Source organism: Melozone crissalis, unplaced genomic scaffold (genome assembly GCF_028551555.1).
Source record: "Melozone crissalis strain CALT ecotype California unplaced genomic scaffold, PUWL_Pcris_2 ptg000120l_1, whole genome shotgun sequence".
NCBI classification, from domain to species: domain Eukaryota; kingdom Metazoa; phylum Chordata; class Aves; order Passeriformes; family Passerellidae; genus Melozone; species Melozone crissalis.
This window is the reverse complement of record NW_026535896.1, coordinates 5466260-5537879: the sequence shown is the minus strand read 5'-3', so window position 1 is coordinate 5537879 and position 71620 is coordinate 5466260. Positions and strand designations below refer to the sequence as shown.

The following is a 71620-nucleotide window of genomic DNA, read 5'->3' as shown; positions in this document are numbered from 1 at the left end:
TCCATTGCTAAAACAAAGGTGGTGCCTTTGAGCACCTCACTGCTCTTTGGGGCTACAGCTTCAGAGTCCTGAATTCTCATTTCTGGCTGCCAGCAAATCCATCTGAAAGTTACTGGTAGTTCCTTAGCCACCTGCAGTGCTGCACTTGGGAACTGCACGTAGGGAGAGATCTGCAAGGCGTCCCTGAAAGCCCTAAGCCCTGCCCATATCACAAGATGTACCCACAGAGTATTAAGGCATGGATTTTACTTCTTCTGAGTCCCAAACAAAGCAGCAGAGAGTGTGGTCAGAGGTTTGTGAGTGATAACTGAGACACCGCTGTTACCAAGTGGTCAAGGCAAAATGTCAGTGGCCCCATGTGTCCTGTAACTGGCTCCCAAGGGAGCAGAGAAATGGGCTGTTGGAATGTCAGTTCCTAATTACTGCAGTGCCTAATCACAAGGCAGTTTGGCACAGCTCATCTGTGTCATTGCAAAATCACTCACTTCACGTTCCTTGTGGTCTCGTGCCACCAACCTCTCAAGTTACTGATTTTCAATGTCATTTTAGGTGGCCATAAAGAAAATACAGCTTCAAGGACTGAGGAAGAAGGAACTAAAAGTCAATGAACTCATGATCATGAAGGTGAACAGGAATCCCAACCTGGTCAACTGTTTAGACAGGTGAGTTGTGCTTTTGTCCCATGAATGTTTGTTCATATATTGCAAACATGGAAGGTAAAATCCCACTTTGCTCACTGGCAGAAAATAGAGCTGTAATTATTCGCTAATAATTATTGCTCTTTTCATCTCCAGTGGATGGGAAGAGATTGCATTTTGTCTGCATGAGTCTTTGCTGGCACATGGTATTTGAAAATTGTTCAAAACCTCGGACGATTCGTGTCTTACTAAATTTGTGATCTCTATATTCACAGCCACCACTTTGTTTTGGAGCTTGATTTTTTTCAAGAGTCTTCTTACATCCAGGTAAACTAACAAGGATTTCCCTTGGATTGTTGCCACTGTTTTCCATTGCTATGCATGCCAGGAAGACTAGGTGCTTTTTTCCAGAAAGACCATGCGTGACAGGTTTTATATCTGGGCTGTTACTAAACTGCGCATTTTGCTTGCTGCCCATCTAAGACATCTTCTTTTTCGCAGCTGTGTGTTTCTCCTTGAGACTGCACAGATGGCAAACAATGCACAGCCAAGAGGGAATGTCTCTTCCTTTATTTTGTCTTTGTCTCAAAGGGACCTGAAAAGAAGAATCAACCCGTCTTTTCCAAACAGCAACCTAGCCATGTACATTCATCTCCATGCCCTTGTTTCCTTCTTTCAGCTACCTTGTGGGTGAGGAACTGTCCCTGGTTATGGAGTACATGGATGGAGGCACTCTGTCCTGGAGTGACGTTATGATGCTTGTATCCCCATTTATATGTTCTGTGCCTTTAAGTCTGTCTCTGAAGAGTGAAAGTTTTGTTTGGGTTTCTCTTATCAGGGACACAGAGACTGGCAGTACATAGGGCTGCTTTCACTTTTTGCTTTTGGCTTTCTGCTTTGCTTGTTCTCTCTCTGCTCTCGCTTCTGCTTGCTTTTGCTTCTGCTTATTAGCTAGTTTAGCTAAACAGTCCAAATTCCTTCCTGGACTGTTTCTCCTCCCCTTTTTCTTCAACCATCTCGAACCTGCTCCGGACTGGGACCTGGAAACACCAAGGGTTTGCACCGTTTGGCTGCAGCAGCTGCCCCAGCGCCAGAGGGACTAACAGAGCAACCACCCCTGAAAGAGACTTTCTCATTTTGTCACCTTTTTCAGAGCTATGTCATCTGGTATTGTTCATTTTGTGTTCTGGGGGGTGCTGTGCCTTTTAAATAAACAGGTTCTTTCCAGTTCTCTCCGAGGAATTCTTGCTGAACCGGTTGGGGGGAGGGGCCGTGTGGGTTTGCTTTCTGGAGGGGCCCTCCTTTGCAGATTCTCTACCAAATTTGCCCTAAACCAGGACAAAATCTTGGCACCCAACGTGGGGCTCAAGACAGAGTGGAAAAACCCTGTTTTGACTGCATTTTGGTTGCTCTTACTCTGTGTTTGTTTAAATCAGCTAATAGCCATGCTTTTTGAATCCATAATATCTATTGGGGTGAAGGTTTGCATGCATTTCTGGTCCCTAGGGTTTTTTGCGATTTTAACACCTCAATGGTCCCTAGGTTTATTTTCTTATCCAGAAATAGCTCTAGTATTGTCCCTAATACGTAGTTTTTACATCAGAGGGGCAGTGACCAGACTAGTTATCCTGCTGGGCTTGGTGGCAATGATTTTCAAGAAGTTTATAAGCATGCTAGAATCTGCTCCAGGTATGAATGGTTCATGGCTATGGTTATGCACCCAGTTTGTTAGAGGAGGAGCAGCAGGGAATGAGGCTTTTTAGCCTCTGCTTTCTTTCTTCTCCTATGAATCAGTTGCATCACTAGTGAAGGATGTTCAGTTTCCCCTCCATGTTAACGAAACCATCTTTCTGGTATTCAGTCTGGTAACCTTCCTCTATACAGCCTGCTGCTTCTCTAGAATGAGGGCTGAGATTTCTAGGCGGGCTGATGAGACCCCTGACTCAGGAATAGACCCCGGTGTGGGAAATCCTAAGTGGTGTGGGAAATGGGAGGATATGGGCCAAATCCTGAAGGAATTCTCTGACCCTATAGTCTGGGATTTTCCCCATGAACAAATTCAGAACCCAGCTGAGGTGGGGAAATATCTGAAAGAGAAGTACCAGGATGAGCCTAAAGAGAGGAAGGTCATTGCAGTGAGCTGGGCCCTGGCCTGTGCTTATCGCAGACTGCTAGATACTGTGGGGCAGCAGACAGAGACAGGGGGGCAGGGAGATAAATCAGCAACTGTCCCGGTGACTCAGGCTGCAGCCAACACCCCAGGCTTGAAGCCAGTAAGTAGCCCAACCAGATAGTGAGCTTAAGCCAGCAGCTAAACCCATGGCTGTTGCTACCTGCACTAGAAGTGGGAAAATGCACGGACAAGACCAATCGACCAGTGGATGATGATGATGATGAAGAAGGAGAAGGAACCTCAATGCCTCCTGACATAAAATCAGGAGTCAAAGCAGCAGGTGCAAGGTCAGATGCAAATATTGAGTCTTATTCCCTGAAGGACCTTTGTGGCTTGCGGAGGGATTACACTTGACGACCTGATGAATCCATAATTAGTTGGCTGGTCCATCTCTGGGATGCTGCAGGCGAGGCTACAGTTCTGGATGGCACTGAAGCGTGGCATTTGGGATCCCTGTTACAGGATCCTGTCATCGACCAAGAAATGATGAGGTGTTGAAGGAAGGAGACCAGGACACCAGATGGTCATCAGCAGGTCTAATTTATTGATTAATTCGGCAACCTAAATACAGTACATAATGATCCATATACATATTGCAAAAGCTGAGCTCAGGGTTGGCTATTCAGCTACATGTCAACCCTGCCTAATTTAGCCTTTATCTACATTCCTGTGGTTAGCAAGAATAGCAACTTCTGCATTCCACACCCCGTCCTTGTATAACTTCAGCATCTTCTTTGTGAACAAGGACACCCTGCCTGCGAAATGGCCTCTGCCCTAGTTAGGACATATTTACCAAATTGATTTGGCTGTGTCCCCTCTCCTCGAGCCACTCTTTGACAAAACTCTCCACAATGAGGGGGGCTAATCCACACAGCCTCTGGGCATGGGTCTTGGAAAGTGTTGCACGAAGATACCTGTGTGCAGATGATCTCTATATGCAACAAACTCAGTGGAAGACCAGAGAGCAAGGGATCCAATGCCTGAGAGAAATGACAGTGGCAGGGATTATCTTCTCAGATGATGTAACAACTAGGAACCCAGACTTGGTACCATGCACATCTCTGATGTGGCAAAAACTTGTACGACTTGGACCACATGAAAATGCTTCTGCCTTAGCCATCATGAAGAGGGATGAGAGGGATGAGACTGTGCTTGACATGGCAAGGAAGCTCCGAGCATTTGCAGATGCTGTACATGGCCCGACACATTCCAGAATCGCAGCGGTAGAAACACATCTGCAGAACTTAGAGGATAAGATACAGGAGAATCATAAGAAGCTTAAATAGGAGATTAGAGAAGACCTTCTCGAAATTTAAGCAGTACAGATCAGAGGTTCTGGTATCCAAGGCAGATGTTTCCCAGATGGTGAGAGAAGGTACACTCCACGAGCTGAGCTGTGGTTCTACCTGCCTGATTGTGGGGAAAACATGAGAAGGTGGGATGGAAAACCTACTGCTGTTCTGGCACGACGGGTGCGTGAACTGAAGGAAGCCACCAGAAGGAAAGCAACTCCAGTTGCCCGTAGCCGAATGGCCAGGTATGATGGTGATGACATGTCTGATCCCCTCGAAGGAACATCCAAAACATATGCCCAGGGAAAGAAGGATAACCAGGCTTAGAGGGGCCCTGCCTCTAGCCAGGTAGAGGCCAGGGAAAATCGTGTTTTCTGGTCTGTGTGGATTTGTTGGCCTGGCACATCAGAACCACAAGAGTACAAAGCTTTGGTTGATACTGGTGCGCAATGGACATTAATCCCTTCAAGACATGTGGGGACAGAGTCCATTTCTATTACTGGTGTGACAGGGGGATCCCAGGATTTCTCTTTGGTGGAAGCTGATGTGAGCCTAACGGGAAATGAGTGGAAGAAGCATCCTATTGTGACTGGCCCAGAGGCCCCATGTATTTTGGGCATAGACTACCTTCGAAGTGGGTATTTCAAAGACCAAAACGACTCTGATGGATGTTTGGAATAGCTGCTGTAGAGACAGAGGGCATCCAGCATTTGAACATCTTGCCTGGGTTGTCTGAGAATCCATCTGCAGTAGGATGCCTGACAGGAGAAGAGCAACGAGTGCCAATTGCCACTTCCATAGTGCATCGACGGCAGTATAGAACTACTCAAGATGCTGTGATCCCCATGCATAAGATGATCCAAGAGCTGGAGAGCCAAGGGGTGGTCAGCAAGACCCACTCACCCTTCAACAGCCCCATTTGGCCTGTGCGAAAATCTGAAGGAGAATGGAGATTGACTGTGGACTATCGTGCTTTGAATGAAGTGACTCCACCATTGAGTGCTGCCGTGCCAGACATATTAGAGCTTCAGAATGAGCTTGAGTCCAAGGCAGCAAAGTGGTATGCCACTATAGACATTGCCAATGCATTTTTCTCCATTCCTCTGGCAGCAGAATGCAGGCCTCAGTTTGCCTTCACATGGAGGGGAGTGCAGTATACCTGGAACCGACTGCCCCAAGGGTGGAAGCACAGCCCCACCATCTGCCATGGACTGATCCAGACTGCACTAGAAAGGGGAGAGGCTCCAGAACATCTGCAGTATATTAGTGACATCATTGTGTGGGGGAACACAGCTGCGGAAGTGTTTGAGAAAGGGAAGGAAATCATCCAGATCCTCCTGGGAGCTGGTTTTGCCATTAAAAAGAGCAAAGTAAAGGGACCAGCTCGTGAGATTCAATTCCTGGGAGTGAAGTGGCAAGATGGACGGCGTCAGATTCCCACAGATGTCAACCACAAAATCACAGCAATGTCTCCACCCACCAATAAGAAAGAGACACAAGTTTTCCTAGGCGCCATAGGTTTTTGGAGGATGCATATTCCTGAGTACAGTAAGATCGTGAGCCCTCTTTACCTGGTCACTGGCGAGAAGAACAATTTCCAGTGGGGCCCTGAGCAGCAACAAGCCTTTGTCCAGATCTAGCAGAAGATTGCTCATGCAATAGCCCTTGGCCCAGTCAGGACAGGACCAGAAGTAAAGAACATGCTCTGCTCTGCAGCCAGGAACCATAGCTTGTCCTGGAGCCTTGGCAGAAGGTGCCTGGGGAGACTCGGGGCCGACCACTAGGATTTTGGAGTTGTAGCTACAGAGGGTCTGAAGCCAACTATACTCCAACAGAGAAAGAAATCTTGGCTGCCTATGAAGGAGTCCTGGCTGCCTCGGAGGTAATAGGCACTGAAGCACAACTCCTTTTGGCACCCCGACTACCAGTGCTGGGGTGGATGTTCAAAGGCAAGGTTCCTTCCACTCACCATGCCACCAGTGCTACATGGAGCAAGTGGATTGCTCTTATCACTCAGCGCGCCTGTGTAGGTAAACTGAATCGCCCTGGGATTTTGGAGGTCATTACAAATTGGCCCGAAGGTGAGAATTTTGGTGTCACAGATGAAGAGGAACAAGAACCAGTGACACGTGCTGAAGAGGCTCCTCCCTATAACCAAATGCCACCAGAGGAAACATGCTACGCTCTTTACACTGACGGTTCCTGTTGCATTGTGGGAATGAACCGGAAGTGGAGAGCAGCCGTATGGAGCCCCACACGACAAGTTGCACAAGCTACCTAAGGAGAAGGTGGATCTAGCCAACTTGCTGAACTCAAAGCTGTTCAACTGGCCCTAGACATTGCAGAAAGAGAGAAATGGCCAAAACTCTACCTCTACACTGATTCATGGATGGTAGCCAATGCTCTGTGGGGATGGCTGGAGAGGTGGAAAAAGGCTAACTGGCAGCGTAGAGGAAAACCAATTTGGGCTGCTGATGAGTGGAAAGACATTGCTACCAGGGTAGGGAGGCTACCTGTGAAAGTCCGCCATGTAGATGCCCATGTACCCAAGAGTAGAGCCAGTGAGGAGCACCAAAACAATGAGCAGGTAGACCAAGCTGCAAAGATAGGGGTGTCCAAAATAGACCTAGATTGGAAACATAAGGGAGAGTTATTCCTAGCTCGATGGGCCCATGATGCCTCAGGCCATCAGGGCAGAGATGCCACCTATAAGTGGGCATGAGACCGAGGGGTGGATCTAACCATGGACAGTATTTCTCAGGCTATCCATGACTGTGAGACGCGTGCTGCCATCAAGCAGGCCAAGCGAGTGAAGCCCCTATGGTACGGTGGGTGGTGGTCCAAGTACAAGTATGGGGAGGCCTGGCAGATTGACTCCATCACACTGCCCCAGACACGCCAGGGCGAGCGCTACGTGCTGACCATGGTGGAAGCCACCACAGGATGGTAGGAAACCTACCCTGTGTCTCATGCTTTGGCCCGGAACACCATCCTGGGCCTTGAAAAGCAGGTCCTTTGGAGGCATGGTATCCCTGAGAGGACTGAGTCAGAAAATGGGACTCATTTCAAGAATAGCCTTATCAACACCTGGGCTAGGGAACATGGCATTGAGTGGGTGTACCATATCCCCTACCATGCACCAGCTGCAGGAAAAGTGGAGAGGTACAATGGACTACTAAACCCAGTTGAAAGCTTTGGGTGGGGGATCTTTCAAAAACTGGGAGCAGCATTTAGCAAAAGCCACCTTGTTAGTTAACACCCGAGGTTCCACCAACCGAGCAGGTCCTGCCCAGTCTGAGTCCCTGAATATATTAGCTGGAGATAAAGTCCCAGTGGTATATATCAGAGGTTTGTTAGGGAAGACTGTGTGGATCAATTTGGCCTCAAGTAAAGACAAACCCATTATTGAGATTGTCTTTGCTCAGGTTGCACATGGTGGATAATGCAAAGAGATGGAACAACATGATGTGTAATTCAGGGAGATCTGATTGTGGGGTGAAAATGATATGCAAATGCAAAAATGATATTCGTTGGATGTTACTGCAATTGTCTGTACATTAAAAACCGTACAGACATGAGATAGAAGGAAATGTGTAAGTATCGAGGGTGTTAGCAAGTGAAAGATGAAGCATTCAGTGAGTAAAGTGAAAGGGGGGAATCCTGCAGCTCTGTGGTATGGGGCCTGGGTTCTGTGGTCCAGTGTGGGGATGCAATGAGGGCATGATGAATATTGCTTGTAATTTTTGGGGGGAACAGATGGAAGTTTTACATCAATAAAATGCATGATGTGTGGTAGTATGTTGACAATATGGGGATAAAGGGGTGGAATTTCCTAGGGTGACGTTATGATGCTTGTATCCCCATTCATCTGTTCTGTTTATGCTGGATATTTTGTTCTGTGCCTTCAAGTCTGTCTCTGAAGAGCGAATGTTTTGTTTTGGTTTTGCTATCAGCCGCTCCCCCACAGCTGGTGCGACACAGAGACAGGGCAGTACATGGTGCTGCTTTTGCTTTTTGCTTTGCTCTTGCTCTTGCTTCTGCTTTGCTCCTGCTTTGCCCTTGCTTTTTACTTCTGCTCATTAGTTAGTTTAGTTAAGCAGTCCAAATTTTTCCCTGGACTGTTTCTCCTTTCCCTTTTTTGGACCTACTCAAACCTGCTCTGGACTGGGACCTGGGAACACCAAGAGTTTGCACCTTGTGACTGCAGCAGCTGCCCCAGCACCAGAGGGACTGAGAACAGAGCGACCACCCCCCAAGAGAGACTTTCTGAATTGGTCATCTTTTTCAGAATGGTGAAAGAGTGTTGTCATCTGGTACTGTTCTTTTTGTGTGCTTGGGAGTGTTTTGCCTGTTAAATAAACAGGTTCTTTCCATTTCTCTCCAAGGAATCCTTCCCAAACAGGCTGAGGGGAGGGGTCGTGTGGGTTTGCTTTCTGGAGGCGCCCCCTTTGGAGGTTTTCTCACAGATTTGCCCTAAAAAAAGACATAGGCACAGCCAGCAATGTCAGGGCTCTGTCAGGTGCCCACCCCTGAGCTGGGCTCATGCCCTGCTCACAGTCCCAGGGCTGTCCAGGCACACGAGTCCTTCCCTTGCACACACTCACACAGAGTTCATTGCAGCATGGGCAGGAGCTCCCTGGGCTCCACTGCCACTGCCAGAGCCTGGCAGGGACCTCAGCCCTGCGGGTGTCACCCTGCCCTTCCCTGCCCTGCCCTGCCCTGCCCTGCACTGCCCTGCCCTTCCTGAGGTGCCCCATGGCCAAAGGGATGAACATGGGGAGCTCTGTGCTCAGGAGCTCATCCCAACCCTGCACTCAGGGGTTCCCAGGGGATGTTACTCTCTGGAAGCTCCAGGAGCAGCTGAAGGTGTTTGTGCTCACTGGGTTTATGTCCCCTCAAACACACATGATGTTCAAGGCTGTGGAATGGCCGTGCACTGCAAACACAGACTCCTGACCCCGTCACTTAATGTGCCTCCATGGAGGGAAGAACAACCTCTGTGACCTGGAGTGAGAGGCCACTGCTGTAGCAGTGCTGGCTTTGCAAGGGCAATGCTGGCACAGCCCCCACCCTGATCACTGCCACACTTCTGCTGATCACTGCTGGTTTCCTCTCCAGGACCCTGTGTTGGGCACATCCCTGAGAGCAAACTGAGAAGAGGATTGAACCTTTCAGGCCCTGCACTGGGGAGATGCCCTTGCACAATGGAAATGCTGCTACAGAGCCCAGCTCTGTCCCAGCAGTGCCCACGGTCTGTCCCTGCCTGCAGTCCCTGGACAGTCACACAGCAGGACAGGGACTGACCTGGAAGAGCCCTGAGGCCTAAAACCAGCACAGGGGCTCTGAAGGGGATTGTGGGAGTGAAGGAAGGGGAGGTTATGGAGGAGAAGCCTGGGGGCTCCCTGGCAGGGAGGAGAACTGGGGTTCCCTTTTCTGCTCGAGCTCTGCCCAGAGGCAGTGACCCTACAGATCCAGAGAAGCCAGGGAGGAAAGATGTCAGGCACACAGGGCAATACAGAGTTCTTTATTTTGTGTAAGCACATAGGGAGTACAGAGGTAGTACAGATCCTGGTTTATACAGTCTCTTGGTGCAATACTAAAGAAAAATACTAAAATAAAAACAGTAGCTTCAAAAATTGTTGTGTGAACAAATTCACAAAAGTGTAACAGCAGTGTAAATAGCAAAAAATACAGGACACAGAGTGAGAATTAATGAGTAAGACCATAAGAGCTATGTAGAAGAATGAGTGTTTATTGCTTCTGAAAATCATTTGTTATAATTTTCCTCAGACCATTCTAGAGCTCCTGGTTCCTCAGGCTGTAGATGAGGAGATTCAGGGCTGGAGGCACCACCGAGTACAGAACTGACAGGGCCAGATCAAGGGATGGGGAGGAGATAGAGGGGGGCTTCAGGTAGGCAAAAAAGCCAGTGCTGATAAACAGGGAGACCACAACGAGATGAGGGAGGCAGGTGGAAAAGGCTTTGTGCCATCCCTGCTCAGAGGGGATCCTCAGCACAGCCCTGAAGATCTGCACATAGGAGAAAACAATGAACACAAAACAACCAAAACCTAAACAGACACCAAGCAATGAAATACAAATTTTTCTGAGTTTGGAGTGGGAGCAGGAGAGCTTGAGAATCTGGGGCACCTCACAGACGAACTGGCCAAAGACATTGCCATGGCACAGGGGCAGGGAAAATGTATTGGCTGTGTTCAGCAGAGCATTGAGAAAGCCACTGGCCCAGGCAGCTGCTGCCGTGTGGGCACAAGCTCTGCTGCCCAGGAAGGTCCTGTAGTGCAGGGGTTTGCAGATGGACACATAGCGGTCATAGCACATGATGGTCAGGAGGGAAAATTCTGCTGTGATAAAGAAAAGAAAGGAGAAAATCGGAGCAGCACATCCTGAGTAGGAGATGTCCCTGGTGTCCCAGAGGGAATTGTGCATGGCTTTGGGGACAGTGGTGCAGATGGAGCCCAGGTCGCTGAGGGCCAGGTTGAGCAGGAAGAAGAACATGGGCGTGTGCAGGTGGTGGCCACAGGCTACGGCGCTGATGATGAGGCCGTTGCCCAGGAGAGCAGCCAGGGAGATGCCCAGCAAGAGGCAGAAGTGCAGGAGCTGCAGCTGCCGTGTGTCTGCCAATGCCAGCAGGAGGAAGTGCCTGATGGAGCTGCTGTTGGACATTTCCTGCGTCTGCACATTTCAAACTGCAGAAGGAGGAAAGACAGGGCAGTGGAGGGGAAATTTCTCACAGAATAGTCAAAGGCCTTTCTCATTTATTCTTTCCTTCCACTAAATACCTCCCCCGTCCATGTCTCAGAGACCTTCCTTCACCTTTGTTGCTGGAGCCCTGATTGCTGCTGGCCAATGCTGTGTGAGCAGCTGGACCTTGGCCTGCAGAACACCTGGGAGTCGGCCCTGACCCCCAGTCAGTGCAGGGCAACAATGAGGGAGAAGTGCAGGAGCTGCAGCTGCCACGTTTCTGCCAATGCCAGCAGGAGGAAGTGGCTGATGAGCTGCTGTTGGACATTCCTTCACTCTGGGCATTGTGAGCTGTTCAAAGACAACATTGACAATTTGGACAAAGTACCTTGACTCAATCCTATGCTAATTTTTTACACAATCTCTAAAAATTGCTTCTCTTTCTTTAAGGAAATTTCATTTCTCTTTTTTTTTTTTTAAATTTTTTTTATTTGAGTGTAGGTTTGGACTGCTAAATAACTGTGTGTTTTCTGGAAGGGACAGAAGTCCTGTTCTTAGCATTGCTCTCAGGCTGAACACTGGGGAGCCGAGAGGGAAAACAGGACTCCCTGTGCCCCAGTGCAGTCAGACCTGCTGTTCCCAAACAGGTGCCATTTGCTAATTTCACCTCCCTCGAGTACAGGTAGTACAAATTTATAATTGTATTTTAAAACGACATGGCCTTTTTAAAGACTCCAGGATCAAAATCAATCTCTCCAACTCTTCTCTCTTTCCCTGTGCATCTGGACAGGATGAGATACCAAGGGTTGGTCTGTCTCTCTGCTGACTGGAGTTGTGCCTACTGGGAACTGTTTCTCTCTAACCAAGCCTTGTCCCTGCCTGTGCTGCCTGGGCCCAGCCCAGCCCTGGGGGCTCAGCTCTGCCCTGCAGACCCCTCCCAGCACAGGGCACTGCCCAGGGGCATCTCCCTGGCAGCAGGGCCTTAAGGGCAGGCCAGACAAACAGAGATGCTGCAAGCCAAGGTGCTGCTGCTGCTGGCTGTAGGGAGAGGAGGCTGAGGAGGCACTTTCTGAGGGAGATCTGAGGCCCATCTGCTGATGCCCAGGCTGACAGTGCAGGAGTCTCAGTGACACAGCCAAAGCTGACAGCCCCTTTCCCTTCCCTTGAGGAGAAAGCTGAGAGCAGCCCTGGCCATGCAGCACCATCTCCACAGCAGGAGGAATCTGCCCTGATGGGGTGGCTCCTTCCACCTCCAACTTCTCCCCTGCAGCGTCCATGGGGAGCTGCCAGGCAGGCTGAGAGCTGCCCCTGGCCGGTGGCACATGCCCTGGGCTGGCCAAGAGCCCTGAGGGCTGCAGGAGCTGCTCTGCAGGACAACCCTGGCTGCAGCCCCAGCTTCACCCCCTGCAGCCGTCCCTGGCAGCAGGAGTCGTCCTGCCCTGTCACTCTGACGGTGCCCAGGGCAGCCCCGCTCTGCAGCACATCCTCCTCCTGCTCCTGTGCCACAGAGAAACTGGGAGAGTCCTCCTGACACATCCCCCAGGCTGTGGGGTGTGCTGGCTTCAGGAGATCCCTCCAGGGGCGCAGGGGACGTTGCCCTGCACCCACAGACTCACCATACACAGGGCTGTGAAGATCTTTCCCCAAGTGAAGTCTTAGCTCAATCTCTTCCCAATCCTGATTGCCTTCAGCCTGTCTCTGCCTGGCTCTTGTCCTCTCAGTGCCTGCAGGCAGAGCCCTCTGCCCTGCTGGGCTGGGAGAGGAGCTGGTCCTGGGAAGAGCTGTTCCTTTAAAGCTCAGCAGCACAGACACAGCACAAGGACTTTAATAAGCCTCCTTGGGGATTTAGTGTTGTTTACATCAGACTCATTCCATAAGAGGGTCTTCAAAAAACTTCTCAACAACTCAAAATTAAATTGAAACTCCAAAGTTTCTTGAAGTTTTATTGGGTCCCACTGAGGGACACGACTGAGAAAATGTCCCCAGGTTCCAGTTAGAGCAGAACACTGGAGATAGTGATGACAGCTGGGGACAAACAAGGCCAAGGTGTCTCTGGTGCTGAGCAAAGCTGGATGTGTTTGAGGAATGCAAAGGGCCAAGGCCTGAGCCCCAGCCCCTGGCCAGGCAGATCCTGTCCCTCCCTCCTTGCTCAGGGCTCTTGCCGGGATGGGCACTGGCATGTGGGGATGTGCAATGCCAAGGGCAGGAGCGTGGGGCGGCCCCTGCCAGGCAGCTGAGCAGGGACAAGGAGGCAATGAGGCCCCAGCCCTGCAAGGATCACTTGTCCCCTCGTGTCCTCAGGCCCAGGCCCAGCAGCCATGGCCAAAGTGCTGCCCAAGTTGGCTCTGGCAGGGCTGTCTTGCAGCTGCTGCCCATCCCTGTGCCCTGTGCAGCCCAGGCTGTCCCACGGTGTCCCTGCCCTGCGCCTCTGTCCCTGCAGGCTGTTAAGAACTGACCCCTCTGTACTTTTTGGACACATACGTTGGCATATTGGAATGTTGTCCACATGGATGGCAACAGAACACCAAAACAAATTCTCATCCTTTTTTTCTGAATATATAGCATCGTAAGTCCCTATACTATCCTTTGGTGGCTTTTATTATAATGAAACTGTCCTTTCTCAATAGAAGGTTGTCCTTCTTTGTGTGTAATATCTAAAACAAAGGTAAAAAAAATTAGAAATTATTTTGGGCATTGGAATTCATGACTGTAGCACTCCAGGAAGGGGAAAGTTAGAATCCATGTGTTTTTTAATACAACTATTGTTCTGGAAGCTTGAAACATAACTGAAGAGGACAACAGGGAAGTGACTTTGTCCTGCAGCCTTATGGTGCTTCTTTTTTAAGAAATTAATGTGTAAAATTATAACTAACCTGATGTCCCTTGTATTTTTAGAGGGAAAAATGGGGTGATTAAGGGTAACTAAGGCCTATCCATAAGATATTCTATAAATCTTTAGATTACTGAGCCTCAAAGGATGTTATCATGGTATACCATGATAAAGGTATCAACTTTATCAACACCATATGGATCAGCCCTTATCTGGCCTTTGGACACTCAACTTTTCAGCTACCTCATACAGACATGTTCATACACACAGACAAGTGTGCAAAAAGGTTTCTCATCTGATTCCACCAGGTCCCACTGGCTCTGCAGAGCAGTCAGAAAATACATATCTTGTCAAATGAGGAAACAGGGTACTGTGGAACAGTGCAGGGACCAGGTGCAAGGCAGGGCCTTACAAGCACACTGATCAGCATTTGTCAGAATCTCTCAGCATGACTGACCCCACCTATTGTGTTATTCCTCTATTTTCCTATGTTTATTTCTCTCCAAACCACCTTGATCCCTCCCTTTTCCTTCTTTGATTTTTCCCCTAACATTCCATATTAAGTCTAGTGAAATTCAAAAATGCTACTTCCTTGCACCCCAGTATTAACCCTGTGGCACTAGGCAGTAATACCAGCCATTCTGCAAAGCCATCTGGAGTGCCATTCTGCTGACTCATGGTGATAAGTTTTCTTCCCAGACCATGAGGCTGAGGCTCTCCTGAACATCTAGGAGTGTTTTTATTTATGCATTTATAAATATATTTTATTTCATTTACTTTATTTATTTATTTTTTTAGCATCTTTTACCATGGTCCACATGTTCAATATGGTATACCATGTTCCCTGCTACAGAAGACTCCAGTATCACTGCTCTTACTTTCAAAATGAAGACAATACTAAATAAACTTCTGTCCTTCAGTGGAACCAAACTACTGACAGAGATCTGATGTAAATCTCTCCTTGTTACAGTGATTGACAAGGGTGTTGGCTAAATATCTCCCAAGGCTGCAGCCATCTTTTGGTAATGTGGAACCGGTCTTGGACCACATAAGCCATGTTGTAAAATTCATCCCCTGGCTGCCCCACCTGGCTGGCCCCTTCCTTTGCTGACAGCTCTGCCTCCTGCCTGCCTCTGCCTGCCCACACAGAGCCTTGGGCTGGACCAGACTCCATCTGGGGAACATGTTGCACCACAGCCCTTCCCAGGGAGGAAAATTCCTTTCTCTTTGTTCCCAATCTGGGCTTCCCCAGCTGCCTTTGGCATTGATGTTTTCCTTTTTCAGGCTGTTGTCTACTGTGTCAAAAGAATCCACCATCTCTGAAACCACCCTTCAGTCCCTCCCAGGGCTCTTCTCTGCTGTCCTCAGTCTCCACCCCACTGAGCACAGAGCTCCTCTGTCCCTGTACAGTGCTCCTGTGCTTGAGGCCATGGGTGCCTGGGGAAGAAGGACAGTTCTTTCCTACAGGAAGGAAATCACAGAGCCCCAGGGTTTTGAAGGCAGATCAGAGGCAGTCACCAGAGGGCAAGGCCAGCCAGACCTGTCTGTCCTTGCAGCTTTTGTCTGAAAGCAACCCTTGGATATTTTTGGAGTTTTGGAGGTGGAATTCCATTTCAGCCATGAGTGCCTAGGCCAGAATGACAGTTCTTCTCCACAGGAAGGAAAGGGCAGAGCCCCAGTGTTTCATAGGGTGATTAGAGGCAGCCCCAAGGAGGCCAAGGCCAGCCAGACCTGTTTGTCTTGGCAGCTTTTGTCTGGGAGCAATCCTTGGATATACAGAATTTGGGAGACCAAATCCCAGTTTTGTCCATGGGCACTTGGACACGAAAGATAGTTCTTTTCCATAGGAAGGAAAGTACAGAGCCCGAGTGTTTCACAGGGAGATGAGACCTGGCCCTAAGAAAGGCAAGGGAACCTAGACAGTCCTGGCAGCTTTTGTCTGGGAGCTGTCCTTGGATATAAGGAATTTTGGAGGCAGATTCCCAATTTTGGCTATGGACATCTGGGTTTGAAAGATGTCCATGGAAAGAAAAGCTCGGCTCCCCATTGTTTTGAAGGCAGATGAGAGGTGGCCCCCAAGATGCCAAGGCCATCCAGAGCTTTCTGTTTTTGCAGAAATGGGACAATCTTTGGATTTATTTAAATATGGAGGTAGAATCCAATGTCAGCCATGAACCCCTGAAGGAGGACAGCTCTTTCCCACAGGAAGGAAAGCACAGAACTCCAGGGCTAGATGAGAAGTAACCCCCAACATGCCAAGGTCAGTTGGACCAGTTAAGCCAAGCCAACCAGAACTTTTCCATGTTCTTGGATCCCTGGGGCCCTGCAGCATCACAATTGCCCCTTGGTTCCACGAGGCTCCGTAGTATCGCAAGAGATCTTTGTTTCCATGAGGCCCAGCAATACCACAATGGTCTCCTTGGCTCTGCAGTGGCACAGTGGCCCCTTGCTTCCATGAGGCCTTGCAGTATTAAAATGGTTTCGTTGGTTTCATGGAACTGTGCAATGGCACAATGTCTCCTTGGTTTGATTGACTTTGGCTGTGGCACCTACCTGCAAGAGACAGCCTACACTCACGAGCTAGAGAGCAGACCTCTGAGTTTTTTAGATGATGCCATTGCTTTTTCTTCTCTTCTACATAGAGAGGAAGGGTGAGTTTGGCTCACATCTCCACTGCATGGCTCACAAGGCCACAAGACCTGTAGTTACAAGAGCTTTGAAGGATTTCTTGGCCAAGAAGACACTGCCAACAAGGATATTTATGTTTTGCAGCCAATCCTTCAAAATTTCAACTTAGGGACTCATGCTACAGTGTAAGCTTCCTTAGCCAATCATGTTATGACACACAAACCTACAGCACTGCATCCTAAGCTTCTTGCTTACCATTGTAACTACTTTGATTTTTCTAGATCTTCAGCACTAAAACTCTAAACTTTCTTCCACTTCAACCTTCCTCCCCGTGTCTCTGCTATAATAAACTAGAAATGCACATTCTCGCTTCTAGCACCTAAGTTTGGAAGCCCTTTCCAAGGTCTTCGATCAAATCCTGTGTTTAATTCTAAGCTTTGCTGACAAGACCAACGGTCTGAGATTTCCCTGCATTTGGGTTTCCAACAACACTGATGCTGGTAGTTCTAGAGTGCCCAGGGTCCCTCTTGCAAGTCAACTCTGGCAGGAACAAGGTGGCTGCTGGGGGGCTGCTTGTGGCCTCTGACAGCCCATTGCTCAGGGCTTGCCAGCACCCCAGCCCCTCAGGCTCTGCCCCAGCCCAGCCAAGCTGCCCGGCAGCAGCGCCGCAGCCCCACAGCAGCTCCAGAGCAGCCCCATCCAGAGTCACCTGGAAGCCCTCAGCAATCCAGCCAGCAGCACACGGGCAGGAATACATGGATGGTGCTTCCTGCCTGGCACAGGGCTTGTGGCCATCTCCAGGCTCTGCTCTCACAGGGATCCCCGTAGCCCTGGCCCCTGCCCAGCCGCTCTGTCACCAGCACAAAGGCTTCAGCAGAATCACTACAGGCCAAGGGGCTTCTGGCCAGTTTTCCTTGCCCACTGTACGTCTGGGCAGGTTGCTGAGCACAAGCACCCTTTTCCCCCTTCAGGGACTCAGGACCTCTCAGCCTGCTCTGCTGCTGAGCACAAGCTGCCTTTTCACCCTTTCCTGCCTCTTGCCCTGCAGACCCTGTGCAGCAAAGAAAAGCTCCTGGCAGTCTGTGTATCATAACACATTCTATAATTTATTTATTTACAATAATCTATATTATATAATAATATATATAATTATATATGCTCTATGATTGATTTATTTACAATAAAGATAAACAATGGAAAAGAAGAAAAGAAAAATCTTAGAGAAAATTAAAATTCCCCCTGGCTCAGGTTTTCCCAGCAAAGAGAGCCTCCAGGATCAGCTCTCCTCAGAGCTCCTAGAGTGTAGCCAGCGGTGCCCTGACAGACGAGGCCAAGTCCTCCATTCCCTGTGCAGCTGATCTTGCAGCCTCATGCAGTGTTTCATGTGCCAGCTGTTACACGTATGAAATACAAAGCTGTGTATCGTGTCAGGTACATACAGGAAATGTGTGTATTTGTGATTGCAATATGTGTGGAGACCAACAGTGGGACATTTGCAAATTCTAATAATAACTGAGGAAAGTAAAGCATGGAAGAAGGCCTTTGAACTTATCCTTTGTACCTTTATAGATCTTAAGTTGATTAAGGAGCATTTGAATTAAAGCGTTAAGGATATTGCTTTTTAACAGGAACTTTCTGCTTGTAGTTAAGCCTTAAAGAGTTTTGCAATATAACCTATTGAAGTATAATTTTAGAATATTGCTTGTAGTAAGGATCTTTGAAACTATAGCTCCAGAATATATAAAAAGGAAATATGCTTATCTCATGCCTTAACAAAACAGTGAAAAGCATCTTGAGAAAGGAAGATGAACGTCAATTCAATGATTAATAGTTTCAACCAAGGGAAGCTGGACATCACTGTTATAAGATTTATAGTCCTTGCAATCAAAATGTGGACCCACATCTGGAGAATTGGACCTCACCAGATGGATACTTCTTCCTACTTTCAGAAACCAAACCACCACCATCTGGGGATACTCCTTTTTCTGGGATACATCCTGAGAAAAACTAAATCACAATGGGTATAGAATTGTGACGTAAAAATTTGGAATAGAAACTGCTGATGAGTAAAAATTGGAATAGAAACTGCTGAGAAAGCTTATGAGTACCCCTATAAATACCTGTAAGCCTCAACTATCGGTGTGCAGTTGGAAGGAAAACTTCCCCCACTTTACCCAGCGCTGTGTTGCTCATACTTTACCATATTAATTAATAAATTGATTGCTTCTTGAATGAAATAAACAGGGCCAGGAGACTTTCTCTCCTTTTAACGCCCTTATTAAAAGTGATCAGCTCAGGATTGGGCAGCTCGGATGGGTCTGCAGCTTCCTGTTGTCTCTCCCAAGGCGACAAGGAAAAGGAGGATATGCGCAGCTTTGTCCACTAGGGGCAGAACTGGGCATCCAGTCTTTGTGGGAACCTTTAGGGCATGGTGACCCCTTCCGATGTTACTTTTCCCCGCTCCTTCCCGTCCGCTCCCAGCGTCGGGACGACTCCTGTGCTCAGGGTGAGAGGGGCTCCGAAGGTGTTCCACATCTCTGCAGGCTCAGCATTCCATTCCTGACGTCCAGACATCACTTCAATCTCTCAACTATTAGGTGGCTCATTGTTTTGGGGTCTTTTTAAGCAAGCTAGAAGCAGTAGCTTCTCATGGCATGCTGGTCCTTGAGTCACTTTGCATAGCCCCCCTCACCCTCTCAGGTCTCTTCACCATTCTGGGGAAAAGTACAACTTAGCCTCGAGCAAGGCTCTGCTAATACAAAAGGAGCAATTAGCCACAATGACCCGTGATTACAATAACAAAACAAGCAGAACTTTGGCAGCAACAGTGATCTGGCTGATTTTTGTAACCTTTTCTCACCAAAAAAATTAACAAAATTTTTGTTCATAACATTGGCCTAGTCAAGTTTCTCATTTATTACACCCCGGGCTGCAAACAAACCCCGCTCGGGGCGAGCACAAGAGCCAGGCCCAGCGCTGAGCACCAGCTTGAGCCCAGCAGGGCCTTGGAGGAGGCGGGGGCGAGCCCCGGGCTGGAGAAGGGCTCGGGGCTGGGGGTGGGGATGATGGCGCCGAGCACCCTGCCTGTGTCCCCCTCGGCCCTGCGGTGCCACGGGACCAGAGCCCGGTTCCAGGGCTCAGTCCCTGCTGCCGCAAGGGCGCTGCCCAGGGCTCCCCGCCCAACGGGGCCAGGCCTGCGGGCTGAGGGGCAGCCGCCGCCCGCTGTGGCGCCTTGTCCAGGCTGGAGAAGGGCTCGGGGCAGGGGCAGCAGCAGTGGCAGGGTCGCTCCTCCGCCCAGGGCATTTGCGCTTCAGCCGCAGCAGTGCTGGCGGCTTCCCGGAGCTGGGCGAGTGCCCGGCTTGGCGGGGGCGGCCATGGCCGAGCGGGGCCCGGGGAAACCACGGTCCCGTCTGGGCCCAAAGGGCACCCGCTCGGCCCCGGGCAGTGCTGAGGGAGCCACACCGCCATCGCTGCCGCCCTCAGGGGAGCCACCAGAGCATTCACATGCTTCAGACACTTGTGTACACAGCGGCATGAAAGCATTGCTCCTTTGCAAGGCTGCATTACAACACACGAGTAACAAAATCAGATTTAGTCCAGATTTACTCCTTCCCATGCATCATTTATCAAGAATCTACTCAAAGTGGAGTGAGTGATAGGAGACACATCAGGTGTAGTTCTTGAGAATTTATTCTTACTCCAATTTTCCAAGTTCTGACACTGGTTTGAAGTGCCCATGTCCACTGTTGGAGCCATTCACAGCGAAAAGGAGCAGCACAGCTGAACAGAAAAAGCTGGCTTTGCCCTCAGACCAGTAGGAGGGCACATGACTCTAACACACAGGAAGATCTGTTGATCTTTTCCAAGATCAACAGTATCTCAGTCATTTGTCCCTCAATCAACCAGTCCTCAAATTGTTCCAGCTCATTACTCTCAAGTACAAAGTTTGAATTAGCCTCCTCAAAACTAATTCATCTATTAAACGATTTATGCTAGGTGAACATTCCTACTAGAGTTGTCAATCCTTGTCAACAAAGACAACAAATTCCTCACAACCATGTCTTTGTGCCAGTAAAAGAAAATCAATTGCTACTCTGTTTTGAAGGGTAGCATGTCTAACACTATCAACATTGGCTAACATATCCCTAATTGCACAGGATGTGGCATTAGCTTGTTTGCTTAGCTAACATCTAACTTGATCTAATTGTTTCAATGCCACTGCTGAAGCTAAATATAATAACAATATAATAAATATACTTGCGGAAAATCTTCTTGCAGCTTTCCAAGGCATGAAATCACTCTGACAGTTCTCCTCCTAATTAGGAACAGCTCTCCTTCTCTTTTGTTTCTTTTTCATGACCGCTTTAGCCGTGGGTGCAATTGTTGTATGAATTTGTCCGATCATTCTGAATCCATTCACAAAAGCATACAAAAACTGAAAGATTTGGCAGCTCAAATTAAAGTAGATGATGGTTCCTAGTTGGATGATTTGTTCCAAGATGGAGCTTTGCGCCTTGGCTAAGGCAACTTTGCAAGATAGGTCTTTATGTATTGGGTGTTCTGATAGTGATATTAATAGTAATTTCCTGCATACTTCAGTGTGTGCGGCGAATGATGAACAAAACGGTCCGAGAAGTTTTTGTCATACAAGAGAGAGAATTAGGAAGTAGAAGCACAGAGAGTGCTGAAAATCTCACAGAAATGCCAGATAAAAGTATAAAAATGGAGGAGAGATTTGATTTAAGACCCTGGAATCGACAAGTTTTTTGAACAATGACTTGTAACTATTGTCAGACGTGATTCATACTTTTTTCACTGACTGGGCCTTCACAGCATTAAGTTGCTGTGCTGTAACATAGCAATGCTTAAGGTCAGCAAGAATAGGCCTCCAGCACTTAATAAGCACAAATATTATAACAGGGCTATAGAACACAAGTAGTAAATGACATGAGTATGAAGGTTTCTTTTTGGGTCAACAGAGAGGGGGAATTGTTGGAATCCATAAAATTAGAGGGTTTTGAGAAAGTTGTGGAAAAGACAGGCCCCAAACACAGCAAGGACAGTGAAATGCCAAGGCAGCAGAAAAAGTTTTCTAAGCTGTAGTGCACACGTGAGAAATAGAACAATAGGCCTGTGTGATTTGTCTTTCTAAGTTGCAAAAAAGTATATTTTAAGTATACATTTAGAAGGTTAAATATGAATGGGGCTCTGTGCTTTGTCTTTTATAAATGAGGCATTGTATTAGAGAAAAAAACTGCGATTGTGTTAACCACAGCTACATGTACTTCAGGTGATTGGATAGAACTATTGTCAATATGCTTTTGCTCTGTGTGACTGGATGAAACTTGGATTGAAACTGTCTTATGTTATGCTGTAATGTTAAGTTTCCTTGGCATTCTGTTTTATCAGTGAGCTGTTAGCATCTTTCCTCTCCATTGTCATAACAATGTAATGAGACTGATGCCAGAAAAATAAAAGCTCTAGATGCTGATTTCAAGTGTCCCGTCCTGTATGTAGGTGTATATAAACTGCCAGTGAGGCACTTCCCACACGTGTTCCTGTGGGGGCCAGGGCTTGACTCAGATGCTGTGGAGGTTCCTGTAATCCCAGTTCTCCTGCGGCAGCTCTTTGTCACTGTCACCTCCCCGAGGGGGCTGCACTGAGGCTCTGTCAGCATCCCCTTTGGACATGTCTTGGCCAGTGAAGTCATTCTCTTGGGCAAGCAATGGTAGGTTTGCAAAAGAGTTTTGTAGTGGCAGTAATGAAGGACATTTCAAAGCGAAGAAAATGAACCCAATTCCCATTACGATGGCTTGAACAAACCTACATATTTTGCTATGTCAAAATTAATACCCAAAGTAGGGAGTGTTTCTGTGTCTGCCATTGGGTGTGAGCCCCACAGGCACAACTCTGTGAGTGAAGACTTTGTGTCAGTGGCCATGGAGCAGCACCCAGAGCTGAAATCACACATGACCCTGAGCTTGCACGGCCTCTCTGTGTGGGCATCCAGACCCCTCACCAGAGGCTGGAAGGGGTTAAATGGTTCAACCATTCACATACCTGGGGGAAGCTGATCTGCACAGGAACCCTCTTGTTGCCTGTGACAAAGTGGTCAAGACATTCCAGCTGCAGGGAGCAGCACAGGTGTTCCAAGATGTGCCACAGCCGCTGCAGGAAATCCCAGCTTTGCCACCGTGACAGGGGTGTGGTGTGGAGGAGGTGCATCCCAACCCTCTTCCAAGCAGAGCTGGAGAAGCCTGTGCCCATCAGGATGCAGGGGAAGAGCTGCAGCATTCCCAGTGTGAGCTGTCAGGGGGCACTGCCTGGGATGAGTCTAGAGAATTTCTCCTCTGCCATGGGCAGGTCCCAGGCCATGCTGGTCTTGGGTGTAGTGGGGTTCTGCAGGCTGGCTGCTCACAAAGGTGTTGGAGTCACCTTGACACACCCCAAACATCACCTCAGCCATGAGGCTTTTCTTGCCTTTGCTCAGCTGGGATTTGCAGGACTGGCTGCAGGGCTGAAACACCAAATGCTAAAGGTGGGACTGAGGCAAAAGGAACCATGCTGATCTCACCAGTTGGTAGAACCAGCAGGCAGTTTTCTCCATGTCTGGGTAGGAGCCAGTGCAGAGGGTCTGTGAGACGCTGGGCTTCTGATTCCACCCCAGCTCCTCCTCAGAGTGCTGGAGGAAGGACAAGATGCTCTCACCCAGCTGCTCCCTCGTGCAGATTGTTTTGCGGAGAAAAGAAGAAACTTCACAACTTTATAAAAGTCGTAAAGTTTCTTCTTTTCTCCGCAAAACATTTTGGCGAGCCAGCCAGCCAGGAGACAGAGAAAGAAAAACAGAAAAGACCACGAGGCCAATTTGCCCCCGACCTAGGAATTCCTTTGATAAAGAAGAACTGGCGACAAATGTCACGTGGAATGAATATGTAAGAACCTATTGTGAAACTGTATGCATATGCATTTGGAAGGGGGATAAAAGGAGACTTGAGATCTTCAGGTCTTCTTCTTTTCTCTTCTTTTTCTTCTTTTCTCCGCAAAACAAGATGCTCCCCAGATCCACAGGGATGCAGAAGTTCCTTGGTAGCCTCTGCCCTGCAGTGTCCAGCTCTCGGTGCAGGGTGTGCCCAGGGGGATTCAGGGGTATCAGCACAGGCTGGAGCACACCCTGCTTGTGGGGACTCCAACCTTCAAAGGCATTGCCCACCCTGATGATGCCTCCTTGTGGTGGCACCAGGTGGGAGCTCTTGGACAGGCTGTGTCCAAGGACACGTGGAGCTGTTCCTCAGCTCAGCTGTCACTAAGCAGTCTCTGTCCAGCTCCTGAACAGCCCACTGGATGTGCTCTGCTGAAAGCATTCCTTGGTTATTTCCAGCCTGTAGCTGCTTGTTCCAGTGCCCACAGAGGGGTTCCCTCTCTGATCTGGGACAGAGAAGCATCCTTCCCATGCTCTTAACAGGGACAGGAGAACAGAACAGCACAGCCCGGGTGAAATGGGTAAAGGATGTAACTCAGGCAAAGAGGAGTCATACAAAACACAAGCAGGATGCCAGCTCAGCTCTGCAAGGCTGACAAAGCAGAAGTTATGGGAAACAACCATAACGCCTTTATTCAAAGGCAGGGGTCGAGGAACAGCCACCTGAAAAGGATACTGGCTGCGGGTAAGGACTTGCCAAAAGTGGTACAAGTATGTAAAATAAAGTAATAACTATCCATTAAGTAAGGAAGAATAGCTCATGGATGTGTAATTAGTGTGTGTGATAAAACCTCTGCACAACTGACCCTTGGGGCAGTCAAATGGGGGAATGATCTTCCTAGTGACCAGCACTGCAATAATGAATGGCTGCTTTTTAATACTCAAACTCTGTTAGAAAGTATCTATTTGGGTGATTTCAGTATCAGTTCCCCAAGGCCCCGTAGTTTCACAGTGGCCCCTTGATTCTGGTGTCACAATGGCCTCAGTCCCACAAGGCCCCACAATGTCCAAAGAGTCCCCTTAATTCCATGGGGCCCTGAAGTGCTACAATGGCCCCTTGGCTCCATGAGGCCCTGCAGTGCCACCCTGGGGCAGGAGGCCAGGAGGGATTTGTTCCCCACACGCTGCAGCTCCCTGGGCCGCCTGGCACCTACACCTTCTCCCAGGCCAGCACTGCCAGGCACAGCCAGGGCCGAGCCACACTGCAGCTCCCTACAAACCACAGCAGGGGCTGCCAGGCCAAAACCTGAATCACAGACAGTTTGTCACTCTTCCTGTCTGTATCTGACCAAGAAATGTCCCATTGTGGGGTCCCCTTTCCTGCAGTCAGTGCAGCTCTGGGACCATCCCTGGAGCTCTGAGCAAGAGAAATGGCCAGCGCTGCACCTCTGCACTGACTCGGGGATGGTGGGAAATGCTCTTTGGGGTGGCTGGAACCATGGAAAAAGGACAGTTGGGAGCACAGAGGGAAACCTAGCTGGGCTGCTGGACTGGGGCAAGACATCTCTGTCTGGGGGAGAAGTTGGCTGTGCAACTCCCTCCTGTGGATGCTCACATCCCCAAGAGTTGGGCACTGAAGAGCATCACAACAACGGACACGGGGATGGGGCTGCCAGGATTAAAGTGTCTGAGGAGGGTCTGGACTGGCCACACAAGGGTGAGTTATTTCTGGACACCTCAGGTCATCAGGGAAGAGATGCAACCTCCAGATGGGCTCATGAGCAAGGGGTGGATTTAACCATGGACACCAACTCCAGGTTATCCCTGACTGTGAAATGTGGGCGGAGATCAAGCAGGGCCAGGCAGATAAAGCCCCTGTGGTGTGGGGGGGGCAATGGTGGGAATATAAATCTGGGGACACACGTGGTCTTTTAGTCGGAGTAGTAAACTGGAGAGCACCATTCCTAACCAACAACAGCCCTGTGAGAGCCAGCCCTGTCCCTGCACTGCCCCCACTCTGCTGCCCCATAGCTGCTGGATCAGGAAGGGCAGAGCCATGGGGCAAGGAAATGCACTGGGACTCCTCCTGAGAGTGATCTTCCATCCTGGAACTCAGACCCCAAGGCAGAAATCCCCATCCACAGCCAGGAGGTCATCATTGGAGTCTTTGCCATTTTCCCACTTGGTGAATCTTTTGCACTGAGATTTTGGTCCTTCCTTTCAGTTTCTTTACTTTTTGGGCTTTTAATGGTTCCTCCATAAACATGGTCATTCATGTCCCTGATATGGCAATTCTTTCCTTTTTATGGAAGTATTGGGAATTAGGCAAGATTAAAATGCTGGCATGGTATGCATAGGTACTTGCAGCCCTGTGGGGAAGCAATTGGGACATAAGTATCAAAGAACTGCAAAATTATTTGAGCTAGAAGAGACTTGAAAGAGCCTCTGGAAAAACTCCCCTTCCATTACCCAGGAACACATTAACTCGTTCAGGTTGTACAAAGCCCCTGACCTTAACCCCATCCAGGGATGGGGTTTCTATTCCAAGGTAACCTGTGCCAGTGTTCTGCCATATCATCATAAAATATTTCATCCTTACAGAAAATTGAAATATGCCCTCAGTCACTTGAAAGATACAGTGTATTATTCTGTATTATACTCCCCAGTACAACCTTTGGGCAAAAAAGTACTCAGCAAGTCTTGGACTTAAATCATATCTCCAAGACTGAACACTTTTGAGGAGGCCCAGAGATCTCCCAGGATGTGCTTTGCAGGCTCTCAGAACATGATCACTGTATGGGAGGTGGACGTTCTGAGTTCAGTTGTGTGGAGACTGAGGACAAAACAAGAATAGCCTGTGAGGACTAAAAAGGTGGATTGAAATATAATGGACATCTTCTTCATAGTGGAAATGAGCCTGAGATAGAAATAATGTCACCAAGTGAAGCTGTGAAGAGACAGAATGGAAACCAGGAGAGATTAATTTCCCTCCCAGGGCAGGACTGTGGCACAACATATCTGCCAGAAGGAGTCTGGGTCAGCCCAAGGCTGTGTGTGGGCAGGCAGAGACAGGCAGGAGGCAGAGCGGTCAGCAAAGGAAGGGGCCAGCAAGGTGGGGCAGCTGGGGGATGCCTGCAGGCTGCAGGGACAGAGGCGTAGGGCAGGGACACCATGGGACAGCCTGGGCTGCACAGGGCACAGGGATGGGCAGCAGCTGCAAGACAGCCCTGCCAGAGCCAACTTGGGCAGCACTTTGGCCATGGCTGCTGGGCCTGGGCCTGAGGACACGAGGGGACAAGTGATCCTTGCAGGGCTGGGGCCTCATTGCCTCCTTGTCCCTGCTCAGCTGCCTGGCAGGGGCCGCCCCACGCTCCTGCCCTTGGCATTGCACATCCCCACATGCCAGTGCCCATCCCGGCAAGAGCCCTGAGCAAGGAGGGAGGGACAGGATCTGCCTGGCCAGGGGCTGGGGCTCAGGCCTTGGCCCTTTGCATTCCTCAAACACATCCAGCTTTGCTCAGCACCAGAGACACCTTGGCCTTGTTTGTCCCCAGCTGTCATCACTATCTCCAGTGTTCTGCTCTAACTGGAACCTGGGGACATTTTCTCAGTCGTGTCCCTCAGTGGGACCCAATAAAACTTCAAGAAACTTTGGAGTTTCAATTTAATTTTGAGTTGTTGAGAAGTTTTTTGAAGACCCTCTTATGGAATGAGTCTGATGTAAACAACACTAAATCCCCAAGGAGGCTTATTAAAGTCCTTGTGCTGTGTCTGTGCTGCTGAGCTTTAAAGGAACAGCTCTTCCCAGGACCAGCTCCTCTCCCAGCCCAGCAGGGCAGAGGGCTCTGCCTGCAGGCACTGAGAGGACAAGAGCCAGGCAGAGACAGGCTGAAGGCAATCAGGATTGGGAAGAGATTGAGCTAAGACTTCACTTGGGGAAAGATCTTCACAGCCCTGTGTATGGTGAGTCTGTGGGTGCAGGGCAACGTCCCCTGCGCCCCTGGAGGGATCTCCTGAAGCCAGCACACCCCACAGCCTGGGGGATGTGTCAGGAGGACTCTCCCAGTTTCTCTGTGGCACAGGAGCAGGAGGAGGATGTGCTGCAGAGCGGGGCTGCCCTGGGCACCGTCAGAGTGACAGGGCAGGACGACTCCTGCTGCCAGGGACGGCTGCAGGGGGTGAAGCTGGGGCTGCAGCCAGGGTTGTCCTGCAGAGCAGCTCCTGCAGCCCTCAGGGCTCTTGGCCAGCCCAGGGCATGTGCCACCGGCCAGGGGCAGCTCTCAGCCTGCCTGGCAGCTCCCCATGGACGCTGCAGGGGAGAAGTTGGAGGTGGAAGGAGCCACCCCATCAGGGCAGATTCCTCCTGCTGTGGAGATGGTGCTGCATGGCCAGGGCTGCTCTCAGCTTTCTCCTCAAGGGAAGGGAAAGGGGCTGTCAGCTTTGGCTGTGTCACTGAGACTCCTGCACTGTCAGCCTGGGCATCAGCAGATGGGCCTCAGATCTCCCTCAGAAAGTGCCTCCTCAGCCTCCTCTCCCTACAGCCAGCAGCAGCAGCACCTTGGCTTGCAGCATCTCTGTTTGTCTGGCCTGCCCTTAAGGCCCTGCTGCCAGGGAGATGCCCCTGGGCAGTGCCCTGTGCTGGGAGGGGTCTGCAGGGCAGAGCTGAGCCCCCAGGGCTGGGCTGGGCCCTGGCAGCACAGGCAGGGACAAGGCTTGGTTAGAGAGAAACAGTTCCCAGTAGGCACAACTCCAGTCAGCAGAGAGACAGACCAACCCTTGGTATCTCATCCTGTCCAGATGCACAGGGAAAGAGAGAAGAGTTGGAGAGATTGATTTTGATCCTGGAGTCTTTAAAAAGGCCATGTCGTTTTAAAATACAATTATAAATTTGTACTACCTGTACTCGAGGGAGGTGAAATTAGCAAATGGCACCTGTTTGGGAACAGCAGGTCTGACTGCACTGGGGCACAGGGAGTCCTGTTTTCCCTCTCGGCTCCCCAGTGTTCAGCCTGAGAGCAATGCTAAGAACAGGACTTCTGTCCCTTCCAGAAAACACACAGTTATTTAGCAGTCCAAACCTACACTCAAATAAAAAAAATTTAAAAAAAAAAAAAGAGAAATGAAATTTCCTTAAAGAAAGAGAAGCAATTTTTAGAGATTGTGTAAAAAATTAGCATAGGATTGAGTCAAGGTACTTTGTCCAAATTGTCAATGTTGTCTTTGAACAGCTCACAATGCCCAGAGTGAAGGAATGTCCAACAGCAGCTCATCAGCCACTTCCTCCTGCTGGCATTGGCAGAAACGTGGCAGCTGCAGCTCCTGCACTTCTCCCTCATTGTTGCCCTGCACTGACTGGGGGTCAGGGCCGACTCCCAGGTGTTCTGCAGGCCAAGGTCCAGCTGCTCACACAGCATTGGCCAGCAGCAATCAGGGCTCCAGCAACAAAGGTGAAGGAAGGTCTCTGAGACATGGACGGGGGAGGTATTTAGTGGAAGGAAAGAATAAATGAGAAAGGCCTTTGACTATTCTGTGAGAAATTTCCCCTCCACTGCCCTGTCTTTCCTCCTTCTGCAGTTTGAAATGTGCAGACGCAGGAAATGTCCAACAGCAGCTCCATCAGGCACTTCCTCCTGCTGGCATTGGCAGACACACGGCAGCTGCAGCTCCTGCACTTCTGCCTCTTGCTGGGCATCTCCCTGGCTGCTCTCCTGGGCAACGGCCTCATCATCAGCGCCGTAGCCTGTGGCCACCACCTGCACACGCCCATGTTCTTCTTCCTGCTCAACCTGGCCCTCAGCGACCTGGGCTCCATCTGCACCACTGTCCCCAAAGCCATGCACAATTCCCTCTGGGACACCAGGGACATCTCCTACTCAGGATGTGCTGCTCCGATTTTCTCCTTTCTTTTCTTTATCACAGCAGAATTTTCCCTCCTGACCATCATGTGCTATGACCGCTATGTGTCCATCTGCAAACCCCTGCACTACAGGACCTTCCTGGGCAGCAGAGCTTGTGCCCACACGGCAGCAGCTGCCTGGGCCAGTGGCTTTCTCAATGCTCTGCTGAACACAGCCAATACATTTTCCCTGCCCCTGTGCCATGGCAATGTCTTTGGCCAGTTCGTCTGTGAGGTGCCCCAGATTCTCAAGCTCTCCTGCTCCCACTCCAAACTCAGAAAAATTTGTATTTCATTGCTTGGTGTCTGTTTAGGTTTTGGTTGTTTTGTGTTCATTGTTTTCTCCTATGTGCAGATCTTCAGGGCTGTGCTGAGGATCCCCTCTGAGCAGGGATGGCACAAAGCCTTTTCCACCTGCCTCCCTCATCTCGTTGTGGTCTCCCTGTTTATCAGCACTGGCTTTTTTGCCTACCTGAAGCCCCCCTCTATCTCCTCCCCATCCCTTGATCTGGCCCTGTCAGTTCTGTACTCGGTGGTGCCTCCAGCCCTGAATCTCCTCATCTACAGCCTGAGGAACCAGGAGCTCTAGAATGGTCTGAGGAAAATTATAACAAATGATTTTCAGAAGCAATAAACACTCATTCTTCTACATAGCTCTTATGGTCTTACTCATTAATTCTCACTCTGTGTCCTGTATTTTTTGCTATTTACACTGCTGTTACACTTTTGTGAATTTGTTCACACAACAATTTTTGAAGCTACTGTTTTTATTTTAGTATTTTTCTTTAGTATTGCACCAAGAGACTGTATAAACCAGGATCTGTACTACCTCTGTACTCCCTATGTGCTTACACAAAATAAAGAACTCTGTATTGCCCTGTGTGCCTGACATCTTTCCTCCCTGGCTTCTCTGGATCTGTAGGGTCACTGCCTCTGGGCAGAGCTCGAGCAGAAAAGGGAACCCCAGTTCTCCTCCCTGCCAGGGAGCCCCCAGGCTTCTCCTCCATAACCTCCCCTTCCTTCACTCCCACAATCCCCTTCAGAGCCCCTGTGCTGGTTTTAGGCCTCAGGGCTCTTCCAGGTCAGTCCCTGTCCTGCTGTGTGACTGTCCAGGGACTGCAGGCAGGGACAGACCGTGGGCACTGCTGGGACAGAGCTGGGCTCTGTAGCAGCATTTCCATTGTGCAAGGGCATCTCCCCAGTGCAGGGCCTGAAAGGTTCAATCCTCTTCTCAGTTTGCTCTCAGGGATGTGCCCAACACAGGGTCCTGGAGAGGAAACCAGCAGTGATCAGCAGAAGTGTGGCAGTGATCAGGGTGGGGGCTGTGCCAGCATTGCCCTTGCAAAGCCAGCACTGCTACAGCAGTGGCCTCTCACTCCAGGTCACAGAGGTTGTTCTTCCCTCCATGGAGGCACATTAAGTGACGGGGTCAGGAGTCTGTGTTTGCAGTGCACGGCCATTCCACAGCCTTGAACATCATGTGTGTTTGAGGGGACATAAACCCAGTGAGCACAAACACCTTCAGCTGCTCCTGGAGCTTCCAGAGAGTAACATCCCCTGGGAACCCCTGAGTGCAGGGTTGGGATGAGCTCCTGAGCACAGAGCTCCCCATGTTCATCCCTTTGGCCATGGGGCACCTCAGGAAGGGCAGGGCAGTGCAGGGCAGGGCAGGGCAGGGCAGGGAAGGGCAGGGTGACACCCGCAGGGCTGAGGTCCCTGCCAGGCTCTGGCAGTGGCAGTGGAGCCCAGGGAGCTCCTGCCCATGCTGCAATGAACTCTGTGTGAGTGTGTGCAAGGGAAGGACTCGTGTGCCTGGACAGCCCTGGGACTGTGAGCAGGGCATGAGCCCAGCTCAGGGGTGGGCACCTGACAGAGCCCTGACATTGCTGGCTGTGCCTATGTCTTTTTTTAGGGCAAATCTGTGAGAAAACCTCCAAAGGGGGCGCCTCCAGAAAGCAAACCCACACGACCCCTCCCCTCAGCCTGTTTGGGAAGGATTCCTTGGAGAGAAATGGAAAGAACCTGTTTATTTAACAGGCAAAACACTCCCAAGCACACAAAAAGAACAGTACCAGATGACAACACTCTTTCACCATTCTGAAAAAGATGACCAATTCAGAAAGTCTCTCTTGGGGGGTGGTCGCTCTGTTCTCAGTCCCTCTGGTGCTGGGGCAGCTGCTGCAGTCACAAGGTGCAAACTCTTGGTGTTCCCAGGTCCCAGTCCAGAGCAGGTTTGAGTAGGTCCAAAAAAGGGAAAGGAGAAACAGTCCAGGGAAAAATTTGGACTGCTTAACTAAACTAACTAATGAGCAGAAGTAAAAAGCAAGGGCAAAGCAGGAGCAAAGCAGAAGCAAGAGCAAGAGCAAAGCAAAAAGCAAAAGCAGCACCATGTACTGCCCTGTCTCTGTGTCGCACCAGCTGTGGGGGAGCGGCTGATAGCAAAACCAAAACAAAACATTCGCTCTTCAGAGACAGACTTGAAGGCACAGAACAAAATATCCAGCATAAACAGAACAGATGAATGGGGATACAAGCATCATAACGTCACCCTAGGAAATTCCACCCCTTTATCCCCATATTGTCAACATACTACCACACATCATGCATTTTATTGATGTAAAACTTCCATCTGTTCCCCCCAAAAATTACAAGCAATATTCATCATGCCCTCATTGCATCCCCACACTGGACCACAGAACCCAGGCCCCATACCACAGAGCTGCAGGATTCCCCCCTTTCACTTTACTCACTGAAAGCTCCATCTTTCACTTGCTAACACCCTCGATACTTACACATTTCCTTCTATCTCATGTCTGTACGGTTTTTAATGTACGTCCTGTCCAGATGCACAGGGAAAGAGAGAAGTGTTTGTAGAAAATAAATTTTTAACTGAAGAATTCAAAAAGTTCACTTTATTTTTCAAGAAAATTTTAAGTGTGATCACGCTGAAATCAAAAGTGGTGAAATGAACAAAGGGCACCAGTGTGGTTCCAGCAGGTCTGACTGCACTGGGGCACAGGGAGCCCTGTTTTCCCTTTTGGGCTCCGCAGTGTTCAGGCTGAGAGCAGTGCTGAATATGAGACAGAAACTCTGTGAGGCAGAAACTCAGCAGCACAAACCCGAACTCAAATAAAGTTCAGCAAAATTCCGTTACGGGAAGAAAATTAATTTTAAGGGGATTCCAAATAAAATACATAGGATTAACATAAAGCCTTTGTCCAACTATTCAAGTCTTCTTTCAACAGTCCACGATTCCCACAGTGAAGAAATGCCTAATCTGGCACTGCCATTTCCTTTCCAGACAGGTGATAGTCCTCTATAAATAACCATAACCCAAGGCTGCAAATCCAACAGCATCTCCATCAGGCACTTCCTCCTGCTGGCATTGGCAGACATGCGGCAGCTGCAGCTCCTGCACTTCTGCCTCTTGCTGGGCATCTCCCTGGCTGCCCTCCTGGGCAACGGCCTCATCATCAGCGCCGTAGCCTGCAGCCACCACCTGCACACGCCCATGTTCTTCTTCCTGCTCAACCTGGCCCTCAGTGACCTGGGCTACATCTGCACCACTGTCCCCAAAGCCATGCACAATTCCCTCTGGGACACCAGGGACATCTCCTACTCAGGATGTGCTACACAGGTTTTCTTCTTTGCCTTTTTCATGTCAGCAGAATTTGCATTTCTCACTGTCATGTGCTACAACTGCTACGTGTCCATCTGCAAACCCCTGCACTATGGGACCCTCCTGGGCAGCAGAGCTTGTGCCCACATGGCAGCAGCTGCCTGGGCCAGTGCCTTTCTCAATGCTCTTTTGCACAGAGACAATACATTTTCCCTGCCCCTGTGCCATGGCAATGCCCTGGGCCAGTTCTTCTGTGAAATCCCACAGATCCTCAAGCTCTCCTGCTCCCACTCCAAACTCAGGGAACTTTGGCTCATTGTGCTAAGTGCTGATCTATATTTTGGTTGTTTTGTGTTCATTGTTTTCTCCTATGTGCAGATCTTCAGGGCTGTGCTGAGGATCCCCTCTGAGCAGGGACGGCACAAAGCCTTTTCCACCTGCCTCCCTCACCTGGCCATGGTCTCCCTGTTTGTCAGCACTGGCTTTTTAGTCTACTTGAAGCCCCCCTCCATCTCGTCCCTATCCCTGGATCTGGCCCTGTCAGTTCTGTACTCGGTGGTGCCTCCAGCCCTGAACCCCTTCATCTACAGCCTGAGGAACCAGGAGCTCAAGGATGTCCTGGGAAAACTGGTGACTGCAACTTCAGAAGCAAGAAATTCTCTTTTCTGCTGCAGAACCTTCAGAATATAACTCCTTACAATCTCAGCCTTTTCCCCCTATTTGTCTATTTTTTACTATGGCAACTTTTTCTATTGTTGTAATGTTTCTCACAAAATACTGTAGTATTACTCTTACCATTTCTACATGAATATCCACCTTTCTTTTGAAATAAAAAGACTTACAAGAGGCTTGTTCTCTTGGCATTTAAATAAAAACAAGTTCTTGCTCTAACCTGTCTATCCCGGATTCTTCCTGAGCCCTTCTCTGTCTCTGCCTTTGAGCACAGGTGAAGGGTAGAGGCTCCCAGCACAGCAGCACAGGAGGAACAATGGCCCTGGCTCTTCCCACATCTGCTCTGCCCAACTCCACCCTGTCCTTCCCAGCCCTGCTGTGGCTGTGAGGCCGGAGTGCTCTGGCAGCTTGGTCACTGTCCTGCTGCGTGTCCCTGCTGTGGCCACAGGCCGGGCCAGGCCATGGGCACTGCTGGAACAAAGCTGGGCTCCAGCACAGCAGCTCCATCAGCAAAGGGCATCTCTTGAGGGCAGGGCAGGAAGGCTTAGCTCTCCTCCAGAACCACTCTCAGGACCAGGCCTAAGAACCAGACTCTGAAGAGGCTCCTTGTGTTCCTTGTTCTCCCAGGGCTCAGTGGGATGAGATCAGGGTTCCAGGGTGGCCTTCAGGGGACTTGGGTCTGGGGCAGGTTTTGCTTGTTGGTGGCCAGTGCCCATCAGATGGTGAATGGTCTGTGCTGAACCTTCCTGGGGCTCTGCAGCATGTGCCAGGGCTGATGGCAGGGGAATGTTTGTCTGGAGGGCCTTGGGAGCTGACAGAAGAGCACACAGGACCTGCAGGGACAGTGTGTGCCAGGGAGCAGCAGGGAGAGGAGCTCCCTGGGCACAGGTCCGTGCAGGGTGGGCTCACCTGAGATCAAGGACTGAATGTGTGCTGTGAGCCAGGAGAGCTCTGCAGCCCAGGGACACAGCAGGCACAGGGAAAGGAATCTGAGCACTGACTCCTCTGACCCTCAGGGATCTCCCCCAGGAGGATCCAGGGCAGACCCAAGTGCCTCTGGCAGCCCTGGAACAAGGCAGGCACCTCTGAGCCCCCTCCATAGCCACACAGATACTGTGTGGGAGGGGGTCAGTGCAGGGAGCACCATCACCTGCCTCTGTGTGCCAGGCTGAGCAGCAGAGCCCTGCAGAGGCAGCCCAGGGCCCCGGGCAGCACAGCCGCCGTGCTCTGCAGAGCAGCAGCCCCAGCTCAGGGTCTGGGGAGCAGGGCAGGGGCTGCAGCAATGGCTGCTCAGGCCAGCACAGAAGTGTTCCCCTGGGAAAGGCTCTGGGGGCAGCTGGCATGGGCCAGGAGAAAAGCAGGAGCTCATGGGTGTGCAGAGGAGATCTGGCAAGTGGATGCCCTGTCCCTGGGCCAGCAGGCGCTGCCTGAGGAGCCCCAGGGCCAACTCTGCTGCTGGGCTGGGCAGCAGGCCTGGCCCTGGGGCTGCAGGAGCTGCCTGAGCTGAGCATCTGATGAGCACTCCAGACACAGAGTGGATGTCCCTGATCTCCAGGGCCTCCAGTTCCTGCTGCAGGGCCAGACAGGGCTGGGCTGCTCTGCAGGGCTGGGGTAGGGCCAGGGAGAGCTGAACGGGGCAGTGCCAAGGAGAAGTAATCACTGGATATTTGGACATACAAGTCCCTGGAACTTTGGAATGCCCTGTGGAATTATTCCACGAGGCTCCACTATGTCAGAATTGCCCCTTGGTTCCATGTGGCCCCCATGGTGTCACAATGAACACTTGGTTTCACAGGGTCCCACAGTCTCACTCTGGTCCACTTGGTTTCATGAAGCTCTGCAGTACCACAATGGCCCCTTAGTTCCATGATGCCTCACAGTGTCCAAATAATCTTCTCCATGAGATCCCAGTGTCACTAAGGTCCTGGTGGATCCATGTGGCCCTGCAGTGTCACTAAGGTCCCGGTGGTTCCATGTGGCCCCACAGTGTCACTCTGGTCCCCTTGGTCACACCAGGCCCCACAGTGTCACTACGGCCCCCTTGGTTCCATGTGGCCCCACAGTGTCACTATGGCCCCCTTGGTCATACCAGGCCCCACAGTGTCACAAGGTACGTTTGGTTCTGTGGGCCCTCAGTCTTTGTTTTGCTGGTGGGCAGGGTCAGCACCAAAGACACAGACACCAAGTTCAGGAATTGTGTGATTTATTATACTGCAAAACTGCAAAGAATCACAGAAGGAGCAGCTCAGCAATGCTCCCAATCATCACCACCAAAGATTGCCTGCAGTGATTAAGATCCAGCCCCAGTTACCCTCAGCCTTTACCATCCCCCAGACCCACACAGCAGCTGGGGAAGCTGTCACAGCCAAGGGCTGCAGAGCCACTCCTGGACACTGGGAATTCCTGCAGGTGCCTCCAGCCCTAGGTGAGGCTCCAACCCTGCTGGGAGAGGGCCCAGCTCTGACAGTGCTGAATGAACAAACTGACAGCATTTCTAGTGCAGGAACATCTGGTTTCATTCTCCTCCTGGTTCTACCCAAAGCCTGGCCAGGGCTTAAGGAGGAACCAAGGGAGCTGACTTTGACCATACAGCCCCAAACAAGGCCCGATGTCAGATTTCATGGCCTTGTCTGGCTTCTAAACACAGAAAGGTCAATACATGTCTCACTAAGGAGTGGATACATCTATCACAGCTCTAACGACCATCATATTTCATTAATGAGTAGTTACAAAGATAACCTTTGCTTGGAAGGTACATCCAGAGGTCACCTTTGGCTCAGGGCCTGCTGTTCTGGCCTCACTCGCTGGTTTCCAGGCCTTGGCACTGCAGGGACGTGGTTTAGTGCTGGGCTTGACACGGCTGGCTGACCAGCTGGACTGGTTTAGCTTAGAGGTCTTTTCTAGCAGAAAGGATTCTACAATTCCATTATTCCATCTGCTGGATTCAGTCAGGTCCATGTTGGCAGCATTACTTTGGTCGAAAAGTTTCCTCTTGCCCAGCTCCTATGGCCTGAGGCTTCAGCTCCTTCAGCTCCTGGTGCTGAGCTGCTAATGCTGAACGAGACGACTCAGAGACAAGAACACAGTGCATGCAATTCCTTCTGGGAGACGGAGAGGGGAGGCTGTGCAAACAGGAGCATTGTTTGCTGTGACCTCCTCTCTACCCTTCACGCCTTTCACTGCTTTGAACCAGCCAAGAGCTTTCTCTAAGAGTGCAATGGAGCAGCTGTCCCTGCTCCCAGGTCTGGCTCATCCCAGTCTCTGACCTTGCCTGGTTTTGTCCCTATTGCTGTGCCCTCTGTTCCCCCAGGGCTCGCTGGCTGCTGCCCAGGACTGTGGCACTGGCACAGATCCAGTGGTCGAGACCCTCTTTTCTGTGCCCTTGGAGCTGCCTGGGCACAGCAGCCTTTTCCATCTGGAAGCTCCCCATGGACAGGGAGTGCCCAGCTCCGTTCCCTGCACAACCTCGAGGAGCCCAGGGCTGCCATCTCAAGTCCCTGCTGGCACTGGGGGCTCCCAGGTGCCTCAGACTGTGTTGACACCACTGCACACGGGAGGGAAGAGGGGCAGAGGCTGTGCTGAAAGTCAGCTCCATGTGCTGCTGCTGCTGCTGCTGCTGTGGGGTCATTTGTGCAGCCCTGGCCCAGAGTCAGGGATCAGATCAAGGCCCTGCTGCTGCTCCCTCGGGATCAGCCTCAGTTTGGGTGTTCTGTCAGGGCCAGCAGAAGCATTGGCTGGAGCAGCAGGTGCGGATAGTGCCCCAAGCTCCGGGGCTGGAGGGGTCCCTGGGCTGGGACTGGGAGGGAGCTGCCCCTTGTTCTCCCTCTGCCTCACGCAGAGCTGGGCCAGGCACAACTGGGGCAGCACAGCCAACAGGAAGCCTGCCAGTCTCTTCCAGCCCTGGCTGCTCAGAGTTTGGGCCTTGAAGCCTCAGGTGGGCAAAGGCAGCTTCTGCTGGTCCCTGTGTGTGTCCCCGTGTTCAGCCATGCTGGTCCATCAGTCTGTGCCCAGCCACGGGAAAAAGCCTCAGCCCTGCAGGAGCAAAGGACACTCCTTTTTTCAGAGGTGTTTTCTGTTTAAAAAAAAAGATAAAAAGAAATATAAAAACTGGCACCAAATGTGTAGTTAAAAATCATCTTTAACTTTGGATTAAGAAAGAGGCAACTGATCTTTTCAAAAAGAGAGCTCAGTTACTCTGTAAATGTGCTGGTGGCAAAGATTCATCAGCTGCCTTCTGTCACAGATTATGGGGTTGTTTTCCAATATTTAATTATTTTAAATTGTGGTTGAAGCAATAGGAAATTGAAAGATGGGTTGTGCATGACTGTGTCTTGAGGGTAAAAATATTGCAGTTTGAAACTTTGACCTCAAGTATTGAAAATGAAAGTCATAAATGCCAGTGGATTGTGTGACAGCAGCTTTTCCTACAGGATCTGCAGCATCACAAAGACTTCAGTGGGGTTGGAGGTGCTTGGAGCTTTGTACTGTCCCACTCTGGGATGTCAAGAAACAGAACTTCACCTGCCACCAGCCCAGGTCACCCTCTGCAGCCACAGCTCCTTGGACCTTGAGTCCCCAAGACATGAAGAGTTTCTGCTTCTCCCCCTTTGCACAAACCCACAGAGAGATGGGATTTTTCCAAGTCTTGTGTCTCCATTGGGCCATATTCCTAAAGAACCAGCAGCCAATCCCGATGGATACGGCGAGTTATGTGGATAATTGTCAGCTCCACTTCCTGCCTAGAAACCCTGAAACTGCTTCTGAATGCTTCTCCTTCAGCTCTTCGACACCTTCTCACACACAGCTGGGAAAAAAAATCCCCTGGCCACTGACTTACAAGGCAAAAGTTAGAGCTCTGTGGGAAACCTCTATCCATGCCTGTCCTTTTAATATATCCATACGTGAGGCTGTGCATGGATGTGTCTTGCATACAAAGGAAGGAGTGTGCAAGCAACGTGACTGACACTTAGACTGTCTGTGTTCCTCCCCATACCCATGGATACAGAGACATTATGGAAACCCTGGCACAGACAGAGCCTTCTGTCCATGGATACAGAGACATCCCAGAGCCCCTGGCACACACAGACCCTTCTGTCCCTGAGGATTGAGCACAGCGGGTGGGGGTGGTTGGTGGGCAGCGAGTCCCGGGCAGCGGCCAGACCTGGCTCCAGCCCTTCCAGGCCCTGCCAAGGCTCAGCGCCGACTCCTCTGGAATGGGAAATCCCATCAGACTTGGCCTTGCCCAGAGGGGTAGTGCTGGCCTGGCAGCACAGCTTGTTTTCCCCTCAAGCTGCAGGAGATGAGAACACAACACATGCCAACACTGACTGCAAGGCACAGCTCCAGGTTCTCCCCAGGAACCTCAGTTCTGGGAGCACTGTCTGCCCCAAGCTCCAGGGGCTGCAGTGGGAGCCTGGCTGGGCTCTGCCCTGGGGCCATCCTTCAGGGACAGCTGGGAACAGGGAGCATTCCCTTGCCACAAACAGCCAAGCCAGGGCTGCAGAGCAGCTGCTCCAGCCCGGACTGCACTTTTGTGTGCTGTGCTCTGGGGCTGGGGCTCCCTGCACAGGGCACTGGACTGGTATGCTACAGGAGACAGAGAAGCTTCAGCTTCAACCTAACTGAGGTGGGTGCATGGGCTGGGAAGGGTGAGGAGGCTCAAGGAGATTCACAGAGCTCATCCTGCTGCAAGGACGAGGAAAAGGGAGTGGGATCTCAGCAGTGAGGAGAGCTGAGGGCTGGAGAGCAGCTCTGAATGACACTAAAATCCCACTGGACCTCTGAGACATTGCTGCTCCTCAGCCAGTGACAGGATGAGTCCCTAAGCCTGGGGCTCAGCCTTTCTTGGGGTGAGGGGCACCAAGGAATGCAACAGTGTGATGGAGACTGCAATGAGCTGGGAACTCACTGGAGGAAAAGAGGGAGCAGTGTGGAAGTAAAAGGCAGGTGGGATGGGAGAGAACTGTTCAAAGAAGGGTTGAGCTACCGCTTGAGCAAGCTGAAAAATGTCATTTGGGGTCATCCCAGATTGATTTCTGTTGGGACCGGCAGGAGAAATGTGGAACGTAATATGAGTGATCAGCAAATCTCAAACTTTATTGATAGGTACACATCTTTATATCGGTGTTAATGAATCTCATACATATTGCAAAGGTGAGCTGGTTTGTTACTTATCAGGCAACTACGCCTACTTCTGCATTCTTGTGGATATTTTATTGAAACTTTTCTTCGTATTTCTGCCAAAGATGCTCTCCCTTATCCTACTGTTGCACCAAGGGCACAATGTCCTTGCCTGTTATTGGACACTGACTACTGGCTTCTATGCTTGTCCCCTTCAAGCTTAACCAGCGGCCTTATGTCGTCGTGACCTTTCTCAGCTAACCAATTGCCCACAAAGCTCTCCACACTTCCCCCGTTTTTCTGTTGGACAAGCATAGTCTGATTAAATGCAGTGGATATCAGCCTTTGCACCATGTTCTGTAAGCACATGCAAAAATACGGCAAAATTAACACTACTAACAGAGCTATAATGCCCACTATAATGCTAACTTTAACAACAGAATGTAACCATGATCCCAGGCCTAATGATGAGAGCCATCCATCAATACCGAAACCTCATTCTACCTGTAACTTTCCAGTCAACCTTCGCAATTCAGCGAGCCGGGCATGAATGGACTGCGAATGGTCAGAAAGATTCATGCAACACATGCCCTCAAATTTTTCACAGCCATGGCCTTGTGCAAGTAAAAGAAGGTCAATCGCAGCTCTATTTTGAAGTGTTGCATGACGAATAGAATCAACATCAAGCAAAAGGTTAGAAAGTGCCAAAGAGGTGGCATTGGTTTGCTTTGCAAGCCAGCATCCCAAATTATTTAGGGCACCATGGGCACCTGCAGCTGCCACCACTGGAGTCAGAAAGGATGCTGCAATTATGGCCCCTGGGGACCAAAATTTTACATCGTCTTTGCAGTCAGCAGTAAATGCATGGATCATTCTCTTATGTCGACGACGGTGGCGGCTCATGTTTAATATCACGGACGTATTGGGTGTAAGCAGAGACAGCCATCCAATTGTACATGGCCTCCCGCGCAGCATCGATGGGACACCAGGCCAAGCACGGTCCCCACAGATTAAGAAGTAACCTGCTGGCAGTTGAATAGGATCATTTGATGAGATTGACACTTTCCCTGTGGTATAATTGCACCAAGCTGTTGCATTACGATACACAGCCATGCTGGAAGTTACAATAGTGGAATGTTTTTTTGCTGAAAGCTGGCTTCTATGGTTAAAATCAATACATGCATCTGCCATCACTGAACGTAATAGCTCCAATTCTTGGGGTTCCTGTGGTGCTACGGGGAAGTGAGAAACCCATTGGTCCCAATTATCTACACTTGTCTTAGGATTGTCAGTTTTGCAGGTGGGTACACCTGAGGGACATGGCCAGGGATCTGCTGGTAGCCCTACCAAGCAAGTTGTAAATGGATTACCAGGAGAAGATAATGGCAGGCAAAGAGCCTCCTGGTTAATTAAGTTTGCCAGGGCGACCCAAATGTCAGTCTTAGGCTGAGGTGGGGCCCATGCACGATGAGTTTTCATTTCTCCGGCAGCATCTGCACTGTCTGCAAAGAGGGTGAGGATTAGCAATCTAAAGCATAAATGTGCCACATCACCCTGGTCTCCCCAGGTGCTGCTTTGAACCACCCAGACATTTGGGAGATAAACATGTTTCCCACAAGTCGTTAAAAATGTCTCTTCTTTCTTTTCCTCTTCTTTCTCCTTGATCTGCCCAGATTTAACCTCTTTAGGTCTCTCAGACAATTGTCCCATGCTTGGTTGGGATCTTGATCTGAAGAAATTGGACCTATTATACTCGTTTGTGAAAGGGGAATACCCTTACCACACTTAGTCTGTAAAATATGCAACTTGGACTGTCCCAAAGCACGTTTAACTAAATGCTGAGTTTCCCACCTAAACCATGCAATAATTTTCTGTTCTGGTGACTCATACAACTGTAACCCTTGGTGGCCAGGTAATCCTGTAAAGGCCTGAAGTTCTGCTTGCCAGGAGCCCAACTGCCAATAAAATCCACAGATCCTGCACCACAAGTCAGGTAATTGAGTCTGATGTACCCACTTAGTTTGCTGACAACCCCCGCAAAAAAACAATACCCATGCAGCTGTCTATTATGACAATCAATACAAGCTAGGTTCCTAAGCCCTCTAAATTCAAATGTAGAAAGCACTTGAAGCAGGCTTAATATATAATCTAGGGATTTACAATGATCAATCGCTCGGTCGATAGCCAAAATACACTGTCCTTTCAGCTTAAGAAGTATTGGTTGAAGGATGATCAACAGCTTCGTCTCTATTCACTAACAGTCTTCTGTGCTCAGTTGATGGAGTTCTGGTGGTTCCATCTAACACAGCTGCGCGGGTCCATTCAGCAGGTACCCATAAGGATCCTGTAGGGGTAGAGACACAAAGATATCCTCGGCCCCAATATAACACCTTAGCAGGATCTTGCCATTGTCCTGTTTTGGGATCTCTGTATTTTACCCATATGTCTTGCTTTACACTTTCTTTCTCCTGTACATAGTGGCGAATTACAGCAGGAACCTTGCTTTCCCCAAAAACACACAAGTGATTTAAAACAAATAAACACCTTAACAGTCTTTCTTGCGGCTCTCTAATATCCTTGTATTTACCTAGATATCTTTTCAAGGTACCATTAGCTCTTTCTACGATTGCTTGCCCTGTCAGGGAATTAGGAATGCCTGTCACATGTTCCATCCCCTACATTTGCATGAACTGCTTTATTCTTTTTCTGCACCAGGCAGGCCCGTTATCTGTCTTAATACACAGTCGCACTCCCATTACAGCAAAGCAGCTGCTGAGATGCCTCTCCACTTGTCCGGCTTTCTCACCAGTCTGTGCTGTGGCCCATATAAAATGACTATAGGTGTCTATAGTAACATGCACATAGTTCATCTTACCAAACTCAGCAACATGTGTGACATCCATTTGCCAGGTCTCATTTGTACTCAACCCTCTTGGGTTAACTCCCAAACCTAACCCGCAGCCCCCATTATGATGACTACATATGGGACAGGCTTTGACTATTGCCCATGCCTCTTCCATAGATATCTGAAATTCTCTATGGAGGCCCTTTGCATTTTGGTGAAACATGGAATGTGCCTCTCTGGCCATAGTCTGCCTGGGAATTGGAGTCACTTGTGTAATTGAGACTAACTTATCTGCTCATGCATTGCCCTCTCCCAGACCAATATCCCATTTGTGACTTCTGATATGGATAACAGAAAAGGGATGTTTTCTCAGCTTAATTGCCCTCTGTAACTGAATAAACAGCTCATGTAACCTCCTGTTTTGAACCTCTTTTATAGAGGCATCCTCTATCCGCTCACACACTCCTGCAACATACAAAGAATCTGCCACTATATTGAGGGGCCCCGAAAAATGCATCATGGCCCATACAACAGCCAATAGCTCCATCGTTTGTAAAGTATCCGACTTGGAAGCCTGGAGAATTTGATGGTGCAATTGTCCCTTTTCCTGCCAGGTCACTGCAGCAGTTCTTGATTTTCTTCCTGCATCCATGTAGGCTGTTATAGCATCCGACAGGGGCTTCTGTGATCTTTTTGGGCATTGAATCCAACCCCACTTCCCTACCCAGTTCAATGGTATATTGGGAATATCATCAGTGGCAATCACGCTTCCAGCTCCCAGCAGGGCCTCTTGTAATTCCATACTGTTTATCAGGTACCAGGTCAATGTATCTTTCTTCATTGGTATCTGTATCTGATCAGGCTCCTTTCCCGACCCTTCTTTAGCAGGTCAGCCAAAATTTCAATTTTTTGAAGAAGGGTTTTATGCTGTTGAAGTGGAGGAGATATCCATTCTAAGGCCCACACCTCCCTCATTTTACTGTCTTGCTGAGTAAGTGCACCCAGTAAAAATTTAGTTCCACATCAAACTGTCAGCTGTATGGGGAGGTTAAGATCTCGTCTCTGGACACTGCCCTGTGTCACACAGTCCAATATCTGCTGAAGTGCTTTAACCTGCTCAGAGGTTATATGGACAGGTTGTGCTGGGTCAGTCCCTTTTAGTAAAGGTCGAAGTTCATCTAACAACTCATTTGGGATGCCCACAATAGGGCGCAGCCATTGCAGATCACCAAGTAACTTTTGAACATCATGCAATGTATGTATTTTAATATTCAATTGCAATTTCTGGGGGGTAACAACCTGATCAGTAAGTGTCCATCCCAAATATTTCCAGGGCGCAGATAATGGAATTTTTTCAGGAGCTACAACTAAGCCATGTAGTTCCAGGGCCTTATGTATTTCTTGAATTTGTTGGCCTGTAAAAGGTTGTGGCTGCGCAAAAAAATTATCGTCCATGTAATGATAAATGGTTGTTTTGGCCCAGGCCTGTCGCAAAGGTTGTAAAGCATTGTCAACATACAGCTGACACAAGGGGGCGCTGTTGCGCATGCCCTGTGGAAGAGTAAGCCATTCAGATCTCTTGTCTGGTTCTTCCCTGTTTAAAGCCGGTAAGGTAAATGCAAACCTCCGAGTGTCTCGAGGGTGAAGAGCAATAGTAAAAAAGCAGTCCTTCAGATCCACAATTAACAGTGGCCAGTCCTTTGGCAACATGGCTGGGTTAGGCAAACCTGATTGTAAGGCTCCCATAGGCTCCATTTGTTCATTTACAGCCCGTAAATCTTGTAGCAAACAATACTTTCCCGACTTCTTTTTAATAACAAAAATAGGGGTATTCCATGGGCTTACTGACAACTGTAGATGACCCTGGTCATATTGTTCTTGTACTAGTACATGTGCTTGTTCCAGACTTTCTCTTTTTAATGGCCATTGCTTAACCCACACTGGTGTGTCCGTGGTCCAAATGAGTGGGATTGAGAAAGTCCACATAATGGCCATTAGCCCAAAGGGTACTCATTTGTCAGCACAACCCCCATTTGAGCCAAAATGTCCTGACCAATGAGGCACTGCACAGTAGGGGGCAAAGGCACAACTGAGAAAACACTCCGTAAAATTTTTCCGTTGATAGTTACTGATAACATGGGTGATTTCCTTGCAAGCGTTAAACCTCCAACCCCAGTAACTGCTACTGTGGTTGGCTGTAACGGCCAGTTGTGGGGCCAGCAATCCGGGCTGATAATGCTGGAGTCTGCACCAGTATCTAATAAACCTTCCAAGGTTTGCCTGTCACCCTGATACTCTATCAATACAGCACGTTCTGGCCGATTGTTTAAGTTCATTGTTTACAGAGTAAGTCCTCCAGTGGAGCCAAAGCCCCGTTCCCCCCGGACTTTGATTGATGGGGGGGTAATGTTTTAGTCATTTGTTCCAATGGAACTAACTGAGCTATCCTTTGTCCTTTCTCGATTTGTATCGGTGGAAAAGGAGTATGTACCATAACACAAATTTCCCCAGTAAAATCAGCATCTATTACCCCAGTTAAAACAAATAATCTCATCATGGTAGCTGATGATCGCCCCAGAAGCAAAGCTCCCATAAGTTGTCCATCAATGATGATTGGTCCCTTTATTGCAGTCGGGACCTTTTCTGGTTGGGTGGTCATCAATGTTACCACTACTGAGGCTGCCACGTCCAGCCCAAGGCTCCCGGTGGTGGCTGGTTGAAGGGGGGCTGGGCTGAGGTGTTGACAGCTGCTACTTGTGTCTGGGTGCCGCAGCTGTTGGGCGTGCTGGGCCTCGTATTTCCCGAGCGGTGTCAGCAGGCTCCGGTGTTGAGGGTATCCAAGCGACAACTGTGACACCAGACGCTAGCTGCTTGGCAGGCTCGTCGGGTATGTCCCATACCTCTGCACCGCTAACATTTAAATCAGCCAGTAGATGGAGATCGTGGACTATTTGTTGCTGCTGCCTGTAGGGGCGCAAGGGCAGCAAGGACTTGGCTCTGCGATGCTGCTGCCTGCTCCTTCAATCCTGTCCCTAGCTCTTTAATAGCTTCTACTAACATTGCCTGACTCCCTACGGGCACATTTGCCATGCGTTCTAAAGCTTCTTCTATAGTCCAATTAGCTCCTAGGGTATTTAACACATTTTTTGTAGCCTGGTTGCTATTTTGAAGCGTGCACTGCTTGAGTAAGGCCCCTTTCATGAAATCTGCTACTCCAGCTCGCTCAATAGCATCGGCCGCCTTATCGATAAAAGATCCAAACAATTCATCCCTTCCTTGTTTTATACCCATGTATGAGGGAACCCTGCCTGGTTCTTTTATCCTGTCTATAGCCAGTCTCACCAGTCGCATAGCCTCTCAACATTTATCAGGACCGATTAACGCTTGTGCTTCTGTTCGAGCAAAAACCCCTATACCAAATAATTCATCTAAGGTCACCCCATGTAAAGGGTCACCAGGTTGCTGAACCACTGCTACACACTCCTGGCAGAGTGCTTGCCAATGTGCATTAAACAGAAGCTGCTGATGTTGAGTAAAAATAAGCTTCACTATTCCTCTACAATCAGCTGGCAATAACACCTGGGTCCCCCAAATATAGTCAAGCATAGTTTGCTTTGTGGGCTCACTGGTCATCCCAAATTGACTAACTGTGGACTGTAACTGCAACAACAGTTTCCAATCTAGAGCAGTAATTGCTGCCTGTAATCCACCCCTGTCCAGAGCAGTATACACCACGGGGCAAGCCACTTCCATGGCTGCTGCCATAGCCTCACAATCCCCCGAATCCATGATCTCTTTTGCTACCGCTGCCCATGCCTTCCTCCGCTCTTGTGCAATGGCCCCCGCTAGGTCACTCTCTGCCCCAGGGATTGGCTCATTGCTAGGAGGGGGAGAAGGAGGGTCTGGCCAGGGCACAGGTGGTGCAGATGGTGCTGTTATGGCGGATGAGTTGCTGCTTGAAGCAGGAGCCGATGTTGGTGGCAAGATAACTGTGGATGTGGCAGGGGGTAATGGGCAATCTGACCAATCTCCATAACTTTTATTCTTACTATGAGCAGCAGTAGCTTGCTGTGCAGCCTTCTTTTCTACCTGATATTGTTCTAACTCATTATGCACTACTCGCCATAACTTTCCTAACTTCTTTGCAGTTTTATCATCATCTAAAACCGCCTCCCACAGCTTATCTCCAAACTTTCCCCCCTCACTTAATTCATGGACTGTATGAGGATTTGGGGAGAATCCCTGTGCATACCCATAAACTAATAACCCATGAAGCTCTTTCTGAAAATCTATGCCCTTAACCTGTAGCTTTTTTAAAAAGCAAGTAAATAAATCATATGCTGCTTGCCTTTCCATTTCAAAAACGTCAGCACTGTTGCAGCCCCACAAGGTCTCGGCAGCACGTATCGGCCGGGCTCTCCTTTGAAGTCACCCAGGGCGCAGCACCACCCCTCTTTTCAGCGGTGCTTTTTCACCGTCCTTGCTGCAACAGGACCCGAACTCCTTCACCGATCCCCTGTGGTCGCTATTACCAGTATCACGTTGTTGGGGTCACCATGTTGTTGCGATCAGCGGGAGAAATGCGACACGCAATATGAGTGATCAGCAAATCTCAAACTTTATTGATAGGTACACATCTTTATGTTAATGCTAATGAGGCTCATACATATTGCAAAGGTGAGCTCACTATTGGTTAGTTACTTATCAAGCAACTACACCAACTTCTGCATTCTTGTGGATATTTTATTGAAACTTTTCTTCGTATTTCTGCCAAAGATGCTCTCCCCTATCCTGCTGTTGCAGCAAGGGCACAATGTCCTTGCCTGTTATTGGACACTGACTGCTGACTCCTATACTTGTCCTCTTCAGGCTTAACCAGCGGCATTATGTCGACATGACCTTTCTCAGGTAACCAACTGTCCACAAAGCTCTCCACACGATTCTCCATCTAAGATTGCATCATGAATAACTCTTGACCAGCATTGCTGTATTGGATCTTTTTCTGGCTTGGGAGCCTGTGGAGGTGACACAAGCCACCCAGGGACTTGTAGAGCAGTAGGAGTGATAGGCACTGAAGTGGAAAGGGGTGTAGGTAAAACTTCTGATTTTTTCACGTTTTCTGTTTGTTTTTCTAATTGTTCTTGCCAGGAGGATAATTCTGCTATTTTCTTTAGTATTTCTTGAAGTGGATCATTAAGTTTAGGGTATTTTGATTCACGAGTTTGATTTCTTTCTTCTTCTTCCTTGAATTCATCTGACGATGTTTCAGGCAAGGGGGGATACAAAGGGGAGCAGCACGGTGAATGACACGAAGAACGAGAACAATATGGAGAAAAATATTCTTTTTTCATTTTATCTTGCATGCAAGCTGTAACTTCTCTTTTTGGTCTCACACCACTAATTGCTCTGAGTGATTTATTGTTCTGGTTTTCTCCTGCAAGAGGGCGATCGCGTACTTCTTTTTGGTTTTGGTCACCTGTAAAAAGTTCCTGTAGGGAAACTTCTTCTTTTTGTGATACACTACCTATAATTTCTTGCAAAGTAGAGCAAACAGGAGTGGTAATTCCATTCAGAGGTTGAGTATTTCTGACCCCAAAGAAGTTAGCAAGATGTGATGGTTTAGGAGATGTTGGGTTTTTTATCTCTCGTTGCCGTTCACTAACATCGCCTCCTAAAGCTTCAGTGGCTGCAGCAGCCATGTTTTTCTTAGCTTTCATAGTTTCTAAACTGTTAATAATAGATTTACAGGTGGCTCCTAACTCTTTTGCTTCTTTTCCATCTTTTCCTCCTTCTATTGTGCTATCCCAAAGATGGTTTCCTACCTCTTTCCACTCAGTTGTACTAAATAGCAGGGAAGGCTCAAGAAATTGTTTTCTTTTTCATGCCCATTTCACTAGGGCTTCTATTTCTGTTTCTTTTATGTCCTCGCCTCTCTTAGAGAGGATACTTGTGAACAATCTAATTGCCGCATCTAATTCCATTGCAGTCTTACCTTGGCAGGGGCTTGTTCGGCCACTTAAGCTCCGGACTCTGGTCTCTGTGTTTGCCCACCAGTTCTCTCCTGCCTCCGACTCTCTGGATCCCAAATCAGGTTCCTGCCTGATGCTTCAGAGTCTTCCACATTTAGGCAAACCACATTCAAGCATCTCAGAGGGTCCCTGTTCGTGGCGCCAGTATGAAGAGGGTCCCACGGAGAGTCGGCTGTTAATGACAATCACACCAATGTGGCTACATGTCCTCTTCCTTTATTTAGCAATTTTGTCATATATATGCTTCTATTCACTTGTCTCACACCACCACTGCTTAATGCTTATTGGTTAAGTGGCTGTATTTACACATACATGTTACTTGTTGATAGGTTGCCACACTGTAAGCGTTTTAGCTAAGGTGAGCTAAATTAGCAGTTGTTTGGCATCCGGCTTCGTCCTTGCACAATGCTTATTCTTCCTTGTATCTATTCAAGGACAGGACATGGTCTATCTTGTTCCGAGGATGGTACATGGTCTTCAAAGTAACTCTGCAATCTGCAGGCCAGGGTCATCCAATTCCTGTAGGAGTATAGCATGCCCTTGTTCTGCCAAGAATTCTTCTACAAGCCCACTTCCAAGTTTTTAAAACTAGGGCAGCCGCTTCCAACATGTCCAGTCCATGGCTCTCACACCACGGACTTAGGACTAATAAAGACCAGTCATCATATTTTTCAAATATTTTCTTTAAAATAGGAGTCCATACCTGCAGAAGGGATCCACCAGTTTCAAAGCCCCTGCTCCCATGCTAGTGGTGTCTTCCACTTTGTGGTGGTTGGACCGGAAATGGGATTTCTGGGATGCTGTGGTCACTACCATCAGGCCAATGGATGCTCAGATTGTAGGACCGCCTCTGAGAAAAAACACAGGGGTTAAAACCCAGAGCTGCACGCCCCGGTAGCTTCTTGGGACATCTGTTGGGAAAGGCTTTGGGTCTCTCCCCCTGTCCCAGCTGCCAGCTGGGTGGGGGGAGGGGAAAAGCCACGCAGCCATGAGGTAGGCCCAGCCCAAGGATGGAAGGGTGGAAGAGACCAAGAGACATCAGACAGCCCCCCCCAGGGAAGAGACAGAGAGAGAGAGAGAGAGAGAGAGAGAGAGAGAGAGCGTCTGAATTCTATAGCGGCACTGGCCCAGGAGGGGAGTGCGAGGGCAGCGTGGGAGTTCCGGAGCTCTGGGACAGGCAGAGACTGAAAATTTTAACCCTTTTCCTGCATGATTGAGACCTTGCAAAATGCTGATCCTCCTGGAGCTGAATAAGAAGAGAGATAAGAGATGAGATGAGATGAGATAACAAGGGATAGGCCCGAGGGAAGTGGAGAAGACTCTTGAGTGGGAGAGAGATGACGGAGTGGCCTTTTGGCTGGACTTTTCTTGTGTAGCCATAGACTGAACCAGTTTTTTTCCTGTGACACAGAGACTGCATTTAGGGGGAGGCAGTGCCTCAGAACCGGGAGGGTTCAGTGTGAGTACCCCTCGGCCCCAGGGGGTGAAAAAATGGAGGGGACAGATGTCCCGAAGGAGAGACTGTGCCTTTCTTTTTTGAGTGAGACAAGACATCCTTGAAAGACAACCCTAGAACAAGATCTGCTCCATGCACAGTGGTGAGAGCACTGGGCATGGAAGGAAAGATGTCACGATGGCAAAGGACTTTCCTGGCGGTGCTGAGTGACATGGAAACACACGAGGTTTCAACGTGTTTCCAAGGGAAGCCTATGGTACAAGAAGGACTCCCCTCCTCTTCATGAACTGAAGATTGAGTATTCTAAAGGGTGGTGCCGGACTGAGAGTTGGTGATTTGGGGGAATGTATTGCATTGGGAAATTTTGGTGGGGAGGAGGAGGAAAGTGCTTTTTGTAAGGTTTTCAATTTTTTTTCCCTTATAGTTTTTTGTTCTTTTCTTGTAGTTTAGTTAATAAAGCTTTCTTTATTTCTAAGCTGGAGCCTGCTTTGCTTATTCCTGGTCACATCTCACAGCAGACACCAGGGAGGGGTATTCTCATGGGGGCACTGGCTCTGTGCCAGGCCTAAACCATGACACACTTACAAAAAGAAAACTAATAAGAAGGAAAAAAAAAGAGGGTCCAAACCAATCACAGCTCTTTATGCCACTCTTTGCAGCTCAAAGGCTGAAGGAAACTCTTCCTGGTTGCCCTGCAGTGCTGGAGGCCGCCCTTCACAGCTCAAAGGCTGTGGGCAGCTCCTCTTTGCCGCCCCATCCATCTCTCCACTCTATCAGCAGCAGCTGTTGTGATCACGTCAGGGTCACCAATGGGGTCGCAGTGTCTGGATAATATCAGACAATATCAAAAACCCGAGGCGCGTTCCTGCCTGGGAATGCCAGTGGAACGCAGGCACTCCGCAGGTCTTCCCGAGACGCAAAGTGAAGTGTGAGAAAAGGCATTTCACTCTGTCAGAGAATGACTTAAAGAAAAAGGCCATGAGACATGCAATTGAGAGAAAAGTATGAGGGAAAAGTAAAAGCAGTTTCTAACAGCTCTCAGCCTTCTGATTTGTATAAACAATTAGACTCTCTCAGGCATCATTCTATAAACAATGGAGTTCTCGGGCTGTCTTCCCATAACAAGCAGAACACCGTCTCTGGGAAGGCCTGCCATCCTGAGAACAGATGTAGAAGTTTTGGGAACACTGGTTTCTGTTTTAGTTTCTGGTTTCTGTTTTGGTTTCTGTTTTTAATAAACAATTGTAGGTATTCTAAAACAAAGGGAGTGGTTAGAAGTTTCTTTGTTAGCCTATCACGAATCTGGGTTACAGAATATTCATGGTGTTCGTTAGCACTGTTATTTAAGGTGATGGGTTGATCAATAAAGTTGGAGTTCGATGCATTAAAGGATAGTCGTCTCCCCTTCACTTCAATATATGGTGACCCCGACGTGATAGCGAACACCATGGGGAAGCGAACGCCACGTGAAGTGAAGCCAGGTTCGGGTTCCGTAAGATCAAAACTGCAGCCGGAACGGCAAAGAAGCGCGGAAGACAAAGCGGAGGGCAACCCGCCGGCCCGCGCTGTGCTGCGAGCGACTATACAGATAGGCTCGTCCGATACATGCGGCCGTGACCTTGATTTGAAGAAGCTGCAACGTGCGCACATAGGTATGGAAAGGCAAGTCGCATATGAACTTTTTATTACCCTTTTGCAAAAAAGGCAAATTAAGGAAATAGATTTACAGAAAGAATTGCCGGGTCTTTTAGCTTATGGCCTAGAAAGGGGAATCTTTATAAATCCTCACACAGTTCACGAATTGTCTGAGTGGCGTAAATTTGGTGATTTATTGTGGCAGGCTACGTTAGATGATGATAAAACTGCTAAGAAGTGGGGTAAATTATGGCGGGTCGTTAACACCGAGCTTTTGCAAATTCAAGCTGAAAAAAGGACTGCTCACCAGGCTACTGCCGCTCACGATCGTAACAAACAATACGATCAAGACAGGGAATTTGATAAGAACGCGGGAACTCCTCTTGGCCCCTCGACGCGGACAGTTTTATTACCTGCTTCACCACCTCCCTTGGAAAGCCACGCTATGAGTCACACTATGAGCCAGGCGCAGACCGCCTCACTACCCACTGCGCAGCCCCCCTTAACGGGCCAGGCTACCAGCCCGGCTACGAGCCAGCCTACAAACCAGGCTACGCAGACTGCTTTATTACCCGCTTCGCAGCCCCCCCTAACGAGCCAAGCTCCGCGGGGTGCTTTGTTGTCTGCTTTGCCGCAGGCTACACAGAGCACTTTTGACTCTCCCGTACCTGCTGCGTCTCAGCAGCTGGGGCCAAATACGTGTACTCCGTCCCCGACAAGAAATCAGCCGGTCCCTGGGTCGGAAAGCGGCTTGGCGGCGGCGATTGCGAAGGAAAGACGGGACGCGTGGGCTGCCCTGGCCAAAGATGCAATTGACAAGGGAGATCAGAAGCTGATAAGTTCGGCTCGGGAACTGGCTTGTCCGGTTGTCTTTAACCCCCAGCCTGGAGGAGGTTTTCAAGCCACAATTAGTGCTCTTGACTGGAAGCTGTTATCTCAATTGCGAGCTACTGTTAGTCAGTTTGGATTTAAAAGCGAACCAGCTAAGCAAATGCTCGATTATATTTTTGACACCAGTATCCTTCTTGTTAATGATTGTCGTGGGATAGTTAAATTAATTTTTACTCAACATAAACAATTGCTGTTTAACACCCACTGGCAAGCTTTAGCTAATGAATGTGTGGCAGTTCAAAGGCAGCCGGGGGACCCCTTGCATGGTATTACTATTAATGAGCTTATGGGGCTGGGGCCTTTTCTTCGTACTGAAGCACAAGCCTTAATAGGCCAAGAAAAGTGCCGGGAGGCAATGCGGTTAGTCAGACTCGCGATAGATATGGTAAAGGAACCAGGAGGGATACCAGTGTATATGGGAATTAAGCAAGGCAAAGATGAGACATTTGGCGCTTTTGTTGATAGAGCTGTGGCTGCAATTGAGAGAGCCGGAGTAGCAGAATTTATGCGCGAGGCTCTCCTTAAACAGTGTTGTATTCAAAATTGTAACTCTGCTACTAGAAACATATTTAACACTCTAGGTGCAAATTGGACTGTAGAGGAAGCATTAGAGAGGATGGCTCTTATTCCTACCGGGCAGCAGGCTTTTGTGGCGGATGTACTCAAGCAGATAGGAATAGGTTTTCGAAAACAGGCAAGGTCCTCTCAGAGTCAGGTGTTAGCCGCTTTTGCACCTCTTCAAGCGTCCGCTGCATTTGCAGCATCAAATAAAGAGGGCCGCACGAAATGCTGCCGATGCGAAGGCACGGGCCGCTTGCGCCAGGAATGCCAAGCACCATCAGAAGTCATCGCTGCATCATCGGTACTCTTTCCTGCCTCTAACCCTCCGCAGCAGGGAGCCTCTAACCCTCCGCAACAGGGAGCCTTCAACCCGACACCACAGGGAGCCACCGCGGGCGAAGCTGAACCGCCGCGAAGGGAGTGACCCGCAGCGCAAAGCAGAGATGAATTAGCAGAAGGATTCAACAGGACTTTGGACTTATAGTTACGGTGAAGGGATTTTCCATACGGTTTACGGATTAACAGAAATGTGTAAATTCGGTGATTTATGGTGGAATTGCGGTGCTGTGCTACTCCAAACTCGGCACGGGCGCATCGGATGCAGCAGCGGGAAGATCAAAAGCCGCCGCCGCAGGAGCCGCCGCGCGGGAGCAGCCGCGTCGCCCTGAGAGTGGAACCGCCGCCGCAGAAACCAAGCCGCGCCACCCTGAGAGCCGCACCGGGAGTGATCAAAGAGCGGCGGGGGGAGCGACCGGAGCCGCGTCGCCCTCATGTGTGAACTGGGGGCCAGATGTCCACGGGCGGCCAGTTGCTGCTTGGGAACAGTGACTGGACATCAGAGAGCAGGTGATGGAGGAGCAATCATGCTGTGCATTGATAGATCGACCGACATCTTTTCTGGGCTCTGATGAGCGTCCAGCGCCATCCATTTTCAGGGCTAGTTGATTCGGCAAGTGAGTTGTTACACACTCCTTAGCGGATTCCGACTTCAGAGTGCTTTTTCGAGCGGGAGCGTTTCTCCCTCCGCCCCGTAGCCGGCAGGAGCTACAGTTTGAGATCTAACAGCCGTAATGATCGTAACTTTTGTCAACAAAAGAAAAGATTCCTATTGCAATTAAAAGACCAGTGAAACTAAACAAACGACACCAAGGACTGTTGCTGTCAGGATGTTTTTCACCTAAGTTAGAAAGATCTTTTGTTCTCCCCAGCACAGACTGTAAAGCAGATCAGCGTAAATGAATGCAGGAGTCAAATTTCGGCCGATTTGGCTCGGCATTGGTTATGCTGTCTTGGAAACACCTGTATTACCAGAGACTTTGAACATCAGAAGCCCGGACAGCTCAGTCAGTGGAACATTAGACTTTAAAGCTGTGTTTTGAAAAATTTAAAATTGTTTAAGATGTGTTAAAGTGATTGTAGAAGTGAGATGTAATGAGTGTGTTTTTTGTATTCTCTAAGCTTTGTTTAAATGTGATAGATGTAAAAGCAAGCACTGAATTCAAAAGAATTTTTTCAAAGGTGCACCTTAAATGAACTTGTGTTTAAGTGTATTTAAGTATAAAAATGCTATAGCAAACACGTGAAGAAAGTTGTTTTAGCTTAATATTTTAGAATCAGGCCTGTAAGTAAGTTATAGTAAATGCTATATTTTATTTCTATAGTAAGTTTTATCTGTTATTAAGTAGTTTAAGTTGGGTTATCAATTAAGTGCCATTAAATGTTAAGGTTAAATTTGTTAAGCTTGTTTTCGGTTGGGTTCGAGGTCTTCTAAGTTTAAATTATATATAGGTTTGAGTTGTGTGGGATTTGAAGAAAATCTAATTTTTGTTAAGTATTATTAAGTAAGTTAAGTTAGATTTTGTTAAGTTTGCATTAGATTTAAGTGATTTTACATGATTTACAAATAAGTCTGCTAAGTTAAATATTTTAAGTGCTTTAAATGCATATTATCTTTTCACCACTCCAAATTAACAAAGGACTGAGAATCGCCCAGTTGATGCCATTTGAGCCAAATGACTAAAGGATTACTAACTGAAAACTGACTTTGAACATTTCTGGGAAGCTCATGAAAAAAGGTGGATGTGATAAATTCAAGGACAGAAAGAATCATTTTCAGACTTTTTCACCTTCTCTCCAGGTTCGCATGAATGAAAACAGCTAACAGCTTTCTTTTCTTAGTCCAATTACCACCTGTCGTGCAATGCCTGATAAGGCAATAACACGCCGTTGCCGGACGACCAGAGAACTGATTGACATTATTGAATCATTATCATCTTTCCATATAAGAGGACCGGCAAAAGAGAACTGTTTTGAATATCACAGCCTAAATTGTGTTGCTTGGGTTGCACTGTGTTGTGGGGATTGTGATAAGATTTTTGGGTGATCAGTTGTTACTTTTTCATTTATGGTGCCACACCTGTAATTATAGGCATATCTGGGAACATACTTAGATAATTGCGGTTCAGCTTTGATTACTCTACTTTTCAAAGGATGAGTCAGTATAAACAGACATGGGCTACTCTGGATTCATCTCTAAACCTGGAAATAGTGTCCAAACAGCTTTATAACCGGTGTAAAGGCTCTACTATTATGACACCTAAGATATTTTTAATTTGCGGAGATAGAGCCTGGAATGGAATACCAGCCCAAGCGCAGGGTGGATCTTGTTATTTAAGCAAGTTATCATTATTCCACCTCTGAGCACTGGTTCTGATCCTTCTCCACAGGATCACATTTCTGACACTGAGTGTCCTGTTTGTCCTCAGGCCTTTGGTGCAGCTGAGCCCTGGCAGAGTGGGGTCTGTACTTTTGGAGTTTGTTATGAGGCCCACATGAAGCTGCTCTGAAGTTTAAAGTGTTGCCAAGCGTAGTGGATGAGTTCCCTTCTCTTTTCTTTGCCCCTGATAGTGAACAGGAGAACCTGGCAAACTAACCTCCTCTCTTAAAAAAGAAAAAACGGGGGAAATGTCGGAGAATGACTTAAAGAAAAAGGCCATGAGACATGCAATTGAGAGAAAAGTATGAGGGAAAAGTAAAAGCAGTTTCTAACAGCTCTCAGCCTTCTGATTTGTATAAACAATTAGACTCTCTCAGGCATCATTCTATAAACAATGGAGTTCTCGGGCTGTCTTCCCATAACAAGCAGAACACCGTCTCTGGGAAGGCCTGCCATCCTGAGAACAGATGTAGAAGTTTTGGGAACACTGGTTTCTGTTTTAGTTTCTGGTTTCTGTTTTGGTTTCTGTTTTTAATAAACAATTGTAGGTATTCTAAAACAAAGGGAATGGTTAGAAGTTTCTTTGTTAGCCTATCACGAATCTGGGTTACAGAATATTCATGGCGTTTGTTAGCACTGTTTATTTAAGGTGATGGGTTGATCAATAAAGTTGGAGTTCGATGCATTAAAGGATGGTCGTCTCCCCTTCACTTCAATATCACTCCTCTCCCTTGCAGCAGCAGCTTGGTGCAGCTCTGTCCTATTTTAACCCTGCCATCTGCTCGCAGCTCCTCCCGTCCCTGGGCGGGCAGAGCAGCTCCATCAGAGCCTCCCTGCGCTCCCATCTGCCCGGCTGCGGCCATGCCCCGGGTACCACGGCAAGAGGGAGGGAGGGATGCTCCTTCCCATCCACTCATCGCTCCCGAGCCTTGGCAGGCCTGGGAAGATGCTGGATCCACCCCACTGCCGTGTCACTCTGGCTCTTCCCGGTCCCAGTGGGTTTAATGGTGCTATTAGAATCGTTTTAGTCGATAAAAGTAGATTTGTTTCACTGAGTCATGACTCAAAACCAAGACTTTGCTCCATTTACAAAAGCAAATCACCATCTTGCACATGCCAAGCACAGATTTCAGCTCCGAAAGTGAAGCCTGGGGAGTGTTTCCAGCCAGAGGGAGAATGGAAAACTGCATCTGCAAAAGCTAGGAAACGTTTTTCTCATTTATCTTGTTTTGATAAACAGAGAGGATATCCTGTGGAATACCAGCTCCTGAAGAAACCTGATAACCTCATTCTACATCAAGCGACTTCATAATGGATTAATAGAGGAGAGAGCAACAGCAGGAGATGCCATGGGACCAGGGACTGCAACACAACCCATGGATAATTCCAGCCAGTTCCTAGGTGGGAAGCCCTCGAGGAAAACTTGGGAGCCACAGAAAGCACCAGCAATTCTTTCTGCTTTCTGATTCATCCCTACTCACCCACCCACATGCCACAGCAGAGGAGGCTGTAACTGCTACATTTAGGATGACATTTAAAAATCAAGGTTGTGCTGCTGATGGTCATTAAAAATCCCACAGCGTTTTTCAGAAACAAGTGGGTACTCACATCAGTGTCCCTGCCAAGTATCAGCACAGCAGTCATTTTTTTCTAGCAACTTCAGTTACAAGATAAAAGAAAATTGTGCCCACCTATAATTACTGTTATTATTGTTGCTGTTAGTTTTTAAACATTCACTATATACCTTTACATTTCCTAAATACAAATTAAGAAAACATTCCCCCAAACCTTTCCAAGTGTCAGATTCATCTCTGTTAACATCAGACAGCTACAATTAAGACTTCCAGCCCATAAGAGCTGCCTGGGCTCCCTCAGTAACATGTCCTGACCTGTGGTCTGCATGTCCCTATAGACCCCATGTCTGTTTTTCCATGGGACTTGCCCTGGCTAACCCAGAGAGGCAAATCCACTGCCTAGAGCTTTAGGGTCACTCTAAAGGGGGCTGCATCTGTTCTGAAAAGCATCAGAGAAATTCAAGGTCAGCAGCAGAAAGCAGAAAAGATGATTTATCTAATGGGAGATGGGGCTGCCTTTGACTCCTGCCTTAGCTGGAATGATTTGCCTGTTGGAAGAGTCCCTGTCCCTGGCTGGATAGCCAGCTCAGGTGGAAACTCGTGTAGGAGCACTGAAGCTGGGTGACACAGATCCCATTTTCAGAGAGAGGGTGAAGGAAACACTTATGAATGCCTGAATCAAGCTCTCAAAGAGCCAAAATGATCGAGGTAGTTAACAAAATACAGGAATAACTCAAAGGATTCATATGCAGGTGTAAGAAACAAGGCCATGGCAGGTACCAGAGCTGAACTGGGTGCTCAGGGAAAGTGGGAGCAGGGAGAGGAGCCCTTCCAGAAGGGAAGATTGTGCATAAAAGATGCAATGGAATAAGATAATTATGCAGGAAGAAGAGAATGTCAGCAATGTGCCCTACATCACTGATGGATGGAGAGAGCGGATACCTTGACAAAGAAAGCCAACGTGCTAATTAAGATTTTATGACCCTGAAGGCAAAGACAAAAAGCCCTCCTTTGCCACAGTGGAGGAGGGAGTGGACAGAAAGCCTCAGCCTGGCAAGGGAAGGGTTAGGGAAAGCCCAAAAGATCATGAGATGAACACCACCTCTGCAAGGGGGAGCATCCAGGCAGGTTCTGCCAGGCAGGAGAGAAGGGCTCCATCCCTAGGGCAGAAAAAGCTCCGAGAGCTGAGCGTGGCTGTGGAAGCTGAGCTGCCTGCATCCGGGAACAGCTTGAAGGTGAAGGAGGAAGTGGGTTCAATTCATTCCACACTGGAACTGTGGAAAGACATACGCCAGGCAAATGTGAGTTGTGATGATCACTTCCCACTGCTAGACTCCGCTAGGAGGGAACAGGGACGTGACACAACCAGGAGTTCACACATGTGCTGCGAAGGTGCAGGAGCAGCCAGGGCTTGCCAGTAATTGCTGGGGTGTAAAAGCCAGGCTGACTGCAGCCTCGTAAACAAACCTGGCTGTGCCTCCCCATGGCTCTGCTGCCCACTCTGCCAGGGCCAGAGTGCACACCACGGGGCTGCCAGGGGGGTCTGGATGCTGTCTCTGCCTTCAGAAGCTTCAGGAAATCACTCCAGAAATCACTGGTCCTGCACCAATGCTTCTTGCCCAGCTGGATGGCAGCAGGAGCAGCCTTTGCTGAGGTGGGCCAGAGCATCTCCAAGCTGAGTCCATCAGCAGGACTCAGACTGAGCCTGGGCCATGCACACCAGGGAGGTGGCCACGGCCTCCAGCTGACCACACAAACTCTGCAGGAGGGGGCTGAGAAGCCATGTGCTGTGTGATGAGTGAGGATATGAGTGCAGCGTGCTCCTCTGGCCAGCCCCTGGGCTGTGACACGCTGGCCTCTTCCCAAGCCGAGCCGCCGCTGCCTCCCGCTGACAACATCCACGACTGATTTGTGGCAATGACATCAGCGCCCACAAACATCCTGCCCTTCCTCACATCCTGCCCTTCCTGCTCTCCCAGCAGCAAAGACACCAGCCTGCCACCAGGCCAGGGTGGAGGAGCACAGCTGGGCTGGCTCCCACCTCACCCCATGGCTGGTGGCACCCAATGGCACCAGCACTATTACAGCGTCCGAGTGGGTCGCTGCTGGTGAGAGAGAGACGAGAATCTTGTTTCTTGATCAGAAGGCTGGATTTATTGATATATGATATATAATACATTATTACTATACTAAATAGAATAAAGAGAGAGGTTGCAGATGCTTGCTAAGCTAAGAATAGAAAAGAAAGAATCTAAAACAAAGTTGTGTCCAGGGACTCTGTCCCTAGCTTGCACTTTGTGATTGGCCTCCAATTAGAAACATGGAACATGAGCCAATCAAGCTGCCCCTGTTGCATTCCACAGCATCTGATAATAATTGTTTACATTCTCTTTCTGGGGCCCTCAGCTTCCCAGAAAATGCAGAAATCTGAAAGAAAGGATTTCTGTGAAAAAATGTCTGCGACACAGCACAGCACGGTGACACCTTCCCCATGCTGGGCAGTGCAGAGTCCAGGTCACAGCACTTGTGGGTGATTTCTGGAAACCATCACCCCATGGAGAACAGCCATCACACTGACCTACCTCCTTTCCATTCTCTGCCTGTTGTGCAGAAGCAAGAAAAATCCTCTCCTTGATCTCAATCAGCCATTTTTAAGTTCCACAGTGGATAGCAGCTATTCCATGGATTCACCTCCACTCTGGAGACAGGCTGAAAGAGGTGGAGGGCAGAATGGAATGCTCTGAGGAAACCTCAGAGCCCCTTCCACTGCCTAGAAGGCTCCAGGAGAGCTGGAGAGGGACTTTGGACTAAGGCCTGGAGTGACAGGATGAGGGGGAATGGCTTCACACTGATGGGGACAGGGTTAGATGGGATATTGGGAAGAAAATGAGAGCCTTGCACAAGGTTCCCAGAGCAGCTGTGGCTGCCCCTGGATCCCTGGCAGTGTCCCAGGCCAGGTTGGACACTGGGGCTTGGAGCTGCCTGGGACAGTGGAAGGTGTCCCTGTCCATGTCAGGGGGTGGAGAATGGGATTGGCTTTAAGGTCCCTTCCAACCCAAACCATTCTGGGATTCTGCGATTCTCCTCTCCCAAGAGGGCTGAGTGCCCAGAGGAGCTGGAGACAGACCAGTTCTCATGTTGGGAAGCAGGACTTGGACAGGCTTGGTTTAAGTCCATCTTGCAGAACCATTATGTTCAGTTCCAGTTCCCTTTCTTTTCTGTGTGTTCACTGTGAATTCCCCAAATGCAACACAATATTTCAGCATTCCTGCCATGGGATGAATCTGGGCAGGTTCCCGGGCCTCACTTGCTGCTCCCTGTTTATGTCCTTCACGCTGTGCTGTCACAGCCCGTGCCACAGGATGCCTTGGACAATCTGGGCCACACATTTATGGCCATGGACCTCTGTGGTTCACAGCACAAATTTGGAAACCCACAGCTGACCATGGACACATCACTCATTCTTGAAATGTAGGCCACAAAGCTACTTTAGTTCTGCTTTTGCTTGTAAATCAAGGGCTTACATATGTTATTGGCCCAACCTTAAGAGCAAACAACAGCAGTGGTAGCACCGTGCCAGCAATTATTCATGCCTGTAATAAACGGCTGTAAAATTGAAAGCCAGCCTTTAAAAATCTGGCTCCTCACTGCACAAACAACAAAAACTCATTTGCAAGGCTTGGCCAGGGGAGTTTTTAACTTGGGGAGAGAGATTGAGGCGGGTGAGGATTTATTTTTTCTCTTTTCATTCTCTAAAAACACTATTCATGCCCACGTTTAGGTCACGGATTACCCTGGCTACACTTCAGCACTGTGGAATAAACCCAGTGAGAGGCACAGGGGACAAATCTGCCCTCTGCATTCCAAGAGCAGGGCCCTGGGAGCAGGCACAGCTGATCCCCCTCCCCTGGCACATGGGAGCAGTGAATCCTTTGCAGCCCTTCCTGCCTCCTGCTGAGCCAGCAGCGAGCCCGCAGATGAGCCACCATCCCTGGGGATGGCACAGCCACAGCAAACCCTGTGCTGCTGTTCCACACCAGGACAGGGATGCTGAGCCTTGCCCAGGCCCTGCCAGTTAACCAGAGCATCCTGGCTGATAAATCACTCCTCAGGGTCAAGCAGCAAACATCTCTCTTTCTCTTGTGCCCTCTTTAACCAACCGTGGCTGCCATGCAGCGGTCCTGGACTTGCAGAGGCAAAGGTGTGATGAGATCATTCCTTTTGCTATGCACATTTCTCACCCACAACGCCAGAGCAACTCCTTCTCTTCTAGCAACTCTTCAGAGCAACTCTTCTAGCACGTGGCTGAAAATCTCCTTGGAGGTGCCGAGCAATGGCACCAGAGCTGATCCCTGCGCCCAGCACGAGTAGATTTTTCCCACTCCAGCAGCAAATGACAGTAGCAGGCACCTTCCGCATGCTCTGGACAAGATTAGAAGGTCTGAGGCACTGACAGACTTCCTTACTAGGGAATCAGCCGTTTTACATCCTCCTTTGGCATTTCTGGTTGGCTTCCTCCTGCTTTAAGCAGTGGCAGAGCACGAATGGAAGAGCTCTATGAGGACTGCTCTCCCTCTCTGCTGTGGAAAGCTTCCCTCATCAGAAATCCCCTCTAACTACCAAGTTGCAGTTTCTTCTGAAGGAAGCCGCATTCATCACAGTTCAGAAGAGACCTTTTGGCCTAATCCCCACTAGAAAAACTGCCAAACTGGTCCTCCCATCACACAATTAGCAGCCACGGAGACTTTGCTACACCGGGCGATGCGGTGCTGCTATGACAACAGGAACGGGAGCCTCGTTAAGGGTCTCATCGAGAGGGATAACAAACAATCACGGCTCCGAGAGGAGCAGAAATCGATGGGAGCTGTTGATACCAGCGCGTTTTGCTGCATCGGGCCAGGTACTCGGGAGCCCTGGAAGCCTGGCTCGCATTGTTACAGCACGGTCGCCGCGAGTACAACTTGTGAGGACAGACAGATTCCTGGGGAGTAGAGATATGAAGGAGCTCAGTTTGGGAGAGGAAATTAATCAAGTGTGACAAATGCCGCCTATTAGGAAAAGAGGGTGGCGTCTATTTTTAGTGGAGTTAAGCAAACATTAAAGCTCACTCTCTAAGAACTCCAAATAATACCATTCCCTGCTCTGCCTCCCCATCGGCAGATAAGAATTTAGCAGCACGTTCCCACCAGCCAAAACCTGCTCGCGTCAACAGAACTTTTCCGATTTAGCCCCCGTGAGTGTTTTATAAAAATACAAATTTTAATCTCTCATCTGCATAGGAAGATGTAACGGCTTCCACCAGGATTTATTTTTTCCCCCCCTTCTCCAGCATCATAAGGCTTGAAGGAACCTTTTTAAGACGGAAGAAAATGCTGCATTGAAATCTCCTAAAAGAGCACTCACGTGGAGCTGTAATCACTTCAGATACACAGAATTATCAGGAGGAGAAAATTCATCTCACTTAGAATCAAGCCCCAGTTTGAAGCAGAAAGGAAGAGGCTTGGTTTGCCACCGTGCCGAGCACTCAGACTTTTCACTGAAGTCAAAGAAGCTACAGCTGCTCTGAGCCATTGAAAATCATGCCCAGAATCTCTAGCGAAACTTGTTTGTAGAGATGGCAGCAGGCTGATAAGGATGTTGACTATTCCAAATAGGTCCAAGTTATTTTATATTTTTAGAGATACTTAGTCTGTCTATTATTATTATGAAGCAGAGGTGGAGTATTTACTGCCCTTTTCTAGAAATCTGTACAAATGCTGCTTTTCAGCAGGCTTCTCTGTTCTTCTGGTGAATGTTCCTTCTTTTACTTTTCAGGCTTATAAATGTCCAGTTAAGGAAGACAACAACGAGAGGATAGTGCCTAACAAAAACACCACCATGCCCACAAAGCTACTTGAGAGGCCTTCATCCCATAAGATAAACTGCTCCCCAGCCAAGATTATGACCAGAGCATTTGGGGAGCAGTAGGACATGGGTGGTCCTAACAGTGATCCCTAGAGGACCCCTGGGTGGGATGGTGGGGAGATGAGCCAGGGGTGAAGGACTCTTGGCACAAACTCTCCAGGCTCAGTCCAGGCTCTGCTGGCTCCTCCATGCACCAAGGGCCAACTTTTCAAGGCAAATGCCCAAACTTCCCCACGTGCAACACCACATGGCCTCTGTCACCCCTCCTGTAGAGCATCAAACACAGTCTCAGCATGTGTTTAAAAAGAAGTTGCTCTGAAATTAGACATGCCAAGTGTTTATTATCGATACCAGTCTCTGGCACCAACAGCAGAGAGACACAGCCTTTCCCAGAGCATCCAAGCCCTGGGAAATCCTCTTTGGCTTTGGGATCGCAGGTGGTGTCCCTCCCTGAGCTCCCCTCCTTGGCCCTTCCTTTCTGATTGAGCATCCTCATGATTCCCCTTCAGCTTTCAGGTTACAAGCTCCCCTTCCATGTGGAGGGGAAGACACCCATGGTTAACAAATTGTGACTTGTAACTGGGTGCACTGGGGCAGCCTTCATGCCCAGCACATCTGGGACCCCGCCAGGACAACAGAGCTGTCCATACATCACCTCCTGGTGCTCAGCAGGGCTATTTGTCAGGGCACTTGGGCCCAGAGTCCTATGGAGAGCACATCTCCGTCCCTCACCATGCCAGCCCTCAGCAACTGTTGCCATGGTTATTTTATTGGAGTGCTTTTCATCAAGGAGATGCTGCAACTGCTGAATTGTCTCTTGCAAGAATTATATAGGAATAAGTAGCTGATAAGTAGGAATAACAGGTTCAGACTGCCCACGGAAGCCAGCGATCCCAATTATTTTTGTTTTGATCCTGCCTTTCTTTTGGTCTCTGCCAGGCTCAGGTTTAAAGCGGGGGTTAGAGATAAGCAGCAGAGAAGGAACGCTTCCTGATGGGAAACGCACTTGGCTCTGCCAGGAGATTAAAGGTCTCTTGTCACACAAAGCCTCTGCTTTTCAATCAACCCTAAACAGGCTCTAACAAGGCATAGCAATCAACCAGGCAACGTATATTCATCCTCACCTGTCGGCTTGGGGCGAGGAACAAGATGTATTTCCCGGTTCCATCATGCTAATTGTTAATCAAGATATTATCGGCACAGCCCCAGAGCCGTCCGTCAGTGGGGCAGTGAAGAATGGCCGGGCTGTGCTCCTGCCCGCAGTGGGAGCGGCTCTGCCGCCGGCCCACGGCTCTGCTGGGGCTCGTGGTGAGGCGGCCCCTTGCAGACCCACTTTCAGCATCACAGAATGCAGGAATAAAGCCTGCTCTGGAGAGCCAGGGCTGTTTTGTTTAGTGCTCATTGAAAGCTCTGGGTAATGATGGATCTGCTCTTCCCCCGCTGACGGGATCCCACAGCACAGGCCGTTAGGCTTTGAGCGACAGAAATGCCTTTTTGTGCTCTCTGCTATCCCTGGCACAGGGCTTGGGTAGGGAGGTGCTGCCTCAGCCCTGGAGAGGCTCATGGAGCCCACTGCAGCCTGCACAGCCACCAGCAGCACCCAAATCCCAGCCTGTGACAGTGGAGGGGCTGCCCAAGGAACAGGACTCTCCCCACAGATGGATGCAAGAGAGCAGGGGAAGATCTCAGCTTCCTTCACAGGAATGAGCCCAAGGGCAAACAAAATCTATTAGATTTTTCTTTCATCTTTTTTGGAGGCATCAGGCCCAGCATTGCCACACAGGCAAGGGAAGAGATTGTCCTGCTCTAGTCTGCACTGGAGTGGCCTCACCTTGAGTTCTGAGACAGTTTTGGGTGCCACAACATCAGAGCCCCAAAGCTGTTCCAGATGCCCAAAGGTGGGGCCGGGCTGGGGAAGGCTCTGCAGGGGCCATCCAAGGAGGGCTGAGGCCACTGGGCTGGTTCAGCTGCAGAGAGGAGCCCAGGGCAGAGCTCAGGGAAGGAGGGAACGGCTGCAGGGGAGCTTTGGGATGGACACCAGGGAAAGGTTCTGTTGCCCGATTAATAAATGACACAAAACTCGGATAAGTTTTGTGAGTGCTTTATTTAGGGCCCGGGGAGCTGGGGGGGACTCACGTCCCAAAAACCCAAGCCCCCGATTTCACATATGGGTGCTTCCCTCTTATACATGCGATTCACAACAAAGTCTCCAAGAAACAGTTCCCTTGTGATACATTCCTTAGTTCACAGGCAAGATCATAAATCTTCTGCTTATCTTATTCTAAGAGCATTGTATGCTGCCTCCAGACAGGTTAGCATTCTTACTCTCCTGCACTAGTTTAATTATTTACTAAATTCCTAAGACTACCTGCTAGGTTACACACAAACCCAACACACACACTATCAACGGCTACAAAACTGCAAAACTGCTTTTAACAAACCAATTCACACACAACTCATAACTAAACTATAATTACACATTTTGCTAAATTTCATTTCTTTTCCAACAGTTCTGCCCCAGAGGGTGCTGGCACTGCCCAGGCTGCCCAGGGAATGGGCACGGCCCTGAGGCTGCCAGAGCTCCAGGAGCCTTTGGGCACCAGGGATGCACAGGGGGCACTGCTGGGGGGTCTGGGCAGGGACAGGGGCTGGATGGGGTGATCCTGGTGGATCCCTTCAGCTCAGGATAGTCTGACTCCAGATGTAAGCCAAGCACACCTCACACCTGCAGCTGGACAAACACTCTGTGCTGTGCCATGGAGGCACTCAGCAGAGCCATGGGGTTGGACAGGCTCTCTGCCTGGTAGGGACACCTGAGCTGCTACCAGTGGGCTCAGACAGCCAAGCTGGAGCCCCCAGACTGGTGCCAGCCCCTCTCCCTCCCTGGGGCTGAGCTCCCCTCCTTGCACTGGCACAGGCAGACGTGGCTGCAGAGAGCCACAGCCCCTGGCAGCACCTGGACACTACAACCACACATGAGGGATGGGCCCTTCCTGAAGAGCGCTCTGCACTTCTGGAACAGCTACAGGCTAAAGACAAAGAAGTGAATGTGGATGATGTGAGCCCAGGGAGATCAGGATTCAGCCATTCTCAGGGTACCAGAAGAGACAGAAGACGACTTTGCCAATTCCAGCTGAAATAGCTGGATTTTAAGAAATTAAATTTGTCAGTTCATTAGTGTGTAACATAAGAATGAAAAAGGCATTTCTAATTCCTGATCCGCTAATCCACAATCCACCAATCTGCAATCCCCAGAGTCCCCAGGGAAAGAAAAGAAAATCCACAGCAGCCTCATAGTGTCTCTCCAAAACTTCTAGCCAGCTCCTGCAGAGAGAGCTCAGCTACAGAGCCTTCCTCCCTGTACAAAACCTACCTCAGCAAACCTGCTGCCACCCTAGGGGGCTCAGGGGTAACAAAAATCAAACTGCACTTGTTGGAGTGAGCAAACACTGCATGTTTGGTGAGGTGCTGGGTATGATGTCCCAGGAGTTGGCTCAGCTCCTCACAGATCTGCAGGATCAGCTCATTTCCAGCTTATTTCCACTCATCAGGACAATTAGCAAGGTCTCAACCACCTTCTTAACTGGGAGGGCTGCTACTGCGTCACAGGAAGGGGTGCTGGTGCCTGTTAAAACACTGTCCTGGCTGCATTTGTGAGATGCCCTCTGTACCTTGTTCCCAGCTGATGGGCCCATGGATGCTATTTGTTATCCAGTTTGCCCAGCAAGACCAGTTCAGTGCACACACACCTGCTGAGCACACATAGCTGTGGGCCCCCAGCCACGTCCACACTTGAAACCATCATCTCCACAGCCAATTTCAACTTCCCACACCAAATCCTTCCTTAAATTATTGCCAACACTCAGCCCCATTCGGCTGCCTCAGGGGGAGGCACCCACAGGCCTCTCTTTGGCACGTGGGCCATGGCAGCACAGCCTGTGCACAGAGGCCAGACCAGCAGTGAGCACCAGGTGGGAAACTGGGAACCCCCTGGGGCTGCCACCACTGCCCTTGACCATCCCCCTTCATGCCATTTCCAAAAAGAAGTGCAGACATAGCTCCAGAATTTGCCCTTGCAAAGCAACTTTGCCTTCACTTGCTGCATCTCCCCAGCTCAAGAGCTGCTCAGGACCTGCTGACCATGAAAGCACCACCATGAGCAGTAAAGCCAGGGAAGCCTGGCTCCCAAAACATGATGGAGAACTCTCCTTTCTGCAGCACCTTTTTCTCCTCCTATCCAGCAGAAAATGCTGTAAATGTCAGTGGCTACAAACCTCAGAAATATCCACTAATGCTAAAGCCACCACACATAACACCACGTGGTGTTTCTTCATTATTCCTTTCCCTCTCACAGGCAAGGATGGGAAACCTGAGGAAACTGTGCAGGTCACACATGGAGCAGGAACCCAGAGCAGAGCTCAAATCCCCATTGCTCCACATTGCTGAGTTTTTTGAAGTGTGCCTCACAACACTCCCCTGCTCCCTGCTGAGCTCCCTGGACACGGGAGCCATCGTGCCCAGCCACAGGAGGCTCGAGGCAGGAACAGCAGCTCATTACCCAAGCACATCATCCACACAAGGACCCCGACACACCACCATCCCTCCCTGCCCCCAGCCCACACCTGGGCCACCCTGCCCTCCTCCAGCCACAGGTCCCACCAGGAGGGGACAGCTCGGGGCTGGCTCTGCCAGGTGACAGCTGTATGTCTCCCCCTGAGCTCTTCATGCCTGCTGAATTGATCCCCAGGTGCTGCCAGGGCAGGACTAAGCCCTGATTCCACTGCACTCTTGAAGGTTTCAATTATTCATAAAGCCAATTCCATTTTGGGCTCCATCTGTCTTTATTCCTTCAGGGACTAATAATGCCACACCGTGTGTTTTCACACACTAGCTGAACTGAAATTAAGACAGATTTCAATATCAGGAAGTACCTGAGAAGAAAATGCATTTTTTAAAAAGAAATCTCAGAGTCGTTACTGTTCTCAGCTTGGAAAAAACACCTTATTAAGTAAAACCAGCGGGGTATTAATTTGGAAAACAACTAAGGTGAGTTCCTGCTCATTGCAAAATATGCAAACAAACAAAAATCATATTTAGGGGCTTTTATGACAAAGTATGTATGGAAATATAACACAACCTGCTTCCAGAAGCAGAGGAGGAACATGCAGAGGAGCTCACACAGGCTCCCATGTGCAGCCCTGAGCAGAGGGATGCTGGCAGCAGCATCCAGGCATGGCCCAGCACCCAGGAACCCTCTCCAATCCTCCCTGTTGCAGTGACAGAAATAGATAAAACCCAAGAACCCTTGTGGTTCATCGTGTATGGCAGGTTTAAGCTGCTAAAGGCTTCAGGAAACCTCATTTACATGTCAGCACACTGTTGGCACCTGGGTTTTGTGTTCCTTCCTCTGCAATCCCCCCACGGGGCCTTTCCAGCCAGCCAGGCCTCCATGTCCACTTCAATAAGGCAATTCCCATGTGGATCTGGGGGGTTTGACAAAACAACAGCCCTAATTATTGATCTCAGCAGATGCAGCTACGGATTAATGATCTGTCCCTTGGAACTGCCACTGCAGGGCTGTGCCCATTGTCCCCTGGCTGTCAGTCTGGCAGCACCCTCCTCACCCACATGGAGGTGTTGTCCCACATGGTGACAGCTGAGGCTGGGATGCCCAAAGCCAGCTTCAGGATGATTAACACAAGGGAACAGTTATGGTGAGCCCCAGGAGGGAATAACTGAGGGAGTCATGACTGTGGGGAGCAGCAGTGACAGGACATTTAGCATGACCCACATTTCGCCTGGGCTCCAGCTAACACCACCTCACTGCAGGAAGAACCCTTCCTCTCTCTCATGCCCTGTGTTCAAGGCATTCAGGGAAAAAGGAGAGACAGTCTGGAAAGGATGTTTGCAAGAAATTATACGATATGCTCTGCATTGAATTCATAAGAGACATGTGAGATGTGAGAAGTGCAGAGCGCTGAGGGGCACGAGGATTCTGATGGAAGCCAAGATCCTTTGATGGCAGCCTTCTGGAACTGGCTGCAGTACCTTGGAAACTCATTAAATGCAGCAGAAAGGACAAGTGATGTACATCTATTGATGTTCTGAGCAGCAAATTAGTTTTCAAATCTATTCAGGGCTCCTGCAGTGGCACCGAGGGGCCGAGCCTCGGTGGGGAGCAGCTGTGAGAGCGTTCCTCCAGCCCATGTGGGGACACAGCTGCCCTCAGGGAGGGGCTGCCACGGGCCCAGCTCCCCTGGGACATCAGGTGGCCACAGACAGCTGTCCTGAGCATCAGGGCCCAGAGGGCTGCACGGCTGCCAGGGAGTCATCCCCTCCCAAAACATGCCAGGCTGCTCTGAGGGCCTCTGCTGGACATCTCCTTTCAAGCAGAAAAAAAGATTATCTAAAACAAAGGGGCATCAAAACCCAGCTCAGAAGACACAGAATGTCAGCACCTGAGGGAAGAGCAAGTAGTTAACAGTGATGAGGAGTTTCTTCAGAAAGAGATAATTTCCAGTAAGTTGTTGTTTTGTCTCATCATCCCGTGCAAACACCTGGAGAGCCTCAAAGCAGCGGAGGTTGGCAGCAGTCTGGTGGAAGGCCTGAGGAGCTGTCTGCATGAATGAATAATCACCTGTTTCAAGGAATCTTTCAGCACATGAATAGACAGATGAGAGAAAACTTATCAAAGCACTGTATTAAGAGAACAGATAGGCTGGGAGATGCCAGCCTGGAAAAGAAGTTGATCCCTCTTCAGTCAGGACAGCCAAGGGCTGTTCTTGGATGCCACGGGAGCCTGCAGTTGCTGGTTTGTGTTATTTTGCCTCCTGTGAAAGATCTGCTGCCCTCTCCCTCAGCACAAGGAGAGGAATGGGAAAGAAAATATGGCTAAATCCAGAAGAGAGGCTACAAGAGGAATCGGCAGCCCCCCAACATCCCTCTGACAGCCCAGTTCTGCCAGTTGGCAATGAAATCCAACAAAAGCCACCATCAGAAAGGGCTAGGAGGGTGCAGGCAGCAGGACCTACAGAGGCAGAGATGGGATCTGCACCCTTCCATAGCAAAGAGCAAATGCAGGTGCCTCCTCTTGGTGAGTGCTCTACACCTATTGCTTGGAGGGGATGCAGAGAACATGCCAAGACCTGGGAAAGTCACAGCAGGTCAGGAAAATAATGTAGGTGGTTAGGGAGGAAAATCTCTGAAGCCTGTGAAGGCATTAGCAGAGTGTACAGGCTATAGTAAAAAGGATAAACAGAAAACATAGGATCACAAAATCATGTAGGCTGGAAAAGACATCCAAGATCATCAAGGCCAACCATTAATCTCACACCACCGTGTTCACTGCTAAGCTGTGTCCCTAAGTGCCAAATCTGTGCAGCTTTTCAACCCCTCCAGGGTTGCTCCAGTACTCCACAACCCTTTCAGTGAAAAAAAATTTCCCTAATCTAAACCTCCCCTGGCAGAACCTGAGGCTGTTTTCTCATGTCCTACTGCTTGTTACTTGAGGGTAGAGACTGACCCCTGCCTGGCTCCACCCTCCTGCCAGGGAATTGTAGAGAACAAGAAGGATGAATGAATAGTGGCTGAAGAGACAGAGGAATACATATTGTGTCCAGCTACAGAACCATGTCTGCACTGGGAAACAGCAAGTTTGGGCTGGTTTTTTTGGCAGAAAGTGATTAGGTAACCAGCCTGAACATGTATTTTAAATGGAAACCACCACAATAACTCAAAGGCTTCAGCAGAGAGCATTTACTAAACACGATGAGACAGAAACAACATGTTTTATATAATGCATGAGCTGGCTGTGATGAGTCTTTCCCTCCCTGCTGAAGCTCTGCTGGAGCAGCTTCCTGGTGCTCCCCATGTCTGTCACAGCCCTGGGCAGCACTGGCTGTTCTGTGGGGCTGTGTTTGCAGGGCAGGACACCTCCCACAGCTCTCAGAGCACCAGCAGCTGTGGACTGAGGAGACCCTGCAGGCTCTGGGAGCACCCAGTGCTGTGTGAAGGACTCAGGAGGACAAGGCCACCTGCCTGACCCCGGGTAAGGGGGAGAAGCCAGTGGAGCCCAGTGCTGGGGGAGTGTGTGGGAGCTCACTGCCCACATGGGGTGTGAGGCCAAACACACATTTCATCCCCACTGCTTGGCCTCTGTGTCCTCTCACAGCACCAGCCCAAGTCAGAGAATTCACTGCAGAATTCCCCTGTTTTACAGAAAGGACAATGTCCTCAGCCTAAGCCCAGTCCCTCAGCTGAGGCCAAGGTGTCCATTCCCTCTCCAGCAGCCACAGGCACCTGGGAAAACACACCTGGCACAAGACAAGGGCCTGCCCCCACCCCCTGCCACTCCCAGCCATCAGCATTGCCCCAAATATTTCTCCCTAAAAACCCAGGAGCAAACCTTGGATTCTAGACTTTTCCCTCCTTGTCTTCCTGAGAGCGCAAGGATGGCAGTTTACTCTCTAATTGTTAATTACACTTCCTTGTTAGATTTCAGAGGCTGAAAAATATTTAGGG

At 49.3% G+C, this 71620-nt stretch overlaps 1 protein-coding gene across 1 annotated transcript; it reads left to right on the top strand.

Moving 5' to 3' along the window:
- Window positions 1-32802: 32802 nt before the first annotated feature.
- On the top strand, window positions 32803-59104 carry LOC128948248 (olfactory receptor 14J1-like; the record flags this gene model as incomplete). Its single annotated transcript, XM_054292868.1, has 2 exons — window positions 32803-33264; window positions 59030-59104. Coding segments are annotated over 2 exons (537 nt in total), but the record flags the coding sequence as incomplete, so codon positions are not given.
- Window positions 59105-71620: the final 12516 nt, after the last annotated feature.